Source organism: Phaethon aethereus (assembly GCF_964289735.1).
Source record: "Phaethon aethereus genome assembly, chromosome: 17".
Taxonomy (NCBI): Eukaryota; Metazoa; Chordata; class Aves; order Phaethontiformes; family Phaethontidae; genus Phaethon; species Phaethon aethereus.
The window spans coordinates 12,689,934-12,762,022 of record NC_138593.1 but is presented as its reverse complement, the minus strand read 5'-3'; the positions used below and the strand labels follow the sequence as shown (position 1 = coordinate 12,762,022).

The following is a 72,089-nucleotide window of genomic DNA, read 5'->3' as shown; positions in this document are numbered from 1 at the left end:
ATTATCAGTAAAGAAAAGCTACTTGGTATCCTCAAGAAAACAAGATGGAAATAAAGGAGGGGACTAATCTTCTCACAGGCAAAGAAAGTAGACTCAGTCTCCTAGGACCTAGTGGGTCCTTTTAGGAAAAGGGGAAGGTAGATCACCATGGCAACAGTGTATTTTATGAGATACTTCAGTAGTGCGATACGCTACGCTATGAACATAACAGATAAGACAAGAGGCAGTCCTCTTCCAACCAAACAGAAAAGCTTTTAGCAAAAACACGGAGTGCATTTCTGTTTGCTGTAACTTCCAATAACGAAAACCTGATGTTGCAAAAGACGCCATGGATATCAGTAACAGAAGTCATTATCAAAGCTTAAATTAAATTCTCTGGCCGCTGGGCTACCTAATGAAAACATCTAAAGACTCACCCGGTCAGGGAAAGCAAGCTGTTACGAGGGAAGGGGCAAACTTACCAACTGCTGGCCCAACTTCTATTCAAAGCACCTAAATCACACCAGAGCACTGCATATCTACAGAAAAATAAAAGGTGACAGAATCTGGGAGGGTGGCTGCAGGGACAAAGGGGTGCTCGGTAAAGGTGCCTTCTGTGGGTGGCAGCGGCAGACATTTACACCGGCATTTGAGGGCAGGAGGGGAATGGAAAAGAGAAATTCACATCAGAGACATCACTAAAACAAGGTTATATATAAAAAACAGGACACCAAAGAAAACGAAAGGCTACCATCCCTTAAAGAATAACTTTAAAATATCTATATTTCTGTATGAGCAGCAGCCAAGGAACTGGCAGGTGATGTTGGAATGGGTGTTCAATGGCTAAGAAGCAATAAAATCCAGGCTTATTGGTAAACACTGCTTAGAAAGAAGAGACCATTTAGAGACTGCTGTAAGATACGATGGAGCTTTGGTTTCGCTCTCATGATAATTTACTATTTTGAGTCATCACCAAAACAGCCATTTAGTTTGCTATTTTTGAGAAGGCATCCAGTATAATGACATAGATTTGTATATATTAAATTTAACAATACTGGAGAAGTTTCAGTCACTTATCTTGTAGATAACATTCATCCATAGCGGAGGCGATTAAATCATTGTGTTAAAAACACAGCCAGGTCCACCTTGAGTGGCTCCGACCTGAGAGAAGTCGGAAGCAGAACAGTGGCTGATGAAGGGCGTTTGTTACAGAAGTAGGGTAGCATACAGTAATAGTAATATTTTCAGCTACTCACACACACTGCTGAATTTGAAATTAATTGTAACCACACAGGAAAAAGACCCGGGGGTTGCTGTAGACAGCTCTCCTAAAACATCTGCTCAGTGTGCAGAGGCAGTCAAAAAGGCAAATGGAGTGTTGGGATGCATAAATTCAATGACAGAAAGCCATGACAAAAGTACTAAAGTCACAGCAGAAATTAAGGATCAACGGTATCATATTATCCAAATACAATATCCCACATTAGATACATGAAAAAGACTGCAGAAATAAAGCAGAAAAAGAAGTAAAAACATTAGATGTAGGGGAAGACATCAACGTGAAGGTAAACTGAAAACAAAGCCAGCTTACACAGGGGATAAAGAGAAGGGGTAATGATGCATTAAACAAAATGGGAAAAAGAGCACACGAAAAGGCTGTCCTTTCTTCTGCACTCTGAGAAGAGGCAGAGCAAGAAATGTTGCTAAAAGGCAACAATTTTCAGCTTAAAAATACAACCGCTAAGTCAGGTAGATGGACATAAAAATATTATGTATTTCTATACTGAATATAGAAACAAAACCTTCTCAGTTAGTGGATTCACTGACTGGTAATACTGAATGCAAGGCTCAGCAGAACTAAAAGCTCAGTTAATCGCGGTGGAAGAGAGAGAACGCTTCCACCTCTGTCAGAAGACAAGCAGGGAGTGCCCGAGACCCATGGCAAAGCAAAAACCCAGAAGCACCTCCTTTATAGGTAACGTTATTTATTTTTGCCCACTCAATGGGCATTTGTTCCCATCTCCGAGAACATTGAGTTCAGCACCCTTCACAGTAAGATACAAGTTCATGGCACACAGAGTCCCTTTGCGACTAGTGCCCGCACACTATAGCCATTTCTCTATAGATTTGCTTCAGGAGTTCTCTTTCCTGATCCAGAGTTTGCCAATAAATCCCTGCCAGACTCCCACTCCAATCCAGCACACTTACTCCTTATATCACCTCCCCAGCTCATTCTTCTCTTCCCTTGAAAAAGGAAGCCTGCTCGTACCATCTGACTTCAAACTTGTTGCCAACCTGACTAGTAATGAAAACTGGTTTAAGCCACATTTATTGCTCCTGATAAGGAGTTATTCTTGACAAATATTACAGTTCTATTTCACAGAATCAATAAGGTTGGAAAAGACCTTTAAGATCATCAAGTCAACCATCAAGCCAACACCACCAGGATATGGTTTAGTGGGCTTGAAGTGCCACGTCTACACATTTACACATTTTTTGAACACAAAATTTGATCTCTTACTTCAGTGTATTCCAACAGTTATGAGAAGGAATAATAGCTGAAGATAGCAAATAGAGTCTTTTTCTTCATTATTTCTGTGGCAAATTCCTGGGCAGCGGCTTTTACATACTCAAGGAATGGAAAAGTCACTTTTTCCTTCTGTAGTTTTGTTTTTGTCTAACAGACAAATTCCAGATACACTGTCTAAAGCTCCTTGGAGCTGTCAAACTTATTCCAAGGATGTCCTGGGAATAAGAGTTATTATTTGAAGCTTGGTTACTATGGATAATACACTAATCAAAATATCGAGCAAGAGCGTAACACATGAGCCAGCATTCCACAGATCCCGTCACCTACAAGGCTGCAGCTCAGTACTGGTCCTTATTTACTGGTCCCCACTGGCAAACAGTTACATATGACCACCGCCCAAGCTCAAACAATAAAAGTCTTGCCATTTGCATCCCAGCGCTCTGTGATTTCCTAATTTGACCTAAACAGCTTTCTTCCAACTGATGCTTGGTGCGGAGCAGAGCGGAGGAGCTGCAGCGCAGCGCCGACGGCCATCGGCGGACGCGTGCTGGAGCGGCTACACCGAGCAGGGTGTAGCAGACCGCTACTACACCGCTACTACACTGAGCAGCAGCCTGCTACTCCCAGCTCCAGCTTTGCTCAGCTAAGAGCAGGCACATTGCAAGGTTCTCTGCGTGTACAAACCAAACAGATCTAGCTCTACCCTTCCTTCTGGATTAAAACACGGCCGCTTGAGTAGCTATGGCCTAGGGATTTCAAGAGACAGCTGTTTAGGCATCACTTGACCACTTAAAGCTTTGTTTATTTGGACAGATATTGAGATAAAATAGCCACAAGTTAACGTTACTGTGTGAGCACGGCCTTAGTTATACAATTGCTTATATACGTCCTCTTTTGCAGCAAGGCTGTCTTTGCGGGGGGGGGGAAATCAAGACCAGGTAAGGCTGGGCATCCTTAATTTTAAGTCTACATTACAGAGCTTGATTTTTAAAATTTTTTAGAATTTTATATATTTTATTTTTTAGAAACTCCTCATTTTCTATCAAAAAAATCCTCCGCTATGTTTTTCTGAAAACACTGCCTTGGCAGCCACTGTGAACAAAGGAGTCTTTGAAGACTGTAGTAGAATTTCAGTATCATAAAATAATCTTAAGTCTCAAGCAATTAAGCCATTAAGATTTTCTGAAAGAAAGCAAAATGGTCTTTTTGCTGAATAAAACATCTAAAGTTCATTCACTGATACGATCTTGATGATCTACTTGTACCTTTTTAATGGGGGAGGGGGGGAAGCCTGAATGGAGGCTAAATACATGAGGTTTTTAGATAAGCTTAGTTGTCTTTAACTGCTACAGTAAAGCTTTCATCACTAGTAACATCTTTGCCAAGAGTATTTTCCCCTGCAGGCAGTGTTGTTGGACTTAAATCAGAAAAAGTCAGTCATTTATGTCAAGTCTATTGCAGTTCTGCTTTCTATGAAGACAGACTGAAGTCCTTTTCCCATCGCGGGTGCTGAGTAAAACGCCTGTTTTTCCACATTTCATTCTCCTCTGCTCACAGTGCCAGACCTTCACCTGTTTGGGTACGGATACCCAGTTTAAATTCCTCTAAGAAATGTACCTATATGAGATACAGGGATCGAACGAAGACAACCACAAAAATACACACTTAGCAATATTAAGACAAATTCTTCAGAAATAAACCAATCTTTTTTGCCCAGGTAAATTTATACAAACATCTATACAACCATTCCTACCTTGTGATTACAGTTTCTTTCCCCCTAAGTATTTTACCATTAATAATTTAGACTTTGGGGAAGTAGATGTTGAAGAGGAAGAGCAGGGAAACAGGGTTTGAGGTTTTTCTGATACACTTGTTAAGCAAGTTTTCAATACATGAAAACAAACTTCTACTGACAAAGAATATCATGCAAGCTTACTACAGCAGTAGAAGCACTGAACATGCCTTCAGGATAAAGGTTTTCTGCTGCTTGATGATGTTCTGCATTGCACTGAAGGCATTTGTGCAGGAATATGTCAGCGTTCATGAGAAAAATACTAATTTTAGGGTCTATAACAGGTTTATGCACACGAAAAAGATGCTCATTTTCCCAGAGAAAGGGTCCTGACACTTGACACTTGAGAGAAAATAAGTATTATTTTGTTTTGCAGGTGGGAGAAATTTATACGTTTTGCATGTCTGTGAACACTTTAGTGACCATTTTAGCAGGTTTAGCCATACTCACACCACAGAAAAGAAACTTTTTTTGTGAGGGGTACGTACTTTCAACAAGGCTATTTTTTTTCAACTATTTTATTTATACTAGAACTGCCTTTAGGTATTTAAAAGGAAGTCCATGTGAAAGATTCTATACATACACCTGTCAATTCAACACACCAAATAACAGTAATTCTCTAAAAAACACAAACTGGATATTAAGTGAGAGACACAAACTTACTCCACTCAAATGCTGGTATGTCCTTTTCCTTCCATTCCCTGAAGCAAAACTCCTGCCTGCCTCCCTAAGCTCCCTTAGAAAAGCTTCCCTTTTCATGACATGTTGTGTTCAAGAGTCTTAAACATTAATTAAGCCTAACAGTCTTCAGAGATGTTAGCACATCTATAAAAAGGTTTCTGAATCGAGTGGCTACTGAAGGAACTGGCAGCTGATCAAATTTTCAAGAGCTATGCTCCCTGCTTTATGAATAAGTCAAGGAATTACCAGGCTTTTAAACTCTCCAGCACTATTTTAGGTCTTGGTGCCTCCTGTACATATTAACAGATGTATTTTATGGATTCAGCGTCTAAGGCATAATGAACCAAAGGGGATACTAGTAGCAAAACTGCAAAAGAATCCAATGCTGTACCTTAGCCAGAAGATTATAATTGATTTTTTTTAATTTATATATTTAGCAAGTAACTAAAAGCTGACAAAGATAATTCTCTACTGTCTACACACTACAGTGTCTAAGTGATGAATGTTTTTCATCAGGGACAGCTTCTCAATTGCACGTGAGCTAGGAAGACCCATTATTTTATTCCGGTCAATTTTAAACACAGCTTTCTGAGATGCTTTACGAATGAAGTCAGTTTGCCTGCAGTCTGGGACACATTACCACTAATTAAAAGAATGAAAAATTCTAGCATTAACTAACAACTTCGTGATAGTTCAATATTTTACTGTATGGTCATGTCCACCCAAAATCCTAAAAGAGCTCAGGGGACTTAAGTCAACTGTACCAGGGTCACTACTGTACAGGAGCATCCAGTCACTCCTCCCATTAGAAGAGGATACTCTAGGCAGGAAGAATGGGTAAAAACTCCTTTCTGGGTCTTCCTAACTAATCTGTATGTAGTATAACTAAATCTACTACGACAAGAACAAAGGCCTTATAAGGATTACCAGAGCTACCATGAATTTTACACATACATCTTATAATTTTAAGCCAATTGCCTCCAAGGACAGAAACCCTTCAGGAGAAGCTGCACTGAATTCTTCCAATTAGCCCTTTTGTATCAACCAACCATACACTGTTGTGATTTTTCTCTTCCTAATATTGATAATACAGGGAAAAAAAAAAAATCAACACTTTTGGAGGTGTAAGTACAGGACAAAACCACCAACTATTTGTATACAAACAACAGAGCTGAATTTCAGCATCCTGTGATTTGGGGGGGGGGGGGGGTGTGTGTGGAATCCCACTGAAATAAAAAACCACAGAAGTTACATTGCAAACAAACACAGAAGCTTCAAACCACATGAAATTATGCTGCATGCAGACACTGTTGAAAAAAAACAACACAACTACATTTTTCCTTGGTCAGAACCAAGCTTTCTCAGAGAATATGAGAGAGTAGGAAGAGGTTACAGAGCAAACCTATACTGTGCTTAAACTCTCTATTAAACATACATGAAGCCAAACAGAGGAACTGCCTTCTGATCTTGTTCTGCTAAGGAAATGCAACGCAGCAGCGAGCTTCAGCTCCAGGCTTCCCCTTTTCCACAGCACAGCAGGGACGAAGCACCCCTCCCTGCTCCACTTACCGCAGCAATAATGGCCCAGGAACCGCCGATCGTGTCTAGCTTTGCAAAATCGGCTTCTTGTTACAAATGCAGCATTGCAGTTTTCCACTGAGAACTTGCTTGCTCACTCTACTGTAACTACAGGAAAAGCCCATTTCTGCAATCTAGAGGAGGCACCAGGCAGTAGTAGGAAAAGCACTTAAAGGACTTGCCCTTTTCCCATGAAAACCTCAAGTAACAATGTAATTCCGTCCTTCCTTAGATATTTCAGCCTGTGCCCAAGAAGATAAGGTACACACTGCTCATTTAGTGTTTTTAAACAAAAGAGCTGCCCTCCTAACAACATTGCACCCAATATCAATGACTGGGAAAGCCCAGCCAGTACTCTTCTGTTCACTTCCATATTAGCTACCAACACAAGGATGGGCAACCTTCCTAAACCTGACAAGACCCACATTAAAATATATTCCTAAGACATGGCAGGAAAACAAATACCACACATCCTGGACAACCAAGGGAGCAAATTCAGGGAATATTCCCCAGCCATGAGATGGTCACATGTCTCCAGCTTCTACTGCACAAAGGAGCTGGGTAAAGCACCACCAGAGCCCTGCACTGCCTGCTGTTCAGCTCTTTCCCACAGCTTTACATTTTACCCTCAGCCAGCCAACCTTCACTGAGCCGTGGAACAGGGCAAGCCTTACGGCTCTCTTGGATTTGAAAGTGGATCTGGACATGACAGCACTCCACTGACACTCCGGGACTTTTCTGGAGCACCTCGTGTGCCTCCAGGCAAGATCTCTCCCTGCATGGGAATCCAGACTTCCACACTGGAAGAAACAGGCACCAGCTTCTGAAGCACTAGGTTGGTTTTATTTGGACAATGCCGGAACAAGAACTGATTCTTAAGACGCTGGAAGCCAGAGCTCTGCACCTTGCAGGTTCACCTTGCAGGAGAGCCACTCCTTTAAATATCCTTCAAACAGCTTCTCTCTTCTACCATCGGAAGAGGCAGAATGAGAGAGGAGGGTGGAGGAGGAGAACAGGGGGGACCTGTGTTCCAGGGCAGGCATTCCCCTCATCTCCAGCCCCAGCAGCTCCTTGTCTCTTCAGTTCCTGGTTTGCAGAGAAGTGCCAGTTGCGGGTGGACATCCCTGCTGGGAAGACAGTCCATAACATCTTTAACTCCGTGCTCTTTGTGCTGCTGCACACCCTAACGTGACCACACTGAACACGAAGCTACACCATTAACACATTCTTCAGCCCTTCAGAAGCACTTAACTTGTGAGTCTGCTGGCAACTGCACAGCACTTGCAGACTCACTTCTCCTGTATCCAAGACTTGCAGCCACCCAGAAACTCCACAGCAGCACAAACCCATTGCCAGTGACACGATCTGTCTGATAAGGGACTCGTGCTTGAATTGCTTGTGAATGGCATATGGCTCAAGAGTCACTTTAACCCCTGGGGTTAAAGAGTTTAACCTAACCCTATCCCCTGGAGTTAAAAGATTTTTAAAAAAAAAAAAAAGAGAGAGAGATGAGGAAGGTATCTCAGACCTATTTGTGTACTAAAACTAGAGCCATTCCCTGGTGACAGCTGAGTGAAAATGAAATTTCAAAGTGGAAACACATTTTCACAGTAGTGTTAAAGATCAGAAATAGAAGAAAGCACCCTTTCTGAAGATTTCACTTAACTGTCCTCATTAAAAAGGGAGGAACAGTAGTCATGTGTAATCATTAAGGTCATCCAATATATTTTTTGAGTCCCCAGCACTCCTATTGACAAATGTGTTTACTGAGACTCCAGAAACCACCATAAACAGTTTGAGAGCATGTAGCATCTGCTACTTCTAAGGTGAGTCACGGTAGGAAATTCCCCTATATTTTCTAGGAACCAGTCAGCCAGTGATTGAAGCAGTGATCTGACTATGTATGAACCCACACAAATGAGAAGAAATAACTTCTATCAATAAAGGCACATTATATTTGACATACCGACTGCAAATTTCAAATAAAATTACCATTAGAAAAATTATTTTGGGAAAACATTCCCCAGTTTAATTTGAATGCAACATAATTTTTGTCAAGATACATTAAGGACAGAAGAGACTGGAAGAAACTGATTTAAAGAAACTGAATGAATTTAAGGACATTTTGAAGGAAGCAAGTAAATACACAACAAAACTTCAACACCCCACAGCACCTGCCTGCATTTTCAAGTGCTGCAGCATTAACTGTATCATCTCTGACCACATCTATTCCTCCCCAAACTTTAAATAATCTCAGCTCCTCGCCCCCAGCTTCTGTCTTATCTAAAACTATGAAGGATCAAACTCCCTCTCACCTTCTGATTTCTCTCCACTCCACAATACCACACTAGAAATGCCTCGTTTTCAACAGGCATACTGCTTGCCCTGTCCCCAGATGTCCCCTGTCACGGAGATAATTCGCATTTACTCTGCTGACAGCGAGATCCTTCACGCTGCAGAGACAGTTCATTCTGTTCCTCCCCTCAGGTGCTTGACAGTCCACAAAAACCTCTCAGAGGATACATCCACAGCAGCAGCACCCCCTAGAAAAGCACCCCATGTTCACCTCTCTTACCTTCCAAACAGTCTGCTACACCTTCTACAAAAGGGACGGACTGCGATGTGCAAAATCTAAATTTACCCGGGTTCTTGGTTTGAGGTTGGTCAGTCGGAACAACAGGGATTTGAAAAATCAGGTCAAATTACTCGATGACCTTCTAATGAGGGAATGCAACTCCTCCAACAAGGTAGAACTAATTTTTACTTCAGTAGGTACCAAGGACATGAGTCTTTTGCTAGGAACATATTCAAGATCCAAGCCAAACTTTTATGAAGTTCTTTTACATTGTTTTGACCAATTTCAACATTTTTACTCCACGGTCAACACAGCTGCGAGGAAACTGGCAGCATACAGGATTTCTATGAAGATTCATACAGTTTTGGTGCATTGGTTGTGAATTTCAAGCTATGATACATTTTTGTTCTTGACTTCTAATCTGACAGCAAGAGCTCAAACATTTGTGTGCAAGTGGCAAACCAATAACACTCCCAGATAAGCCCTCAGGCTCCTAGAGTTACTGAATAGTAGTAGTCTCACCTTCAGATAGTACAAGATGGCCTTCTTGAATTACCGGGACTCTTGATAAAAATCCAGTAGGACAAAAGAGAAATTCCACCTCACTTCTGAATACCTGTAAGTTACATCCTCATCTATCAATGGAGTGAACTTAAAAAAAAAAAATCCACCACAAAGCAGCAATACCCTACCCCATTAGGTTGAATTACTTGCAAAGACACTTGCTTACAGAAGACCACTAACAGGGAATAAGATTCAATATTTTCCACCATGAAAGTAACTGCAAAAAGACCTACAAGCCCTAGTATTTCAGTACAAAAAACTATTGCTATCCCATAAGAGGGCGTTTGGTCTTACTGAGAATTAACTCCTAGATTTCATACAGGCTCCCTGTACAACCATGGACCAGTCATTAGCTCTCTTTTAAAACAGGATACTTTCTGTGAAGTGAGAACTGCCACCCCCAGTTATTTGCAATATTTAGACTGAATAGGAATTTCTCTGAGCATGAACGCAAAATGTATTTCTACATAGCTTAGCTAAATGTGGCACTACATTTGAATAGTCTTTAATGCTCACGTAATATATTAGTGGTAGTATGTCAACAGGGACAAAGATAGCTACTAATACTTAGTCCTTGGCTTTTGACAAGTGCTTAATTAGCACAGCAGCATTGTAATGAGAAGCGTAAAAGCGAGTTCAAAGCAGCAAGTGGGAACTTTCACTCTCCATTATAAGAGTTGCTTATTCTGAAATCAGTGGTATAAGCAAGTCTTCTGTATGAGGTGATAAAGCTAACTAACTCCACACACAGTTTTCCCCAGCTCTTGTAGAACCCCTCGCCAGCATCAGACGTAGCCCAAGAAGATCTTCTTTCTCCCCTCAGCTGTTGAATTTTCTTTAAAAGATCCCCAATCAGGGGATTTTCAGATAGCACCAGATGTAAAGTAGCCCGAATTCTTTGCAAACATTTCCAACAAATTAAGGGTTTGTGCAGAAGTACCAGATCGCTACAGTTGGTAGCGACAAACTAAGGCACAGACCTGTACCGCAGCAATATATATCTGGATTTAGTTCCAAAGGAGAGTATATCAGCATTTCTTCTCTTTTCAGATGTCATGTGGCCTTTAACTGCAAAGCAGCATTCATTCAATCCCAAAGCAGAATCAAAAGATGTCAACACAATCATATTAATATACCCACTATCTTGTTTCTAGCTGCAATCAGTGCTACACAGATGAGATGAAGATACAGAAATCTGAATATTATAACAAAAAACTTATACATATGTAAATCCATTCAAATCCTCAATCTCTCCTGCTTAAAAAAAAACGCAAATCCAAATTCCCTGAAGCAACAGGAAAGTGCATTAGATGGGGAGGCCTATGCATACAATGGCAAAAATCTGCCCTAACATATTTTAAGGAAGAACGATTGAAAAACAAACAAACAAAATAATAAAAAAGCAACAACAAAACACCCCAGATTTGTGGACTAGATCTCAGATCCTGAAGGTAGCTGTTCCAGGAAAACTGCTCAGCAAAACGGCCATCACACATTTGTTGTGTTTAACCTTTCTAGCGTCGCTTGTATGCGTAAGAGTTCGTATCAGTACAAAAAGTATGTATCACGTAAGCACAATTATGCATATTATATAAAGTGTGCTTGCACCACTCTGCCTTATTTCCCCTTCTACAAAGAATAAAACTGTGGCTTCTAAGTAGCTTAACTGTTTGATGGAGAAGAGTAGACCGCTGCGGCTCCCCTCACTCACAAGAACTACGTGAACTCATTTTCCAGCAGCAAGAAGGTTTAAGACTCAGCAGTATCTCAACCAGTAGGGACCGCTGGGCACACGATGTCAGTCATCGCCGCAAGTTCCACCTGGAGAACATCTGCGGGATTCGTGCAGTGACCTGGTTGCCCCAGTTTAATTTTCAGCTGACAGCGCTCACAAAGCACAGCATCCCTGACGTGCCCTTACGGGATGCAGAAAGAGCTCGGCATTATACGGTTTTCAATACGGCATTGCGCACCCTAAGTCTAGGCTAAGTGACACCAGCAGGCGTTACGAATCTTATACTGCAGCTCCACATTCACCTAGTCTGCAGAAAGGGAGGACCCGAAGATTTTTACCTGTACTGGTACTGGATCAGTAAGTAGATTTAAACTGGCCTTTTCCGCAGAGCACGATTCAGCTACTCTACTAGACGCACGCAGAACACGTACAGGGTCAAAGTGCTTCTTAGGAAAACCCCTGAAGTTCATCTACATAAATTCTTCAATGTAAAGACCAACAAGTCTCAGCATTGCATCATTCATATCGCTGGTCAACAGCTGAATATGACCACTGGCATTTTAAAATAGTGTTTTAAAACACATTTCATGTACATTATTGCTATATGAGCGTTACTCCGAAAGACAGAACTTCCATGGCACGTTAAGAATAACACAGCAGGCAATCATCCCAGCTTGCTACGTGGGTATTTATTAACCAACCACTATACTGTAAATATGACCAGTGACATTTACGTCTGCAGAGTGCAAAATAGTTTCCAAACTTGTAACTGAAATGTCAGTGTCAAGCTTAAAAATTAATACATGATCTGAGTGGAGAAAGCCCCACCACTACACAAGAGCAGAACTATCAGAGTATTTTGTCACCAGAGATGGGCCAATACCCTAGAAGCACTAAGGGAAGTGCAAGCAGCAAAGCCATTTCACAGCTGAATGATTGAGACATTTAAACATTTATTTAATTTCTATCACCACGTTAATTTTACGGCCCTTTCAATCATGCATTCAAAACAAAGACTAAGGGAAAAAGAATCCGAGTACGCACCCTGAAGTGCAGCACTCCAAACACGGGCTCCGAGAGCATCCTAATCCTCCCATCCTATCACCCACCGCCAGAAGAGACGGGACTTACCGAGAGAGTGAGATAAATTAACAGTCAAAACAAACACAAAATGCCCTGTAAATCTCAAAGGGTAACCCAAGGCAAATGCTAAACAAACCTGGTAGATTTTAAAGGCTACACAGAAACCAAAGTGTCCTTCAAAAGGCTGTTCTATCTTCCAAGAACAGGGACAGACAGAGCACAAGCACTTTAAGGCCAAGGAACAAGCTGACCAGCACAAAAAGTGCATCGAATTAATCTGAAGCATATTTTTGGCAACCACTCAAAATATATCATAATTAAAATTAATTACGGGCCATCAGATGTTCTACTATTGTTCTTCTATTCTGAAGCTATTCAAACATACTCCACAGCAAAATTCTGGTTTTCCTTCTGGTATGCATTTGTCCTTGGAAGTTTGGGGGGTTTGGGATCTGGGTTTATGTCAGTCCCAACACAGAGAGCAGAGCTTCTCAGCTACCTGCTCTAGGCTACACTCCTCAGCAGAGAAATTTGGCAGCCTTACGTATGGGTTCAAGATTTCCATTTGAACCACCAGAAGTTTCTTGATTCAATTTAGTAAATGCATTATTTGGCATGTAATTTAGGAGGGAGGATAAAATTTTAAAGCCGCTTCTGAAAACAGCAGAATATGGCCAGATTACTATATAAAGATTCTGGAAAAGCTACAAGGACTTTAGCTACTCTTACATACACTTCTGCCTCTATTGGCCTGGAAATGCCTCTCAGCCTCGTACTTCCGTCCAGAGCTGGTTTATGCAACCAGTAATTGAAAGCATTCACCATCAGGTCTTTCTTCTTTAGTATCGGAAACTGTAGATTTCATCGCAGCTTCTTAAGCAGAAAATGCGAAAGCGCCACCGCAAAGATATTTGTAAAGGTAGAGAGAGCCTAACATGAGCTTGGTGAACGAACTGGTCTTTGGGGAAAGAAAGAGACAGCGAGAACTGCAGATCCTTCAAGATCAACATGAAGGGAGACATTTTGGTAATAGAGGAAAAACTGATATCTAGGATACACCTGTTCTGCTGACAGAGGAAACGCTGCTCTAGATTAGAAGTCTTCAGACTTTCACAGCCAAACTGAGTCAGCATGAGACAGTTTAAAGCAGTAAAAAATAATTTCAAAACACATTATTTAAGAGTAAATGAGGACCGAAACTATATGCCCTGGTACCCCAATATGGCAGCATTTCTCTGTCATCTCAGTGCCACACCGTTCATTAAAAGCTACCATGAGCCATATCTACCTCTGCTCTTTCACTCACAAGTCATAGCAGGGTACCTTCCCCGGCACACAGAAAGCTTTTCATCGTTTCTGGTTTTAAGAGCTGTTGTGACAGGTCAGCAGATACGGACCGTACTTAAACTCCAAACACGGGTTACTAGGTTTCCCGAAACGAGGTGGTTTAACAGCTATCCTCACAAAGGGCAGCAACACAATTTCTGCAGCTGGCAGTCTAACTAAAGCCCAGGAGGCAACTCGGGATCCCCAGGCTCTCTCTTGTCACCAGAGGCTGAAGGACACTACCTGGAGCAGAAAGAGCACGTGTGTACTACTGCTGCTTGCGTGGTACTTACCATGGCAGGCAGTGGGCTTCCACCTATGAAAAACTTCCCCAATTTTCTTTAAGAAAGCCTGGGATAAACACTATTAGTGCTGCAGCAAATACACATGGCTATGCACTCGACTTTGGCATTGCTGAGTTTTGGTAGCCTTTAATATGGCATCTAATATGGGGAGGGAAGAGGCAGGGAGCCAGGAAAACACTGCTGTATGTGTTTAGAAAACTTGTTATTTTTAACAGTGCATTTTAAGATCGGCAACCCTGAAGCAAACTGGGTAGAACATTTTCTTCCATTGGTGTTCTGACAGCACACCAAGAGCTTTCAGAAGGTGGGTATTTTAGGCCAGCGCAGCACAACAGACTGATCCCAGGAAGGAAAGCTCACCCACCGTGGCAAAAATCAACATAGGAAGGGTAAGTTTATTCAGCCATTATGCTGAAGAGCTTAAAATGGAAACGTTCTATATGTCTCTCTGCAGGCCAGGATGAACAACTGAACAAAAATTAATCACTACTACAGCAAGCGACTGGAAAACACACCGACGGAAACTGATGGTATCTTTTGCCTCTCTCTCCTACCCATGAAAAAGTCCTTATGACCACATTGTTGCATGCTTTTGCAAGGAGGGAGCAAAATCAGACCCACTATTTTTACTTTTTTTTTTTTCCCCTTTAATTAAGCTTTTGTGTTTCTCCGGCTACAGAGGCTGATCTATAAGGTCTCGCCTTCCCTTACTATGCTTATCCCTACTATGCTTATATTCTTAGCTATGGATGCACAACCGCAAAAATCAACAGCAGCTAGAGATGCTTGTGAAATGCATCACACCCAGTCCTGCAGCTTTGGAGGCTTAAAAAGACTTAAAGGTTTAATGAATAAAATTAGGGTGAAGAAGTCATCTATGTTTAGTGCATTGTGGTATGAAAAAATTCTTCAAAACGGTAACGGACAGCTTCATTTACCAAACATTCTGAAGAACAAAAGAAAAAAAGAAAAAGATTCACATTCACAATGACATAGTTAGAAGCTAAAAATAACTGGCCAGCTGCAATTCCCACCTTATGCAGCTAGGCAGAAGTGCTTCATTCTCCCCCACCCCAAGTGCACACACACTCACTTCCTTCTTCATTGCAACACCAGAAGCTGAACTTGATGCTAACCAGCCACAAAGTCCTGCCCAGAATTTAAAGTCACGCCCCAGTAATTACATAAAATAAGCTCTTAGTAAAAGTGGTTACCAAAAAAAAAAAAAAATCAATTTACTTCAATTTTGTTTTTAATTCAAAAATATTTTGACTTGCTGTAAAATAGAAAAGCAATTTTCATTTCTGAGGTTTGCTCCCTCCACCCAAATGTCTCATTTCTTTTTAAACTCACTGTAGCACATAAGCACGTTCATTTATCTTGCCGCTATGCCAATACAGGGATCAAAACCCCCTGAACATGCAACCTTTTAAGGACAACATACCATTTTAGGTGTATTTGATCTTCACTTCTTGTACATAAAACATAAGGGAGGATAGCAATAGTGGGTGAGGGAGAAAAAACAAAGGAAACCTAGGATAATGTAAAATTAACACTCCCTTGCGCAGATGGTCCTAGGCACCAGAGTGATATAAAAAAGCACCAAAGTCCCTCCAAGATCTTTGCAAGCTTCCAGTGAAAAGGCAACGTGTTCTTCTCTGACCTGCCCTCTCTAACAAAGAGGCAGCACACACAAATTCATGAACAGAAAAACCCCTCTACATCACATACAGTTTTTTCCCCCTGACAGAATAAATCACATGACAGTTATTAAAAAAAAAAATATATATATATAGTGCCCTACTGGTACCCTGACAGTAAAAAGACCAATTAAAAACCCATTTAGACCAGGAGATGGCTCCAGGACATAGAGCTCATAGTAACCCACCTCCAGAGGGCACAGCAGTCTGGGCAGGGTGTGCCACATACCCAAACTGTAACCAAAACCTTCCCTATTGCATGTAAACGCAGCTCCCCGGCCACCAGTTAACCACCAAAGTGCAAAAGACGGGTTTTAAATACCCTGTTTTTTAAAGAACAAAACAAACCAACCACCAAAACTCCTCCTAGTTGCTTGGACTGGAAGGACGGGCATCCGTTTCATTAAGTCAGTCCGAGCTTTGCAAGTTTTCATAAATCAATCCTCAGCTGGGGGAGGTAGATTTCGCCCTACATCCCCCTTCTACTAATAGTAGTAGCAAGCACTTGTGGTTCTGCGACGTTCGCAGTCAGCACTAGGCAGTTCCTTCTGCCAGGCACCCAAGATGAGAGCGATAACTCTTCACGTACACAATCTTACCATCTCCTACACAGCTTTCGAGCTGCAGGAATACAAAAGCACAGGCTACAGGAGTTTCATCCAGGCGCTCAGCGTTCGGCTGAACTTTGCAAGAGTTCTTAATTTATGAATGATGACACAAATAAAGCTGTCCGTTTTGTTTAAGGCAAACCGGGAAGACAAGAGATCATAAATACGAAGGTTCTTTGACTTCCTCTGTATACACCCTTGAGACTCTACCCACAACTTCACTGACAGCAGCTGCAAATGCTCTTTGGATGGGGAGGCCCCGCCACCAGAAGCCAAAACATCTCAGTTGAAGAACATTTAAGTCTTTACACATTCACCACAAATTCTCTGGATGGCTTTGGAAACCAGGTGGGCTTAGCGATGCTCAGAAAGATTTCTTTTGTGCTGTAGGGCTTACCTAAAGATCTTCTTAAAGAAGAAAGCAAACCAACAGAAGCCATCCTTCACTTGTATTAATGAAACAAACAGTCTATTTGAGGAAATTTAATACGCATTGGTGCTTCTTTTCTAATTTTAGGTTCTTGGTTATATACTGCAAGTAATTCTCACACTTCAAGAACAAATAGGAATTTATATTAAGAAATAACTTTTCACCTTCACATGATTCCAGGTGCCAGGACCTTACAATTTAAAAAGCCACCGTATACCTGAAGTATGAAATAAAACTTCGCGTTTGGCAATACCTGTTTGCTTACGTGTCATCATCTTCTAGTCACTATTCTCAGTGCCTATGAGACAAGCATTCTGCTTGGGGTTTTCACCCGCTCCTTAAGGCAGGGATATTTTTCCGTGTAGGATGTGGGCAATTAACACACAGCAAAATATGTCAGCTTTTAAAAAAAGCCTTTCCTTGTTTCTATTATATATCTAAACACAAACCCCTTTTAAAAAAAAAAGAGAGAAAGAGAAAGGAGGTGGGTGCAAGTAATATAAAGCACCAAACTTGGGTTTCCTCAAAAAGCTTCTGAAAACAAGGTAAAATACAGTGAAAGGAGGGTGTGTTAATTTTGATTCAAGTCTTCCCCTGCAGTTCGCAGCCCAAGACAACACAAATGCTGCTAGAACCAGCTAACGCACAAGAACCGGAAAGTGAAACTTGCTGATTTACTCATTCAAACTCAGCAGCGGTATGAGGGGTTTTTGTTTGGTGGGTTTTTTTTTTTTTTTTTTTTTTAAAGAAAGGTAACTCGGTACAATTTAGCAGTACTGCCCCTGCTTCCCTAGGGGCAAGTGTCTGCCTTCCAGCCCCATCCTCATTCCCCATCTGTCCATTCCTATCCCTGGACCACTGACTTTGCCACACATGGTTATTTTGCAGCTGCATCAGTTTCCTCATCTGTATCACACTCCGGCAGCACAAAGGTTTGTGCCAACACAACTCAGTGGGAGAAAGAAGAGGCTTGAGTAAGAGCTGGTTTTACTTCAGCAGTAACATCAGCTTAATATTCATGTTAATTTACAGACTCATAATTTAAAATTCACAATCAATCAATTCCATGCTCCCAAGCCCCTGATCCCTACCTCCTCAAGCCCTGTGTTTCAATAGGAATCTGAGTTTGTTTTTTCAAAATGCCACTGCATCTTTTCTAACAAGGCATAAAAACCAGCTGCCAACAGTTCCTAGGAAAGACTTTTCATCCTGGGACTAGTTTTAGTAAGATTTATACCTCTCTTTCATCAGTCCTACATGACTGCTGCCAATGTAGTAATCAGAAGATTTGTTAATAAGGATAATAGGGTGAAATTCAACTTCTTCGAATTGAAAATATTTGAAGTCACCATCAGGTGTGATGACTAGTTAGAAATCAGAGAACTAAGTCAAAAGCAGTAACTGAGTTTGTCTTTTCTTTCAGTCAATACATTTCAAATCTGTCAAGACACAGAAAACAGCTTACATAATCACCAAGAGATGATACTCCAAAGACAAATAAAACTGTCTGGATTTAAACCTTCAGTCGTCAAGGCTGTATCTTGACTTTCAAGTACGTGAGTGTGGCACTGCTGAATTTTAAGAAAGTTCTTAAAGTTCAATAAGATACCATTGCTAATGACTGACAAGATTATTCAGTTCTGGAAAAAAACATGATACCTAGTCTTTCCTAAAATGGGTTTTCTTGTTTTCTTGCATAGTTGCTTATTATAATGCTGGCCAGAAGGGATAAAATTCTGACAGATGTTTTAAACATACTATCAAATGAATTTTAAAAAACTACAACATGAGCATTCACATGAAAGTTTCACCTGAGCTTGGAGATCAACAAATCTTAAGATGTTTTAAATATTTTAATACTAAGTACTAAAATTTCTGTTGCCTAATAACTTTTTAAATGTTTTGTTCAATTTACAAAGTGACAACACGGCAGGTTAAAAGAGTCAGGCAGATACTGTATGTTCAGCTGATTTTTCCTCTGTGTTTCTTTCCGCAAGAAGGTGCTAAGGGCTCACTGGTGGCAGAATATGTAGTCATCACGATGTTAAACTGCCGAAATTCACTTAGGCTACGGCATGACCTGCATGCAAAACCAGCCGTGAAATAGAAATGAAGCGCTCAAGGCGGACTCAAACGTTAATGCATATGCTCTGGTTCTACTCCAGACCACTGCAGTGCTCCAGTATTGCAGCAGCCTGTATCTACCCAGGGTAATTGAAGGTGAAGCCAGGAACGGCTACTATCATAGCTTCAGCTATTAAGACTCCTTAATGAATGGTCTAACAATAACCCAGGCTTAACCAGTTCTCTCATTGCGAGGGCTTTGACCATAATAAGCCGCTTGAACATTCCTATAGTGTTTTCCAAAGATCTCACAGCACGAGGCTACTAACTGTGCTCTCATAGCCTTCTGAGGCAGGTATTAGTCAACCTTTTTTTTTTTCCTTCATTTAAATACAGATAAAAAAACTGAAGCAGAAAGCTAGCAAACGACTTCCCTGTGGATACGCAGCTGACTAGTGGCATACAGAATCCAGATCTTCCAGATTCCAGCCCTGTCATCATCCAAAAGGCCATCATTATGAAGAAAGAAATTAGTCTGGTCTTATAAATAGCATTTGAATATAAGCCTTCCTGAAATATTTGCAAGGAGTTGACCTTAAACACCAGCAGAGCTGCACTGGTAGCCTGGGGCTCCAGCCACCAGTTTGCATGTCAGTAGACCAGGGTTCTTGTCCCTCTGCCTCTCTGAATGTCTCCTGAGCCTGGACACTATACAAACGGTGTAACAGATCAGACCACAATTTCATTTGACCACCTCTGGCTGGTTTGGGCTCAGCATATCAAGAAACAGTAAGACTGCTCAAAAATATAAACAGCATTGTTCTAAAATACTCAGGTAGCCAGAAAATTAACAACAAGCCTTAGTCAGCAACTTTCTGCTACTTTATTCTAAGGCGCTTAAATGATCATGGTCAGACTGGCAGAAATCTCACCAAAACATACAGCTGGAAATCTGAAACATAGAAAAGATCCCACACACACTTGAAATCTGGAGCACTTGTCCAAGCTAATATTCACTCAACCTTTAGGATTTTAACTGCTCCTATTGTATATCACACATTTACTTGTAATTTCTGCAGCTCTCAAATGCTTGAGTTAGGTATATTTTGATTTATGTCAAGCTCATATGGTGCGACAAAGAACAAGGTCTTTTTCTGGATTACAGCTTCCAACACCTGCAGCACGTCTAATTCCTAGACTACATTTTCTGCAGCAAAATACTAAGCCCAATACTGGTTCTATACCAAAAATCCTCTAACGTCTGCTTCTGTAAGAGTGTAACTTCATTTGAAATTATGTACCTTTTGGTAAAGCAACCCTAAAATACAAAGTGGAAACTTACAAAAGCAGAGTTAAAGTAAAGTAAAAATAAGGCTTTGTGTAGTAAAAAAGTCATTCCAGTAGTTACTCATTTATTCTAGTTTTAGATACCTGCATTACTACCTCCTGCCCACATGGGCCATCAAGTGCTGAACACAATCTTTACAACCGTAACGGGAGCTTTTCCTCTATGGGAAGAGCTGAAAATGGAAAGCTTGTTATCTTCCGTGGGGATCCTCCACAGAGGAAAGACACCATGCAGAAACGTACACAAGCAATTTTGAGAAACAACTGCCCGAGCGGAACGACAAGTTGGAAAGTTTTAGTTCTGTTCCTCACTTTAGGAGCAAGATATGGTTACAGGCAGGAGAGCCATAAAATCCTGCTATTTTTGGCTGTCTGCTTCCCAAACGAACGTAAGGCTCCTGAAAACATGAGCCTCTAACGCTTCAGCTAAAGGCTCACGTCTCTTAATGTAAAAGTAGCAGCAGAGTGAAAAGTCACTGCATTCTCCACAGGATGACAAAACTCACTGCATTAGTATGCATTAAAGCACCGCCTGACTGTGGCGAAGCGGATGAGACCTGACTCTTAACAGAGACTGTTTCCATCCCAGCTCACATTTAGGTCTCAATTATCTTATCTGCTCTGCCACTCGCATACTTTGCAGATAAGAAATGTTTTTCCTCTCTTTTGAAAGAAGCTTAGAGTTAAAACTGAAACCACAACCGATGTTATGACTAAAAATATTCTAAATTAAAATTAATTTGAGGCTAACACTTTTTAAAAAAATATTCTACCTACAGGTTAAAACTGGGAACTAGAGTTAATCGACATGCTATAGAAGTTTTAACAACAGTAGTATGTTCTGCAAGTGGAAAGGGAGTATTTTCTTGACTTCAGTTCATCCACATGGTTTAGGGCAATGATCAGTTCATCTGAAGTTGAGAAACTGCTTAAGAGTTGGGAGGGGGAAAAAAAGCCTGTTTTCCTTTTCCAATCTATGACTAAGAATGAGGCAAGCGAAGGGAGGATCTAAGATTCTGAAGGCGATGGCAACAAGAGGTCATTAGTTAATTCCCTCAACGATAGATACTACTTCCTTTTATTAAATAACATCAGCTTTTAATGATGGCAAATATTTTTTTTTGTCTTCTTAAGGATACAGAATACTTAGGCTTTACCTGAACCAGTCAAAATAAGCAGAAAGAAATACACAAGCAACCCTTAACTGAAAGGCAGATTGTCATAAACCAAGTAAAAAGTAAATAAGACTCACCTAATTTTTTTGCATAAAACTTAGAAATTTGAGAGCATATATATTCTTTCTTACAGATGTTATGTTCCTTTGGCCTAATAAAAGCAGTGCCAAATTTGGCATAAAGACTGTTTTAAACAGTACTGTAACATTTACAGATAAATTAGGGTCAAGTTTTTCATTAGAAGAAAAGACAAATGCAAACACCATCTTAAGGTTTAAATGCAGGTTCCTGCTTATTGCTTAAATAATTTTTGAAAAAGCTTAATCAATGTACTCTTACGACCAACTATTTATGATCTATATTACTACAGCACCTGTGAGCTCCAGTTACCCTGCAGTAAGACCTACAAAGCCGCAGCAGACGTGATGCCTTCTCCGAAGAGATTATAGTCATCTAAAGATGAACAGTTAAGAAATGCAGGAGAGAACAAGGAAATACACAACTGGAATGTATGTTCTCTGTAACTGCACTTTAGTACACTTTCCCTTGTGCACTGGAAGGATCAAGGTGTACATTTTCTTCCTCTGCCCACCTCACCAAAAAAACCCCTCCAGAAGTCATGTAAAGACAAAAAAAACCAAAAAACAAACCCAAAACACAGAAGGGAGATGTTTTGGCTAGTACAACTGGAAGAAAACGATATATTCACACATGTATCTTGTTAATATGTTAATATTAATACCTCTACTTCCCATATAAGACACAAAAGATTTCAGTTTTTAAGTTGTCATGTCCCGAAGAGGAGAATGAACCATAAGAAAATAAACATCCCTCTGGATGGCTAAAAGGCTTGGTGAACTGTCAAGGCAGAGTTGCTGAGGCAATACATTCAAAGCTGTTTCAGACAGTCTTTAAAAAAAAACACCACAAAAAACTCATCTCCTTCAATAGAACATCCAGTGGGTTCATACATTCAAGCCAGTGCAATGGGTGCACACAGCGTTTGGAAGAATGCTGTTTTCATTTAAAGGAGTTCTTTGAAAATTTACCACTACGACACAGTAGCGCATCCAACGCAAATCAGCAGCCAGAGCTGTTTACAAAGCTTCCTGCTCAGTGTTAGACTAAAAATCCAAACTCTTTTTGCTGTGTAATAAACCAGTGCTCTGCATTTAACAATTTTCAGTGGTACCACATGCTACGTAGTCCCATATGTTCCATTACAAGGAAGAAAAACATCACCTCAACATGAATCATCAGTGACTACATTCTTGTAAATCTGGCTTAAACACTCACAACGTTCAAGGGCAACCCTAAATAAATCTGCTCAGTTTTAGGCCAGATTCTGTGCGACAGAATCACAGATCACTTATTTAAAATTAAGGAAAAAAAAAAAAGAGAGTTTTAATGTAGGAAATGAGCACACTATTTGCATCTCTCCAGAAGCAGACTCACTATGCACAAAATTTGGCATACTTTCATCAATTCCAATCTAGTGAAGACATCCTGCTCATAAAATGATGACACTATCCGGTAGTCGTAACACCTTTCATTCTAAACTGCCTAACGTATGTGAAAATATGTACGCTACATACAAGATTCATTCCTCTCGGTGCTGAAAAGCAGTTACTCTGGAACATGGCATCAGCCAGGTTCTGCATCACAGTAATTCTGGAGAGTAGTTAGCAAGAAAAGTAAAAAACCAGAACAAACCCATGTATGTGTTTTAGGCTACAGGGAAATTCAGTAAGCAGCGTATAGTTTCCTAGACGGGAGTTTATCCAGGGCTTTGGGGTTAACATTTCCACTCTTCAAGTGACAATTTCTCAGGTGAAATACAAAGAGCTTTCCCTCTCTTCCCAAAGACAGCGCAACCCGCAGCACAAAAGCCGCTCGTATCGAAGCAAAGTCATGAAGGCTTGAGAACATGGCACACCAAAGGTCACCGTCTGCCCTTCTTCTGAGGAACTACCTGGTCTCTCAGGTAACCCAGCACCAAAATTAACAGTGACAGCAGAAGGGGGTGCAAACTGGGGGGAATTCACTAGCCCAAAACTTTAAAGGCAACCTGATGAAGATTAGTTCATCTGAATGAGCTATGTTCTCTAGTTTTGCCCAGTTGAGCCCCACGATCCAACCGTGCCTAATTATACTAATATTCAGAAAGATAGACTGCAATTAATATGTCGAACAAACTGTGAGAATGTCCTTATTTGAAAGTCTTTCGTAGCTAAGTAGGAAGGCACGCAACTGCGCGTTCCCACATAACTATTGGTTTCATTAAATTAGAAATAAACCAGAGTCCATTTTGACCTAATATTCAGGGTGGGGAAAAAATAGTAATTACATCAACATCAAGCTATTACCTGTTCAAGGGCATAAGTGCTTACTTCATTAACAACTGAGACAAACTTGTTTTGTAAGCTCCCTATATTAAATTTGAAATTTCCCTACCCTTACAAATTAAACTAACAATTTCTTACACAAAGGGAAAGTCCAGTAAGACAAACACAAGGATGAGTATATAAACAAGAAAACTTCCAAACTGCCCAAATTAAATGCATTCTTTGCCATCCTCAATAAGCAGCAGCTTACCCAAGCCACCTAGACAACCTAGTTTCAACAATTTCTTTGAATTCACTTAATTTATTTTTTAAAAAAAAAGTACTCCAGGTTTCTTCAATCTGAGAGCAAAACCTACTGACTTTTACAGACATTTCTTTTTCACATTTCTAACAGGAAGTAAAAATTAAATACCCAGGATATAGTTCTACAGAATAAGAACAACATGTCACAATAGAAGCATTGCTCTTTAATGCTGTGAAGTAGGGCTTTATAAAGATTCAATAGAAGCTGCCACAGTATCATAAGTGACTAGGAGGGCACTCGGATTTTCAACATCCTTCAGTAGCTCAGAAGATGGATGACCACACCCAATTAATGTACTTTAATTTCTATTTCAACTTTCCTCCTCATTAATTAGGAACTGAGGTTCACATAGATTACAGTTCCTGGCATGCAATACCTATGACGATTTTAAGTGGTGCACACTATACGATCACACTTCGTGTGCTGCAATACAGCCAGCAGATCAAAACGAAAAGTCAGAACGTGTGCTACCTACGTAAAAATAGGAAGAAAAATTTCCTTCTTTCTACCCAAAACACCTAAGGATCCCAGATTTATCAGATCAATACTTCCTAAAATATGTTTCACTCTATAAATTAAAACAAACCTACCACAGTGATTTCAGAGAGCAGTAACAAGACAGTGTCAGGAAAATTCACTGACCTACCCTTGAAAGAGCTAACGAACAAGCAGGCGCAATGCAATTGCATAACGTTTATTACACAGCACTAAGCCAAAGGCAATCAAATCATTCTGGTTTAATCAATGGTCTTCAAATAAGGAAGTGGTTTGAAAATAGCAAGCATAAAACATTTTTTGGGGTTTACTGCTTAGACTTTTTTTTCTGTTGTGTAAAAGCATATCTATTAAAAAAAGATAAGCATGTGTTGAAATACAATTAAAATCTACTTCTTGAGTATCTTTGATACCAAAAACTGCACTTTTATTCAAACTCAGTGTGCTGTGACTGAACCATGAAGAGGTTCTGTTAAAAGAATCTGAACTCTGTTTTAAAACAAAAGGTCTGTTTTCTGTTTAAAAACATTAACCTTAAACACTACTTTTTTTCCCTGTAAAATCAACAAATAAATAAAATGGAAAGCGTTTCACTAACACCTCCTCCCCTGCCATTTCTCATAACGTGAACATTGCAGCATTTCACCAGGCTGCAGAACAACCTAGAACAAAAACCTGTAAATGGAGAAAAGAACTAGTCCTGTGGTCCTGGTCCAAACTCGCTGACCTCACCCACCGTGCGCACACTTCACTGGCACTGCTACCCCTCTCCTCCCCAGCCACAGCGTTTCCAGAACAGCCTCTGTCAGCCCAGCAAACTCCAGGCTAGCTACACACAAACAGGGTTTTCTCTTACAGACAAGACAGGTGATTAGTCAGAAAGGATAGAGCCCAGTTTTGCTGAAAGACCATCCCATCCTGCAACACATTACGAAAAATAAATTTAACAGCAAAAGCCTGCTGATACAAGATCCATATTTAGAATGCAGGGAAGTAGAAATAGCTTATCTTTAAAAGTTTTGACTTGCAAGGAACCTTTTTAAGGGATAATGAATGTAACAAAGCAAAAGGGAAGTACATACAGAGAATGGCTGTAACACACATACAGAAGAATCAGGTTTGCAATCTGAAAACCCTCATATTGGGAAGGGAAGATGGAAACAACCTAGCTGAAGTTTTCCTCACATCAGATGCCAGAGTAAGTTACATGATGAGTTATATGACGAGTTATAGGGTAAATAAGAAATCTTGATTTGACAAAACCTGAAAAAACTATACATTAATGCAGATATGAACAATTTGCAGCCTCACTGTGAGTGTATCAAAGAATTAAGTTGTCCGGTATTTGTAGGAATTTCAATGTTAAAAGAGAGTTTGTGAACAGGTATTTACATTTAAAACACTCCCTATATTATTACATTACTCCCTCAGAACTCGGAATTAGCTAGCTACCAGAAGTAACACAGTTTTAAAGACAGAGAGAGCAACAAGCATGGTGTATTATTTCTCTCCACGAACAATCCATTATCAATGTAGAAATACCAACACACTTACTCTAATCAACCTAGTACAAGAGACATTAAACTAATGACCACTAGCAAAATAAGCTACATCACTCCAAGCATTGTAGCACTCTTAACACTTGTTGAAAATATGTAAGCAGACCTTGGAGAACAGATTGGAGCCCACTTACCCTCACCCAAACATCAGCACCATAAAACTGCGGGCAACAGTGTCATACCCCCGCTGCGCTCTTACCCAGTTAACTTTTAATCGCATTGTGTACTACGGAAAAGCTTCCGCAGGAGAGGCAAGGAGCATCCCCCATCGATCCATAACCCTGACCTGTTTTCACCCTCTTAATTAGATTGCTGTCCCGAAAGGTGGGCAATGCGAATTGAAATCCTCTTGGACAGAAAGTGGAACTGAGCACAGCTCTCCCACAGCCTGGGTAAGTCCTCCTGTGAGGAAGCTTCTGCACAGCAGGGAGGCCATACCAGCACCACCTGTTTTGCTGTTTTTAAACAAACATGGCAGCTGCCACTAGACTGTGTGCTGAGCCCGAGCACTCCACACACCTAGAGCTCAGTGTTCAGCTGCTGGAGCACAGCCCTGAGGAGAACACCCTGTCTGCGGCCAGCAAAACTGGCACTGAGCTGCTCAATTCTGCCCAGGCTGAGTAAGTGACTGGGTAAAACCTGGATGCTACCAGAGCTACTAAATTTTAGAATTATCACAGTTATAGAGATTTAATTCTGCCTATGTTCCTGGCGGTGGCGGGGAAGACACGAAGAGATAAATATATACACACACACCAAAATTCTAAGGGCATAGTACTTGCCTAGTGTCCTCCTCCTTTCTCCTTCCCACACAAATATGAGTACTGCTAGATGACATTCAGCACCTACAGTAAATCATTTATTGATGTCATTAAAAGGAGAGATACATCTGCTAAAATCAGACCTACGTAATTACTTCCAACTCACTTTAGAGAAAGCTGATGATAACTAAGCTCCTCTTTTCTCTAGAAGTTCACTAGACTGAGGCCGTTCAAATTACTTGCTCACGAACAGATCTGAGGAGCAACCTTTACGGACGAACGCCGTTTATCTGAGCTGGCTTGCAGGTGAAGGAAACGCAGTCGCTTTCCCTCCTCTCTTCCCGTCTACTTTCCCACCGAGGCATTTCCCCGTCCACACCGATCGCTGATGCGCTGTGGCTGCTGCCCTGTAGCTAGAACTTCCCACAGAGCCCCTCCACCAGGGCCAGCAAACTCGGGGCAGCCCCACCGCGCAAGGGGCTGCGCGCCCCAAGTCCTACAAAAACCAGCACGAGCTGCAGGGAAGCTGCTCCCCCCATCCCGAAGAGCGCAGCGGGCCGGGGGGGCTCGCGTGCCCCCCAAGACCCCGTTACTCAAAGCCCGGGGGCAGCTACCCCAGCGCCGGAGGCGCCGCGGGTGAGCGGGCCCCGCCGCGGACGCGCCCCTGGGCAGCTTCGCCGTGAGGCGCCCCCGGGACGCCCGGCACCCCCCGGTCCGGCAGCGAGCGCCCCGCGCCGCCGGGACAAGGAGAAAGTGCTTTTTGAGCCCCCAAAACCGCTGCTGACCCCGGCGGGACCCGCCTGTCAGAGGCGAAGCCGCCGGTGCCCGCGGCCGCCTCGCCTCACGGCCGCGGCTCCCACCCCCGCGCCTCACCTGGTGCCGGCCGGCGGCAGCGGGTCACGTCCGCGACGCCCGGGAGGGAGGCGAGAGGAGGGAAGGAGGGTGTCCGCCGGCCCGTCCCCGTCCCCGCCGCTTCCTGCCACGGCCCCGCCGCCGCCCGAGGTGCGGCTCCCCCTGCCAGGCGCGGCCAATCGCGCGGCCGCTCGGCGATCGGCTCCACGGCCTGCCCGCCGCGGACGGGAGGGAGGGAAGAAGAGCGCATGCATCGGCGCTCGGCTACCCAGCCCGGCGGCTCAGGCCAGGCAGCAGAGCAGCGCCACCTCATCGATCGCGCCCCCTGAAACATCGACGCTCGATTCAGCCGCCTACGCTGTCCCACCGGGAGCGGAGGCACTGGGGCGTTCCGGGCCGGGGGCCGCTGTTAACGGCTGGGGCGGGGCCGCCCCTCAGAATCGGTGGGGCTTCTCGGCGCTTACGGTGGGCGGTGTTGGGCCCATAGCGGGCTCAGGTGTGCGAGGGGCCGGGTCGGGGCCTATAGCAGACTCAGGTGTGTGAGGAGGCGGTGTCGGGGCCCCGTAAAAGAGCAGCTCTGAGTCTTTAAGTACCCGCTGTCGGTGTTGGGGGAGCCTCAACAACAACTGTGTGGCCTGTGGTAGGTCGTGTCAGACAGGGGTTCCTAGTGACCAAAAAAAGAGGAGGTTTGGCTTAACAGTGGCATGCCTGAAGGAGGAAAGGCCTCAGAGGAGAAGGGGCTCTAGCAGTGGTCAAAGAGGTCTAGATTAGGAACGGTTCAAAGCAGAGGGACACAGTAAGGCGATAGAACATTGTTCCCTACAGCTTCCGAACATAGAGGCAAATGCTCCTTTATAGCTGTAAGAACTCCACAGGGTCTTATTCTTTGATAGCTTTTGGGTACTTCTCTGTTAAACAATACTGAAGGAGCAGAGCTTTATCTTCCGCCTTATGCAACCTCTTTCTACTAGCTTGTTTATGACAGCTGTTTTTTATCCTGGGCTTGCTTCTAGGACCATCATCATACAGCCCTTGAAACTTGAAAACCATGTGTTCCAGGCTCAGGGTGTTAGTATGCATTCTGTTCTTCAAAGGCCAAGGTACTACATTACAGGTTTTCTCATTTTAGTCATCTAATTCATACAATAAATTAGTTGCCATGATCTCTGCTTATAAGCTGAACTTTATAACCTTTCTGTCTCTTTCTTACAAGTGGAAAGAAAAACATAATGAGCATGACTTGTGTGTCAGGTACCCTGTGAATAGTTGATGCTGATACAGCAAGAGGCAGAGATTTTTCTTCAAACTGAATGAATGTATATAAAACAATAAATGAGTTGTAATGAGAAAAACAGCTTTGATGAAAACATGAGCCAAGAACTGACAGAGAAGTTTAGACTTTCCCTGATAGCTCTTTGGGGAATAGACAGTTAAGTTTCTGCATTTGTAAGGGAAACATGGCATTCCTTAAAGCTGAACCTCCTCCCTTGGGTTCCCACTGAATGCCTGAGAGATGACAGTAGAGGGTGTCTCCAGAAAGCTAATATTAAACATGAGGAATTAGTATGGAGGGAGCAAGAAGCAAGTGAGATTCCAGTTTTGACCACAGAATGAGCTAAAAAAATTTTGCATCAGCAGCTGTATGTAGCTTCTTACTCATTGGCTGCACACAGTTCCTTCTGTTCAAAGGGATCTTGTGTGCCCTCATATTAGTAAAGGCACCTGCCCTTTGTGTGATGTGTGAAAGACAGGCTGCTCCGAAGGAATAAATCAGCTTCAAACAAACAGAAAGTGCTGAGGCAGTGTAATGCAGCATAAACTCACCTTGGAAGGGCAGCCTAGGTTCAGACACACTCACAACTAGTTTGCTATTCACATCAGTATGAACCAGGCTTGCAGGGGAGCTGATGGCTTAAATATGCGGACAGATGGAAGAGATGCAGACGGGAAATGGGAAAGGGGGAAAATAATGTTTATAAAGCTTTAAGGAGGCTCTGGTTAGTTCTGAGAAAGGGCTTTCACCAGGCCCCTTTCTATTTTTAACTCTGGCGGTATGACTTTAGGAAAGTTATTTGAAAGATTCAAGCCAGGTGCAAGTCTTCATGGAGAGGACAAACCCATCGGTGCTGGGTGTAGTGTGGACACCCAGTCAGCTCACGTGATGTGGCAGCTGCCACCACACCCTTTCCTGTTTGCCCTGTGGCCACAGGCAGCCCTGACAGCCACTGCTGCCCTGAGTATGGAAACAGGGATAAGGCTTGTTTTCCAAGATGCTGGTAACCCCTAGCACCCGGCATTACTTGGCAACGGAGAGGTGGCGAGCAGCTCTGGAGTTGTATCTCCTATGTGCCAAGTCAAATGCAACATCAAGCTCTGGGAACTGCTCTTGGTGGTGTTGACTTTTAGCTGCGTCTCAGCCTCATCTCCTGCAAAACGTAATATTTACTTATGTAAAAAGGTATCGGGCATACTTTGCATGGGTGTTCCGAGTTAAAAATTGTCAGTCAGGGCAAACATCTTTGGGGTGAGCTACAGGACAGCAAAGTGCATATGCTGCACTATTACAATTCTTTTCAGAACAAGAATGACCTGGTGCTCCTCTCGGCTGCTGAATGCCTGGTTCAGCAAGTTTGAAAAAGTGCTGCAGTGTTTGTGAGTTCAGTCCTCTTTTAGGTAAAACCTATTTCCTTTCCCTTGGTGAGATGTTTAGTTTCTCAGTGAGTCAGCAAGTTGTACATTTGACAAATGTACCTCACAACTGTTAAGGTGAGCATTTAGTATGGCTCTGCAGGAGGCAGTGAGACTAATTAGTTCTTCCCAGGTGACTTAGAGTTGCAGAAAAGGGCTAAATGAGATATTTAGCCTGAACTATCAATGGGAGGCATTTTCCTATGGAGTGGGATCCTGTTTTTAATGGTGCCTGCAAGTGAATCTCACTGCAGGATCTGTATCTTGGTCCTTAATTTTGTAGCAGTGTCTAGTCAGGAGGATAACCTGTACCTGGCAGATGAGACACATCTATAACATAGCTTGTTCTATGAAAGCTGCTGTTTGCTGGCATGAAGCAGCTGGATGAATGTGAGATCACAGTACTGCAGTGGTGCTTTGCTGAGAGTATAGAGGAACAAGGAAATAATTTCTGTATTAAAAAAAATAAATTGTAAAGAGTAGTGGAAGTGTTGTAACGAGTCCATTCCCACCTGCTCCTTGCCCGGCGAGCAGCAGCACCACTGCCTGTCTGTGTTCTGCGAGACAAGCGTTTCATGGCAGATGGGGTCATCCTGGTGGCAAAAAGTGAGAATACGGTCTCTGGAGGTCCAGGCAAAGCCCCCTTTTCCCCCCATAAACCCCTTGAAGAGTAAAGCCTGGCAGAGAAAGCCCGCAGCACGCACAATACGCGATTTAAGCTTTGGGCCAGGCTGCTGGCGGGGCCGGGACGCGAACCCGTGTTCCCCGTGAGTCTCCACCCGCCAAGGACCCCTGTTAGGTACCCACCGCGTTCGCCGGGCGGAGGCGCTCCGGCAATTGTGGCGGTCTCCCGGAAGCGGAAGTGGTGGCGCGGGCCCTGGCGCCGTTGCTGAGCGCCGGGCGGAGGCGCGGGCCCGCGGCGGCGGCTGCGTCCCGTCGCTATGAGCGCGGCCGGGCTGGTGTCTGCCACGCCGCCGGCCCCTGCTCCGCCTGGGGCGCCCGCCACCGCCATGCCCCCCGGCCCCGAGTACTACGAGGAGGAGGAGCTGGAGAGCGCCGAGGAGGAGGACGGCGAGAGGAGCGCTCGGGCCCGCGACTCCGATGAGGGTTGGTTAGCGTGGCGGGCTGGGCCGGAGCAGGGTGGAGAGGGGCCGTGAGGGGCGTTGGTGGCCCGGGAGAGTGGGGACTGGGGCAGCAGGGAGAAGTGGGGGTGCCTGGAGTTCATGGGGTGCGGTGGGGGGGCCCTCACCGGCATGGCGGGTTTAAGAAGCGCACTGCTCCGGACAGGTGCGCAGGGGAGGTGGAGGAGAGTGTTCGGGGAAGAAAGGCTTGGGTCGGATTTGGTGCAGAAGTGGTCTGGAGCAGCAAGAAAACTTGGAGAAAACAAGGACCTGTTAGATTGCAAGGGTTTCCTGTGGAAGAGTAGAAAAGTGAAGCCGATGGTGGAACTGAAGTGGTTTCCCAGGCAAAGAAGAGGAAATGAGGGAAGGGGAGAGCACTGAGGAGGTGGGATTGAGTGTATGGGGCAACAGGGTAAAAGTAGTGGAGAAATTTGGTGTGTGGAACTTGGTTATATTTCTATGGTGTGAAGGGGCAAGGGGGAGGGAAGCAGTTAAGGTAGAAGAGAGTGTGGACAGAAGTAAGGGGGTGCAAGAGGAAAGAGGAGGTTTGTAGAAGGACCAGGAAGGCAGTGGAGAAGAGAAAATGGAAGTAAAACCCAGGGTATTCTGGCGTGTAGGATCCATAAAACAATATGTAAGGGAGATGAAGAATGACTCTTTGACAGTGTCTGTTGCTGTGTCAGCCAGAGTCCTCTGTCATGAATGAGGTGCCAGAGACAAACCTGTAGATCCTTACAGAGGATGGCAGCATACTGGTCAGTGTGGGGCTCACCATGGCTGCACACAAGTAAACTGAGTATGGAAGTCCTTCACGGTGACCTAGACATCTAAGTATTTTTTTTTCAGTTAAAACTTTTTGGTTCATCTTTGGTGCGTTGAATTTTAACTTAATACATGTGAGCTTAAAGAGTTTGTTCATAGCTTAAGAAAAATCTGAGAAAGATTTGATTTAAGGGACTGGTGTCCCATGTCCATATGTAGGTGATGTGGCTGTAGTTTAGGCTTTACAGCTGTATCCTGCCTACCACAGCTCTGGCCTGGAGACACTGACCCCGCCTTGGGGAGGAAGGGTAATAAATCCTTGGTTACCCAGGTCTTACAAATAGCAGCCTGAAAAGGCGTAGCAGAAAACTAGCAGTCCCGTATTGGTTTAACTGGTTTGTAGTTTATATTATCCATTCATAAAATTGGGGTTGTATTTATGGTAGTGCTGGTCTTTGTGATGTGTAAATGTTGAAGTACTGTGCCATGTGTAGCTGAGAAGTCAAGTTCAGATCACAGCAAGTAACTTTCTTACCTTTTAGCAAGGCCTTTGTGGTCAACCCTAACAGCATCTTGTCATAGCATTTTTGTTTTGGAGTGCAGAATCAGTTACAGCTGCTTCAGTCATTGTCTTCCATATAGTACATTATGTCATGGAAGAAACTATAGGAAGAAGTCTGTGAAATGTTTTTTAGAGTCTTTAGACTGTTTCTGTCTCACCTTTGTATATGTGAGTGTTAATGTAGAACCTGTTGTCTTAAACTGGAGAGAAATTACCAGAGTAGCTGATGTTGAAGCTGTTTAGACTTGATGTAAGCTCCCTTGCAAAACTACCAGAGGATTTCTGTAGGTTAACTTGCAGCTGCAGGAGAGAGGTGAGATGGTTCATTTCACTTCTGAATTCATTTCTCCAGAGGCCTATCTGGTTGTGTATTTGAGGTTAAATTGCCAGAGGTTTGGGGATTTTTTTATTTGTTTCTTTGTTTTTAAACAATTTATTACTTTGTTTTTTTAAATACTGCTTGAGTTTTAACAAGTCATACTTTACCTCCTTTAGACACTGAGGATGCCAGTGAAACGGACCTGGCAAAACATGAGGAAGAGGACTTTGTAGAAATGAAAGAACAGTAAGTAACCCATTGTAATAAAAATAAAATTAATGTTCTGTTTATTGGGGGGGGTGTTGCATAAAACTTTGCAATGTTCTGCGCCAAGATTGGGGGGTTTAAGTGCCTAGCCCAATGTAATAGCTAATGAGTCCATATACTTGTATTTCTTCTCTCATCAGCTAAATAATTGGTTTGGGTACATTGTAAAACCAGTGGGGTGTCAGGGTTTTTAGACAAAATGATAACCTTTCATTTGAATAATATCCTTTTAGTTGTTGTTTGTTTGTTTCCTGAGGTTCTTATGAAAATTTTTTAATTACATCTAAACATGTTGTAACCTAAACAGATGGTGAAATAAATGATGTATGTTTACTTTTCAAAGTAAACTTGCATGCTGTCTATCTTTTCAGGATGTATCAGGACAAACTGGCATCTCTTAAGAGGCAATTACAACAATTGCAGGAAGGTAAGCTTTGAAGGTGCTAGCTTTTTTCCTAAACAATTTTCAGCACTTTTCAAAGGTCATGGATGAGGGTTTTGAAAGATGTAAGCAGCATCCTTTACTGAATGTTGGCTCTCAGTCATGCTGCTGAGTGAAAAGTGTCAGCCACTTTCCATCCTTTTTCCCTCTAAACACCTATAGTTACGCTTCTGTGTACTAACACATTTCTTAAAAGGAGTAGTCTTTCTGAAAAAACAGGGAATGTGCTTATCAAAATAAGCAAACTAGAACTGTAGTTTTCTGATTCCAGATTTTAGTATTTGTGCTTCAAGTGGTGTATGGCTCCTTGAGAAAATTTAATACTTGGAAAAAATAAAATTCCAGTGGGAATCCATAATTTATTTCAACTAGGTACTCTTCAGGAATATCAAAAAAGAATGAAAAAGTTGGACCAGCAGTACAAAGAAAGGATACGAAATGCAGGTAAGCTGAATTTCTTTCTAAGATGCTGCATACAATTTAAATTAATGTTTTTTATAACAGCTGAAGAAAAATAATGGTAATTCTGTCCTTTAAAGAAAAGGAACTTTGTGGCGCAAACGGTTTTTCTGCTTCTAAGGGTATAGTGTAGGTTTTTTCAAGAGTGCCTGAAGCATGAGGGGAACTGTTGAGGTTTTTTGCCCACTTCATCATCATTGTTTACGGACCATTTACTAAACGCCAATAAAGAGTTTTAGTCTTCATTTGTGTGAAACAGTACAAGTAAAAAAATTGGTTTGCTTTTATCTGGCACTGTGCCGAACCTACAGTCTCCCACTTTGGCTCGTTCTTTCGTGCAACTTTTCTGAAATCTTCAGGTGCACCGTTTCTTTCAGTTTGCAGGAGTGGAAAGTTAGGACTACATGCTTTCCCAAAGATCTGTTTTGTGCCCTGGAACAAGGAATGCAGAGAGTTTGCTGCTGAAGCTATCACTCCGTACAGCTGTGGCATTGAGGGGCTGTCTGTACTTTGTGTCTGGTGCTCTGTTTCAGGAGCAAAGTTAATTTTTAAAGTGCCTAGCTTGCAGCCCTTCTGAGTAGCCTTTGTTGTGTTACTGCAGAGAAATGGCTTGGCAATCAGATCCTTTTGCTTGCCCTCCCTCTCTCTTTGTTCCCATTCCAGTAGGTTCTTATCTTGGATACTAAGCAGGGCATTTTATAGATGCAATTATGTGGAAATAGGAAATGTAGCTGCTTTTCCTTGAGAAAAGTTGGATGAATCTTGTAATGCCCAGGCCATTACTCTGGGAAATATGACAGAGAGGCAGTGGCAGTTGTGTGATGTCTAACGTACTCCGACCTTTTGAATAGTATAAATTGTACCTTTCTAAAAGTGCTTGGGATGCTAAAGGATTTGCTTGAGGAATTGTAAGTGAATTGAACTAATTCTTGTTAACAGGAATCTGTCTTCTGAGATGAATTTCCTGTATGTTAGAGCTGCATTCCAGTAATATAGGCTGCTTTTGATAAAATGAAGAATAACTGCAAACTTGTATTTCTGTCTGGCAAAGACCAGTGCTGCAGCAGCATAGTTCTTCCACAGGAGGGCAGATGGTGATAACTTTTCAATTTTATGATAAAAAATCCAACTGCCTAATACTACAGGAAGAATGATCTTTTATGTTTACCTTTCTTATGCTGAGGTTTGGGCTTGATTGTTTTTTGTTTTGTGGTGGGTTTGTTTTTTTTTTTTTGAGAAGTCACAGATATTAAAGCAACAGTTTAGATTTACCTGTATTTGATTACCCTCATAATACTGCTTCCATGCTTAACTGGTAGAGCCCCTTGCAAACAAAAGGTTTGACTTTTACTAGGCCGTTATCATCTTTGGTTTCTACTTTGTTGTTTTTAAAAATTATTTTTTAAAAAAGGCACTGTAGTAGAGTGTTGCTGCTACAGTCTTCTCTGAAACTTATTTGAAGCCTATGATCTTTACAGAAGTTTTTACTATTTCAGGTCTTGCCAAAGCTTAGTATGGTGATGAAATATGATGACTTGAGGACTGATCAGGTGCTTTAGTTTGCTTTTTTTTGCCACTACCTTGAGCAAAAACTTTGAGTTGGGTGTTCTGGCCTCCAGGAAACACAAGAAGGATCCCATCCTGCTTAATTTCAACTTGTTAGGAATTGTACAAACATCAGTAGCAGGACTGTTTCACATGCAGAAATCCATTTGCCTCATCCATGGGTCTGACTTGAACTAATCGTTGCCATGTGTTAGAACTTCAGTGATATATAACAACTTCCTTGGGCATAAACAGCCTGAAATCACACACATGTGAGTTGAGTAGATGAATCTTCTGATGGCTGCAGAATTATTTCTGAACCAGTCATTGCTGAAATTCATGAAATTGGCTTAAGCTGTGAATTTTTGCCAGCCATACACACAGATACAATTTTCAAGCTTCTATCTGGGAAGTTTCTATCTAGTATTAATTGATTGTAATTAAACTGGAAGAAAGATGGACTACATGCTTAGTACTGCTGGGAATAGTAGCTGAACTGAATGGTATGGAATATTGCTTTGCAAATCTGCTTGAAAATCTGTAGAAAACTTCAATTACCAGTGTACTTTCGTGGAATTTGTTCATAGTAACTTTATTTTCATTGTAAAACTGCGAGCTGAGAGTAGTGGTTGGATGAATACGTACACTATTTAGTTCACTGCCTCTCATGGCTGCAATATTCAATGACTTAAAATGTTAGGGAAGTAATTTTGTGCATCTTTGAAGATAATAAATTAAGTCTGTCTTGTCTTTCAGAACTGTTCCTCCAGCTGGAAGTAAGTACTCTTAATTTATGAAAATATATATTAGCTAGATGGAAGAGGTATAAGCCTCCTGTTTAATCAACTTGTACTTGTGCTTGTTTTCCCAGAAGACTTACAGAAATTTTCTTCCGCTAGCTAGTGTTATTACACTTGGTGTAGTACAGCCTACTGTTGGTATTACTTCAAGTAACTTCTGGACTTTGTCGTTAAAATAGAATTAAAATAAATATTTGCTCTTGGGCTGCTGTATGCTGGTTGTGCATTTGGCTTGTTTAAAAAGCTTGTTTAAGGTGGTAAATGGTATTGCTGTTTATAAATCTGAAGAGCTCTCTGCTAGAGCCTTGATATCTTACGCAGCATTATAATGTTTTTAAACAAATAGTTCTTTTGCTAATATAGTACTGCTTGCTTAGTAATTTTTAGGTGATTTTGTTGATTGTGACTATTGATAATCTTTAGAACTGGCTACAGTTTTGAACTGAAAAGCTAATCAATACAGCAGTTGAAAGAAGCTGTTATGATATCATTAACTTGAGTCATTGGTTCCTTAGCTAACCTTTTTGTTCTTTTTGTTTGTTAGACAGATCAGGTGGAAAAAAATTACGTCAAGGAAAAGAAGGCAGCAGCAAAGGAGTTTGAAGATAAGAAAATTGAGCTGAAGGAAAACTTGATTGCAGAGTTGGAAGAGAAAAAGAAGATGATTGAGAATGAAAAGCTAACCATGGAATTAACAGGAGGTAAAAACAAGATAGGCATCTGCCATTTGTCTTATCCACTCTGCTGCTGTTTAGAAAAAGCTATAAAGGTAGCAATGCTGGTTGATACAGACAGCTAGTGTGAAGGCTTTAAAGCTTTCCAAATGCCAAGAGATGTAGAACACAAATTGGTGATCTTTTAGTGGAGAAAGCAGTTCATAGTAGAATTCAGTGACCTGAATTACTAACACGTGAATCAAATTCAGGCCAGTGAAGCAGCAGAGTGGATACGCTTTCTTATATGCAGGGGAAGGGGCTGCTTTAGTTCCTGTGACCTGGCAATAAAGCTGTTGAGATAATGCCACAATATTGACCTAACTGGCAGTGCCAGGTTGTACACTGTGTCCTTTTTTTTTTTGTCTCCAGTAATACATCATCCAGAAGTTGAAGGCAAACAATAAAGGTTGAAATAAGCTACTTAAAGCCAGAAAAATAGATTTGTGAGCTACATTTATGTCCAGGTTCTGGAAAATGGACATTAAATGGACAGATTTCTTTCATGAAACCAGTTGGTACCATTGGTATCTTGGCAATGCTCTTTACAGTAATTGACACAGTGGAGCTAAGCAGAGGCTAATTAGCCTCCTTCACAAATTGTGTTGCTGTGATACCGACCCAAAAGTCTTGATTTGATTCTCTTTTTATGAGCAACTCCCTCACTTCATAGACAGATAGTGCTGTTTGTGTTGCTGAGGCCTGTCTGTGAGTTAGACCTTTTATATCTTTCTTGCATAGTGACTACAGAAGTTATGTGAACTAATAATTTAATTAGTGTTCAGAAGTGAGAATTATAACCTGTTTGGACATATTCAAGAGTGCTCTTGGCTTTTTACAAACTGTTAGGGCTAATCTGGTCTGGAAAACACCTTGAGCTATGCTGTCCCTGGTCTTTTTTATTATGAAGTGTAGTCTGATCTTACAAACCGTGCCTTAGCTTTAGCTTTCCTATTGTTATCCTATGCCTGTGTTTGTTCACTACTAAGCTGGGATGCAGTACTAATCTTGTAAGCTGATTTTCGTTAGTGCATCGGGATCTGATTACATCTTGCCTTTGGAAATCTGCATACCAATGTTCTAGGAGCCTGAAGGAATCCAATTTCTGTATCGGTGGGACAGCTGTGAACATCAGGATTCGTATTTGCAGAGTTAGAGAGGGTGAGGAGGGGTAAAAAAAAGTATTTAGTAGTCTGATTTGGGGACCAGGTTAATCCTCTTCAGGGAAATGTGCCCCCCATTGTTGTGTGTCCTGAAGAGACGAGCTGTTTCACCAAATATAACTCCAGGAAGAGGCATGTAAGCAACTGTGGAGAAGAGATCCATTCTGTGTGTGTTAGCCCTCTCTTATGTCCTTCCTTCCAGACTAGCAGAAATGCAGTGTGATTTCTTTAGAAGTAACAGATGTGCTGCAGGCTAAGAAATAAGAATACTGAGACTGATGTGGACTTGATGGTTTTTAAAACCTGTGGAAGTTCAGTGTATACAAGGATGCAAGTTTGCAACCTGATGAATAGGTTTGTCTGTGAGCGCTGGGAGTGTTGCAGTTTCATTAGGTTGCAATAGTTGCGTCCTGTTTGGGAGCATTGTATAGTGTGGTTCTTAACTTTTAAGCCTCATGCAAGACTGCGTTGCAGGTGAAATCTGTTGGTGTTTATAAAGGCAGTTTTGAAGAGCTGCTAACGTTTTTATGAATCTCTCAAGAATCTTAAAGTTCTTCAAACGTTTAACAGTAAATGTAACACACTCAAACTCTGGTTTTTTTCTGCAAACTTCTTTGGTGCTGACTCAGCTGACTTGTCACAATTTTAAGGTACAGGATGCTAAGATGAAGAGAGAAGAAGGTTGATCTCTCTGCCTTATTCATATTTTAAGCAATACAGATAACTCTCTGTGACCACTCATTTGAAACTAAAAAGGAGAAAAAGCCTTCTCGACTTGGCTGCATATTGCCTTGAGTAAGCGCTTCAAACCCCTCTTTTGAGGCTCTTGTAAATTGGTCTTAACAAATGAGAAGAATGGCTTAGATTCAACACAGTAAGTTATGTTTTTAGTGTTTGCAGGGCTATTAATCTTCAGTGTTTTTTCAAATTCAGCTTTGTATCCTAGAGATAAGGCTTCCTTTGGCACACACTCAGTGGGTAGCACTTTATTTTTTTTTTAAAAAGCTTTTATCATAATATTTGTTCCCTTGATGTGCAGCATGGTCATCCTTGTTCACCCTTGAGATAAGGAGAAAAGTAATTTGGTGTATTTTGAACATGCATAGCTGCTCACAGCTTTAGCATCTAGAGGGAGCCAAAGAGGTTTCGTAGACTTAAGTGCTACCTAGGATGTGATTCAGACGTACTTAAAGATGAGTGAATAATTCTCAGCACATAGAAAGAGAGGAGAGATGATGTGTTTAGCATTTAAGATGTGGTCTTTTGGTTGCCAATTCAAAATGTCTTCGTAAATTAAGGAATGATTTGTGAGCATTTCAGTAAAGTAGTTCAGTTAAGACTACCTGTAGACGTTTGGACAAACTGTAATTTCAGATAATTACTTGGTGATGAGACTTGTGTTTCAATTTTACACAGACTTTTTTCTTTTTCCCCAGTGCATATGCTACAACTTATTTCCTGTCAACTGCTGCTCTGCATGTTATTAATTAGGTTCATTTCATTAATCGTAATTTGAAACACTTCTAGATAATCTGAATTTAAAAACGATTTGTGTTCAAAATTACTCCAGCAGACTTGCATCAGTCTTGAATGCAGTAATTTATCTGTATTCCTTTAACAAAGCTATTTTTCCAGCTTGAAGACAAGAAAAAGAGCAATTGATTTGTAGCTGATGTTTTACATGCTATTAACTATCCAAGTTTTGTTAGCAAAGAACTCAATGAACTTTTAAATGATCCGTTCAAATGCGGATAGCATTAGCATTAGAAATTTTCCCTGAATCCTTGTAGCAGTATTGTGCTTGTTATCTGTTACCTGAAGCAGCTGTAAAATGCCCCCAAACCAACAGTGCCACTTCCAGCCAACGAAAGCTGTAACCATGGCATTGCAATGCTGTTACTGAACACTGACCTAGCATGAAAGAGAATTTGTATTCGCTGTCAGCAGTTCCAGCTTGGATGCTGGAAGCTATCACCAAAAAAATCTGATTTTATGTATGAAAGATTATTTTTCCTTGTACCTTGTGTAGAAAGCTGCTGCTGCTTACTCCTTTCCCTCTGGTCTTATCAGCTCTCCAACTTCATTACTCTACAGATTCAATGGAAGTGAAGCCTATTATGACAAGGAAACTGAGGCGACGACCAAATGATCCAGTTCCTATCCCAGACAAGAGGAGGAAACCTGCCCCTGATATCCTTTCACAGAGTCATTGGAGGGCTGTTGTATTTGAAGCCAGCATGTTACCTGCATCTATGCTGTTTTGTACAGGAAAGAAAATGAAATGAGGCACTAGGATCAGATTTAATCTAGGAAATACTGAAGCACAATTTGTCATGTATAAGGTGTGACAAACTAATAGAGCACAACCAGTCCTAACTTAAACTTCACAGTGTCGTGAGATAACTTACTTGATTTTTTTTTTTTGTCAGTGAGAGTAGCTTGAATTCTTCAGGCATTTTTTTTTTCACAAAGGAGAAACTTTAAAAGAACAGTATATATAAATACTGAAGTAATTGATTCCATAGATAGTAAATGGCTTTTTACATGAGCCAAAGCTTTTCTCATTTCAAGATATGACAAAACATTTGCCGGAAAGATCGTATTTGTCATATCAAACCATTTTTTTCCATTTCTGATAAAGGCTTCAGATCTCTAATCTAGAGAGATGCCTAACAAAAGCAAGGAGTGCTAGATTTGTTCTTTAAATTAAAAAAAAGATGAAAATCCATCTTTTTTTTTTTAAATATATGTCATGAGAGGGAGAAAAACATGTATCTGTAATACCTCTCTTCTGCCTTGTTGCATGTTTCTTATAATTAAAATGTTCCTTGGCTTCTGGAAATATGTTTTTAGCTCCTTTGTGATCATAGGCACTTTTTCTGTTTGTACATTAAATTCATCTGGAAAGGAAGACAATATTTGCTTTGCAGCAGCTTATTATTAGATTCCAAACTTGTATGGCTTAAATAAGATTAAAAAAACCTTATCTTACGACTTCTGAGTGACTCACATTTTCTGAAGGCAGTATCAAACTTTGAACTTCTAGAGTTCATGCGCGATAGTCGCAAGCATCTCCAGGTTTAATTAACAACTTTCTGGTTGGAGATTCTGTTCACTCTTTCAGGAAAAAAAACTCTATTTATTAGTGCCCCCATCTCATCCAAAATAAATGAGTTTCATAGTGAATGTGACCTACTAATTGAGCATGATACAGCAGCCACGGTATGAAACTCTCCTGCCTTTTCTCACTGGGGAGAGGATTAAAGTCCATCAGAACTGCAAATCCTTAAAATGCAGCCTAGCAATTGTGAACTTTAGCTTAATACTTTGACTACTTTTGACTTAACAGCTATTTGGATGAAACTCTGTAGATAAAGCTGGAGAGAGGGTCCACTGCTTTGTCTGGGTGCCGTTTTCCTTCTGTGTAGCTAGGGTATTCTCTTGTGGAAGTGACAGAGGAGCAGTAGAAAAGGGAAGTAGGAAGATACAATTGTGAAACTACACAAAATGACAGTGGAGCTCTAATAAGGCTATAATATGCTAACTTCTGTGTTCTGCGATTTTGGGTTTGTTTTCAGGTGAATGGTAGGCTCTTATTTATTGTCATCCACACAATGAAGTGGTTTGTGCCTCTAGCTTTATTTTCTGGTTCTTTTTTGAGTGTTTTTTTGTGGGCCTTACCCTTCTTCTCCCTGTGTCTCTATTCCTGCTTGCTGCGTTACAAAATGATGAGTTTCTTTTCCTAGGTTTGGGTGGGATTCTGCTTCATTGTACAAAATCTGAAGTGGGTCTGTTGTGTTTCAGATCCCAGATTGTTCTCTACAGAAATGCAAGATGAAAAACACTGAAAACGCTAGTACTTGATGCCTCCGTGAAGTAAATGTCAATGCACTAAAGTTTTTTTCATTGATGGTTATGTTTGAATAAGTTAAAATGATTTTGCACTCTATTTGCTGCTAAATGCTCTGTGGACATGGATGTGTATTAATTCATGTGACAAAAAGAGCTCAAGTATGACACTTATTAAAATCTTGTGCAACTTCACAGAAACCTTTTGGCTTACGCTTAGTTAAATGAAATGTCATTGACCTTTAATTTTTAGCCTTGCTTGTTAAGAGCTTATGGGATCCTTAATTCTGGATACCTCAGCTAAATTATTTGCTAACTGATGAGCAAATAATGGAGGACCTGAGAACACTGAATAAGGTAGGGATTATTGCTTGATTAGTGTTTTTTGTTTTAAAGAGAAAGCTAATGCGTTCCCCTGAAGAGAAGAGAGCACTCTGTTTTATGTTCCTTTTTGAGATGTGGGACTAGTTCATCCCACTAGGCTTTCTGAAGTAACACAATAAAAATTTAGCAAAATGGTATCTCCTCCCTTTTATTTTAATAGGTTTAATTAATCTAATTTAAATGACTGTCATCTAAAAATGTTACCTTTTGTCTGAACCAAGTGATGAGCTATCTTAAAGAGTTTCTTCCTCCACATGGCGGAACAGATGTTAACATGTTTTTCTGTGGGATCACAGGCTGCCTTTATTTTAGGCCTTAGTGTGGGGTGGGTTTTGTAGGTTTTTCTCTCCTCACTGTTGGAATACTTCAGCAAACTGGATAGGGTGCAGTGTGTACATCTATTTTTTTCCAAATTTGATTAACCATATTGTTTTCTTGCTAAACACTTTAAGGCGTATCCAATTTCTTATAATAGAGGCTGCTCAAGGCATTTGGGGATGGTAAAACATTTAAGCATGTGCCAACTGTTGAGGTGTCTCTAATGATTTATCTCCTGTGTTTTGTGCACCCTGAGAAATACTGGATTAAGTTCAAAAATATAGTGTTAGATGGTTTTCGTTTTGACTTGTTTTAATGGATTATCTGAATGCTCTGAAGTTCAGTTTGTAGACCTTTGCATCGTGATAGGGATTATCTACACCTTTGGCTGTGTCTAGCATGCTGTTCTGGTTATATGTTATGCCACTTACCAGTACATTTTAAAAAAGAAGCATTTAGAGTGTGGAAAGTAAGACTGTCTGAAATTATTACTGCAGAATGCTCATATCAGATCTCTAACGCTTATTTGCTCTCTTTCCATGTAGCTTAAGTCACCCAAGAGACCAGGTGAGTTAACAGTTGCACTGGAACTTGTTCACAGTCATGCTATTTTGAACAGAGAATTATACTGTAGATTGTTTGACTGTATAATTGTTGACTGTGTAATTTGACTGTGTAATTGCTGTTCTTTGTGTAGCTACTGTGGTGAATGAGTGCTGTGTGAAGTCTCTTCATCTGTTCTGAAGTTTGTTGGGGATGGGAAGGGTGGCATGTGCATCTTCAGTGGCTGAAATATTTGGGCATGGGACAGTCTAACTGTGCAAAGAGGTTTTTCTGTTCTATTCAGATGCATCTGGGCAGCTTGCCTGCTTGTCAGGTGGATGGCCGGATTGAGAACTGACGGGTTTATGCCTTCAGCTCTCTAGATGTGTCTGTATACTTTTATTTCAAGACAGAGTGGTACAGACTTGCCTATGTAATTCTGACTCTGTTAAACTACTTTGCTATAGATTAGACAATAATGTCCTTCATTTTGTTTTAATTCTATCACCTACCTAGCAACATTTTTTAAGGTATGTTATATTTCAGTGAATATTACCATTTATATATTCAAGGCAGAGGTTGAATTATTTGTCCCAATAGATAATGTTTTTCTGATGGAAATTTGCGTTTGCAGCTTTCCGTGCTTGTTATTTCTGCTTAATATGAACTTATTGATTGCTGTTCTGCACTCAGATGTGCTACTGTGTGGAGGACACATGCTGGTCTTTAAACACAGTCTCTCTCCTATTCTCAGCCTCTCCCTCCTCCCCTGAACACCTCCCAGCTACGCCAGCGGAGTCTCCAGCACAGCGGTTTGAAGCCCGGATCGAAGATGGAAAACTCTACTATGATAAGAGATGGTAAGTCCTGATAAATTTCTGTTTTAATCAGTCTGAGTGTTGTGTAGTGAGGAGACAAAAAACTGCAGAGAGAAATTGCTTTGATAAAAGAATTTGAGGACAAAGTGTTTTTGGATGGAGGTTAGCCGCTTCCTCCAAGGGCTAATCGCTGTGCCTTTGGTAAATCAGAAGTGATAATGGAATGTTTAGACCTCAGACTTTCAGGAGTAACTACGGCACAGTGGTGTCAGCAGTATTTGCAGTCCTGGTGTTAGAACACTAGGCCATCGTTCCACAAGGTGGCGGAAGAAATGTTGCGTGCTAGATGAGCAGAATGAAAAATGTTTCTAATAAATCCAAAGAACCTTTAAAGATCAAACCCATGTGGGAGAAGCAACTTCAGAATTGCTGATTGGATTTAGCACTGTTAAGTTTTATGGGTGCATAGCTGTGCAAGCCTCACCAAACCCAAGGAAAATATTAAATTCTGCAGAGAAATCTTAGTAGGTCTTATACTTAATCCATGAGACATGCAAAATTGGATAATCAAGGGGGCAATCTAGTACTCCTTGAACAGAAAGCAATTTGCAAGTCATATGCTTATTTGTAGCCTACTTCAGTGTTCTGGTGGCTCAAAATAACAAGTGATGAGGTTGTAATTTTATCATGGAAAATGATAGGTGTGAAGCTTGTTTTCTACACAACAGCCATCTTTCCCAGTTGGTCAGTTTTTCCTTCTGCTAGTCTTCTGACAGTGAAGCTTCAAGGGTTCAATGTATGCAGCTCTGATAAAAGAAGCTGCTTGGAGCTTAAACTTCTGTGAAGTGTAAAGCAGACATGAACTGAACAGGCTACTTATTTCACAAATTCATGAAGTTCTTTTTTTTTTCTTTTTTCCTTTCATAATTTTTTTTGTGTAAAGTGACTATCCTCTGGGATGTATTTGGATGTATAAACTGTTCTTCAGAATTTTTAAGTATGTGAAGTACTGAAAAGGGTTGCATAAGAGAAAAAAAAAAAAGGAAAGGTGGAATCTGAAGTGGTATGTCAGTAAAGCTCCCAAGTTCCCACCAAATTTAAACCTGGGAGAGCTTCAGTGAGCCCAGATGAGTATCTCAAAAGCACCAGCTGTCTCTGAAAGGTATCTGGTTGAGACATAAAACACTAATGGGTATTTTCATCTTGCTGAATTCAGTTGTCATGGGGGTCTCACTGTCAGGAATTCCAGCTGTTGTCTTTCCTGTCTGCCTTGCTCTTATGCTGTTTTAAGATAAGTATTTTACATTTTTTGGCTGTAACGGTCCTGCTTAGATTTTTTTGATTGACAGTAATAGTACTTGTGCAAAGTAACTGTTATTTTAAAATAATGAAGTAACTCTTGATAGTGGGAGGGTAATTTTTTTTTCAAATGTATTAAGGCTGTAGCTTCTGGCATGCACCAGAAATAATAAAACTGACAGCTCAGGAGTGACTACTTTCTCTGTTTCCTGATGGCAGCCATGAAGGACCGTTATCTCAAAATAGTGAATATTTAAGGCTAGTAATGCACTCCCTAAGGTCTTTGTGGAGATATTTCACAAACAAGTCTCCAAAATGGAGACTTTGTGTAGGGAGTTTCAGATGGATGTGGAGTGAGACTTCAATTTTTTATCTCTGGTCAATTTGTTCTATACCCTCCCGTCAGATCCTAAAATACAGTTCACTGTAAAACCACCGTCTTTTTGCTTTTAGCTTTGTCTGCATACAAAATGCAGAGCGATTTCTTTCAATCCTCTTATGGAGGTGCAGTTGAAAATCTTGGCCTTTCAGCAAAATATTTTGTAGCAAAAAGCAGAATCACTTCTGCTTGCCTCACTGGTCAGCACTGTGGTCTATTTTACCTGCTGCAAAAGCAGGAGTTGTTTGGCACTTTCCTTCTCTTGAAAGCCAACTTAAATTCCACTGCATTTCTCTTCTGAATTATTTTCCTCAGTTCTACCCCTGTGTTTTCCTTGAGAACAAAAACTTGGCAAAAGGCTTAGACATGAACATGTATCTGAGATGTACCAGGCTACTGTGCCTTCAGCTGACCTCTGCGTGCACGGAGCATGAGGCAGCTGAGACAACTCTTCAACGAGAAAGCGTTGAACTAACTTGTTACCTTGCCTTCTCTGTGTGCAGTTAATGTAGATTTACCCATGGACAGTAACTTACAATGTGAAATCCAGGGGTTGAAGCCAGCTTCATTTGTGTCATTAGCTTTGGAATTCACTGATAATCGAAAATTGGAAGAAACAGCTTTGAGTGGAAAAATTATTTCATTATCTGTGCAGGCACAGATATTCACTTGAGAGTTGTCGTTTGCAGCGGTGTCTTCTGCACCCCGAAGCTTGTGTGCTGATTGTATCAAGGTCATCGATTCTCCTTGCTTAAACAGTCACAGCATGGCATGGTAGGACGCTGCTGGACTGAGATTTTAATGTCTTACCTTAGTGAGCTCTGGTTTGTAGTAGCTTATACTGTTCCTTTATATCAATTAATGATCATCTGGGCTCAGTAAAGTGAGATTTTTTTGGCTCAGATCGTTGCTGCTGTTGCATTTCCCTGGAACTCACTGACATCCCTTCTGTTAAAGTGAGGGAGAAAGAATAATGGTTGGGCACAAGTGTCTAAAGGTTGCAGGATTTGGTTTGTGGGTTTTTTGTTTGGGTTTTTTTATTACCTTGCCCAGCCCATTGCTAATTAGTGTGTTTGGGAGGCTGAAAGCTGTCACTATCATTCTTGTTATTGGCAAGCAGTGAGAAAATTGTGTGTACGTGAGCCAGTAGGAAGAGATTGTGGAACAAACTATTGGAAGACTTCCATATTTACAGTATGGTCATTGTAGAAATAACTAAAGATTATGCAAATCTATGGATTTTGACAAATGGCTGCTAGCCAATCGGGATGCAGGGAGTTGCATACCGAGTAGTTACAGAGGAAATCTCTGCACAGTGATTCTGTGACTTGGGTTGCCCAGTTAGATATGAAGCACATCATGATTAGGGTAGAGGCGGAAATATAGTTATGGTTTTATATAATCTCTTGATTGAGTTTATTTACTTACAAATAGTAATTAGTATATTAGTTCTGCCTGCGGAACTCTCGCAGGCAGAATAAACAGAAACTGGGGAGTTTTGTCTAGCACACTTTGCAGCACTTATCAGAAACATGGTCTGTGAAGAAGGCAAGACCATGAAATGAAGCAATCCAGAGTTATGAATCTGGACTTTTTTACTTTGTTTTTTACAAAATGCACTAAGAAAAAACATACAGCATGACTAAAATATGATCTAAAAGAGTTAAGAAATGGATATGCTTAGACACAGCTTCCTTATGGCAGGTATATACAGCTTCTTACAAGGTCAATTACCCCTCATCATTTTGGGTATTTTCACAAAATAAGACAATTAGAAATTTGAAGTCTCTAAACAATACACAGACTGCACTGATTGAGTACAATTCACTTGTGGTGGTGGTGGTGCACTAGTAATTTTGCATTGGGGAATGTGAACAACTTTTGAGCATCTGTGATTTGCTCTGTCATATTTTATCAGGCATAATATGGAGTTGTCTTCTAAAATCCATCCTGTGTCTGAAGTGTGAAAAACTAGTTTGGTTAACTCTTGAAACATGGGCTTATTGTCAGTCAGTCAGTGTTCTCTTATTTTGTGGCTTGGTGCTCTGCCTCTCTCTCTTTCAGATGTGAAATCTGTTTTCAGTAATCTGCGTATAGAATTGAATGTGAATTGAGAGCTTCATGCATTTTGAAATATCATTTAAATGAAAAGTGTGTGTGTGTGTGTAAAATCAGACCGCCCACTGTGTTGTGAACGCCCACTGTGTTGTGAAGGTGGGGAAAGTGGTGTGGAAAGAAAGACAGACTTAATATTTACTCCATCCAAACACTTGTAGAATCCTAGCTTTATCAATCTAATTACTGTTTCTTTTCAGCTAATGGTTTCATGTGTTTCCTCTTTTTTTCCTTTTTTTTATTTTTGCAGGTATCACAAGAGCCAGGCTATTTACCTGGAGTCTAAAGAGAACACTAAGATCAGCTGTGTGATCAGTTCTGTGGGCGCCAACGAGGTAGCAGGCTGCTTTTTTTTCATGCAAGTGGGGAAAACCGTGGGTCAGCCTAGGTGGGTAGATGGCTGTCTAGTAATGACTAGGAGAAAATCACTATTACTTTCAGAAAAGATGTAGTTGTCTGGTGTCTAAAGAAGCTGAATCCAAGCTAAAACTGAGTTGAGAGATCTCTCCTTGAGATGGGAAGAGATGTGCTGTGTTTCTAAAGAATGATCCTACATTTTTGCAAGTAGTAGTTTGGCAGGCAGGAAAAATGGGGAGAACGGACATGTTGCATCTCATTGGTACTACATTCGTAAGTTCCGTTTCCATCATTTCAAGAACATACATACAGTTATTATTAATGCAAAATAAAAAAAAAAAAAATCCCATTGGGAATCCAGAAGAGGATGAGGAAAAATTTAATTGTTATAAGAGGAGAAAATTCTTCCTGCTGAGTACATGTGTTGTGAAGTAAACTGGCAGCATTCATCACCTACTTGGGAGATAGGGCAGGCAAGTCATTTGTCTGAGACAGTTTCCTTGTGGCTAATGATTAAGCCTTAGAGAAGCAGGTGAAGAGGTTTGTGCCTAAGACTGATGTGGATCTTGCTGCAAAATAAGCTTCGTGCATCAGTTGAGCAAAGAGAGCAGTTTATTCTTTGCTTGCAGATTCCAGACTCTTCAAGGAAAGAAATGATAGACTTGAATGCACTTCTCTTCAGTCAGCCAATAAAGTGACTTTAATTTGTTTTGGCAGCTAAGGGAAAATAGTTTCTTTTCAACAAAATGAGTTGCATATAGGATATGCTTTTGTATCACAACTGTTCTCCTTGCAATAACAGTTGTTATGCTCAACAGTTGGTTATTTAGATAAAGTAGTGGTAGTGTGCTAATGGGTGCATTAAAATATAGTACAGCTTATTTGATTTAATGTTATAAGTTAACAGCAACAACTTCAAACTTAATCTTTTGGGAGCATCTTACCTGAAATCTGAGGGAAATGCAATCTGTTAATTATTATTGCATGAATTCTGCTTTAAAGTGAGACAATGGGTTTAGTTTTGGTTTTGTGGGGGTTTTTTGAGAGAGGCTGGGGAGGAGGCATGGCACTTGTTTTCCCTGTGATGGTTCATTGCAGCAATATAAATCCAAGGGAGATAAATACTTAAGAGAATACTGAAATGAGAAGGTATTCTCTTAGGAGTAAATGTGCACATCTCATATTTCATTACACGTTCAAAAGTTTGGTTGCCCAACTATGATCTTACTGGTTCCTGCTTGAATTTAGAAGCTAGAAGACAGACCTAGATTTGCGGTCTTTAATTGTAGGCTGGAGTCAAAAGTTGCTAGCATTTCTAAAGGGAGTAAAGTTATTCAAAGGAACTTTACTGAAAATATTTGCACAGAGTGCCTCCCCACCAGCATGTCCATTAATGCTCAGACTGAAAAGACTTAAATAAGAAACAGCAGAGAGATTATGGCATAGAGTTGCCTTCTTGTGGCTGGGGAAAGGAAGTCGTTCACAGCATACCAGAGACATCTTTGTTCATATGAAGGACTAAATCAGTTTTCTTAAACTGGATTTGAATTTTGTAATTGGCTGTGGGCCTCTCCGACGCAGCCTGAGCTATGACGATCCCCTTTAAAAAACAAACAAACCACAAATGTTTTCCCAGGCCCAAATTGTTTAAACCTTGGCGACGTGTTCAGATCTAAACAGAATACATTTCTATTACCTTTGCTGTGATTGCCTTGGAAACTGCAAATCAAATACTGCATTGGTGGACATCGTTGGCCAAGCGCGTGCAACCAGTTCAGTCACTTGCCTTTTGACAGCCATAAACTCTTCAGTACGTGCAGGAAAGTGTTTTGGTTTGGTTTTTTTATTCTCACGAGTTTATTCAGCAATCTCTGGAAGTTGAAAAAAGGAAGAAGCTTATTTTCCTTTTACAGTCTATGAATAAAAGAAATTCAGAGATGGATTTGTTTTTTTCTATTCACCATCTCCTTCAGTTCTTTAGAACTAATGGATATCATCTAATTGCAAAATAAATTGTGTGTCTAAAACACTAATTTTAAGTTCAGAATATGTCGATGCTTTTATTTTTTTGAACTGTGTGGCACATTTTAGTGTTAACAAGTAATTTTGCTGTTGTGGTCACTTAAAACTGAATTTTAATTTTTCTCCGAATGGAACTTAACAAAGTGTTTAACTTCAGCAAGACTAATACACCGTTCCATCATATTGTGATAGAATGTAGAACTGTACATGTTTATTGTTCTGTACAGTTGCTCAGAGTTTGTAGATTTTTTTAAATTCTTTTGGTTAGTAAAATGTACCAAATTCTTAGAAATGTTGCAGTAGAGAGACAATTATCAAAGAATGTGGATTTTCATTTCTCTGGGGAAATAACTGAAGTACAAATGCAGGCAAAAATTAAATCTACTTTGTATTTAGGGCTTCTGTTAGTAAAGTCAATTTATAATTAAAACAATAGAGTTAAATCAATCTACTGTGCCAGGCCTCTGTATGATAACTAGTATGATAACTAAAAAAAAAAAGTTTTGGATAAATTGCATGTCAACGCTAACTTTATAATCCTTTGCAGTAGGAAATATTGGCCTTTTGTCCTAAAATCCTCTAGTACTAAGAGCTGGGTAACTTGTAGTTCCCATGCGTTTATTTAAATATGCTTAAATGCATTAAAATGATAAAATGCAGAGGTGATTCACTCAGATTTGATTTTTAAAGTACAGGTATTTGGATTTAAACTTCGTGAAAGTGATTTTAATAATTCTCTGTGTGGCTGCCTCCATGGCAGCAATTTGTCCTTTGAAACATACTGTATATCTGCAAGTTATGTGGATTCTTCCATACAGGTGTTTAAAAAAGAGGCGCTTTTATCTTCAGATGCAATTTGTTTAATATGTTGTGAGAAATACTTCGCTGAACAATATCAGAATAAGCTTTTCATTTGGTGAATAGTTACTTGTGTGGGCAAAGCCCAGGAGAGATAATTTTGTGATCTGTGGATCTAGAGAGACTTATTCTTGATTTAGGTAAAGCTTAAAGCCAGAGTTCTGTTGCAAACTGTAGCAGAAGGAAACTTGCTTTCCTCATGATGCTTGGAAAGAGTAATTTTTCTGGATGACTGTTGTGAGTGGGAAGTTAAGATGGTAAAGTTAGAAACCTTATTTTGTTTGGGTTGCAAATGCCTCATGTGAGGAGTGAGAAGGGATTAAGCTAAATCATCTGTGCACCCTGAGTAACAGATGTTCAGATCTGACAATAAGAATACCTGGACCTATTTGTCTGCGTATTGCTTACTGTGGGTTTTCCCTTTTTCTTCCCAATATATCTCTCTGTCCCTTTTTTTTTTCCTTTCATGCAGATCTGGGTGAGGAAAACCAGTGACAGCACAAAGATGAGAATCTATCTGGGACAGCTGCAGCGGGGTGTTTTTGTGATTCGTCGACGATCAGCTGCATGACTGTATGCTCTTCCTTGGTCTTTGGTTTTGTTTTTTTTTTCTTTAACCAATAGACAAACCTCTAATGGGGAATGGCAGTCTGTTCGCTCATCCTAGTAGCAGAGAACTCTGTCATGACCTCTTACGAGACAGTTTGTGGCTGGCCACATAATCCCCAGTAGTCCTTAAATCTTTAGTGATACCCAAGCACTGCCCTGGACTCTTCCTAGATCTTGCATCAAGCTTCTGTATGCTTTCTTTATATTTTGAGTGACTATTTAAGAAGACTTTGCATCATATTTTTTTCATCGTTGTTTCATGGTGCATAGGTGGGACTTGTGTGTTGAAAACAACATAACATTTATGTTTTGAATCAGACCAATGGAAGAAGCTTTGCTCATCAAGACCTAAGGTTATTCATTCTTTTTTGATTTTGTTTTCCTGCAAGGCTCAGGATATTGGGCAAAAGGAGATTAATCTTGCCAGGTTTCAGCTGCAGCTGAGATGCGCGTCGGTAATACCTGTTATATGACATCGGCTTTATTGGATGAACTGTTTAAAGACTTGAGCGCTGAGGCTTTTTTTTTTTTAGGGAAGTGTGAACAGCTTAGAAACTGCTGAAAATCCAGTTGATTTTAATGTAGTTAAGCAGTCACGCGTGGTTAATCAGAAGCTTCCGTTTCTCTGCACATTAAAAAAACCCTTCAATGAACAAGCAGAGTATGTCTATTTGCTCAAGTCAATTAGCTGAAGTAAGCAGATGAGTATAAACCAAAGGAGTAATAACTGGACTTTGCAGATAGCAAGTCTGTATGAACTATATGTGTGAGTATACTCAAACATGTAGAGAGACAAAAGGTAAATTTCACTTTCTTTACTGATGCTTAGAGTAACAGGTTATGCTGGAATCCTGCTGACAGAAGATGCTGGATCTGTTTGTTGTATCTTCCAAAGAAGCCTGGTACAAAGTAGAAAGCAGCGTTGACATGCTCTTACTGTATAGCTGAAACCTTCATTCCCTAAAATGCCATGCAAATGTTTCCCTTTGAAGGGTATTTTAATTACTGGAGATAACAGCAGGTTTCTACACTTGCCCTCTAATAGCACAAGTGAAAATGCTCAAGTAATGCTATTAATGTAGTCCCTTGCAAGATTAAAGATCTGACTCTGGCATTCCTTTATTATTCCCAGTCTTTTGCTGATGGCTGAAACCACCAATACCATGAGTGACTGCATTAGCATGAGCCACACAGTGCACTGGCAATGCTGTCGGATCTTTGCCTTCTGTGCAAAAGAACTTTGTGCTCCTTTTGATTACTGGACAAAAAGTTGTAATTTCTGCCTTTATCAATATCTGTCACTTTGAGGCGTTTTTTGGTTTTGCTTTTGAACTGCCTTCTAGTTCAGCATCAGTCGAGCCTTTCATATCTGGATAAATGGAGTATTTTAAATGACTGTTTCCATTTCTTTTACTTACTGCAGTTGGGTGGCAGTCACATCCCAATAACTGATGTATGTGGGCGTGGTGGTGTTGGGTTGATGATTGGACTTGATGATCTTAAAGGTCTGTTGCAACTGTACCAATTCTGTGATCCTGTGTATGTGGGTCTGGAGTGGAGTGTTATGGCCGAGTTTCTGATGTGTTGCCTTGGTGGCTGATACACCTTACCTATTTTTACTGTGTTTAGAGTTTCAACTGGATCTGGAGCTTTGGTGAGGAAAGGAGAAGGTGTCTGTTTCCCACCCCTTGAAAATGTGCCATCTTTGCTGCAACGTTAGTCAGGTGGAAAGCAGCAGGCTGTATTTTGTCAAGTTAACAGCATACTTAATATAACTTAACATTCTCTGCACGTCTGACAGGTTTTTAATAAGGTGATGATGTACTAAACGGGATTTGTCACTGAGCCTTAAAATGAACGTCATAGTTCTTTATAATAAAAAGTGCCAAATAAATAACAGGATTTATTTCCTACCTATATCATTTTATCAATATATATGTTTCTGGAAATAGCTGGGAACTTTGGTTCAATGTTGGGGAGGTATCTTGCCAACCTGCTAACAGCAGATGATCTCTCTGCTGCTGTGCTGTTACCTGTTTTGGGGTAACTTTAAAGGTATTAGTAGAAGTGTGGAAGTGCAGCAGCTCTCTTGGAGCCAGGTGTGGTATAGGTGTATATTGTGTAAGCTTAATTATATAGCTTCAACACTGCATCTTAATCAGAATCAACATCTGCTCACCATCCCTATTCCTTGGCAGAAGTGGGGAAAGAATAGCTGCTCTCACAGCAAAAACCTGTCTTTTCATCGGCTGTGGTCTTACATTGCAGGGGGGTAAGGGTGATGGGATGGGATGCACTTTTCTAGTTCACACCCTAATCAGAATTTGAATAGTCTTCTGGAAGTGAATACCTGTGGGACTGTTGCATCATTTCCTTCTCTGTAACCCGCCCTGCGGAGACTCCACTGTGCTGAGAAAGGTTATCATAAGGAGTCATCGTGCGGTGTTGCAGATAATCAAGGAGTTTAACCTTGGACTGCAAGTTGTAGTGGTGAAAAACAAACTAAGAAAGAATGAGGACACTGAGCTGTCAGGGTGCGAAGGAAGAAATTTAGGTGTGCTGTATTGACTGGGGAGATGGGTTATGTAAGCTGATCCGGACTGAGAGCAGGGCTTCAGCACGGAAGGTGTCAGAATGTGTTCTCAAACTCCTCCTCTACTCTTGCATGCCGATCTTGGATCTCCAGGAAGGATGTATGAGGTTTGTACAACTCCCTTCTGCCAGAGCTGCTTGCCCAGTGCCCCTGGATCAACCTTTTAATTGTAATTTTTGCTTTTGACAGTCCTGAGTGTGGTCTTGTAGCCTTCTGCTCAAATTTAACTGCTACACTGAAGATATTTTGTTTTAAGGCTACTTAAACAAACTACAACTATCCTTAGTTTCTTATCTTAATGAAGTGAAAGTCTTTTCTTGCCTTAGTTGATCACCATAAAAAGTAGATCTGTCTCTAACAAAGTACATGAATATCCTGTTTTTTCAAGCAGGCTGTTCTGTAATAGCCTGTGCCATTTACAAGACTGGAAATTATAAAAATGCAGTGCCTTACTGTGCACTCAGGGAAGCAGTACATTTTTTTAATCCTAGAAGGGTGCTTAAAATGTGTTGTGGCGAGGATGAGGCATGTGGAGATCAAGAGTATAGACATCAGCTGTAGAAATGAAGATTTCCTGCCACTGGTTGGAAAAATAGAGACAAGTTACTCAAGGATATGGACAAGGTCTTGCTTAAATTCTCAGAGAAAATTGGCTTTTCTGTCTGCTAACATCAGTCTTGACTTCAAACCCTCAGTGAACAGAAGTGGCTTTGCTACAGGTGTGAAAAGATTTAATCCTCACTATGAACAGCATTTAAAGTAAATTTTAAGAAATGGTTTTAACTCCCGGCTATAGTCATTTTAAAGAAAGGTGAACCTTCTGCCAGAAATAGGCTTCTATTGAGGGTTAAATTGTATTTGGCTGTTGACTCATATTAAGCATTTTTTTTCATTACCTTGAGAAATGGACTGTGATGTTGATCAAGTGCAAAATAAAAAAGACTCCCCCCCCCCCCAACCTCCAGCCATTAGATGTTCAAATGGACAGGAAGCCAGATCAGTGAACCAACTTCCAGTGGCTTTTTGACGTCATACTCACTGAAAGGTTTCACAAGAGGCTTTTTCCTAGGGTGAATGCTAACAAAAGAAATTGTCTTTTTTAGCTCATGTGCTTTGTCTGGAATTTTGTAAAAAGGCAAAGTGATTTAATAACAAAAGTCTTGATTGTTTGCAAGTTTTTGTATATTTCTGGGCAACTTATGAAAATAAAGCCTAAAAGAGCAACAAATTGCTGTGACCCTTGTGAATGACTGAGGTTCTTCCTCTTTCAGAAAAAGAAAAAGGAAAACACCTTTTGGGTTCTTGTTCCACAGAAGTAAATAGCAAATGCTAAATGACTAAGAAAATCTGAATGGGTGTCTAAGGTTTGCTGTTAGCAGTTTTAGTTTGTCCAACTCTAAAACTAAAAAGTTAATATGTTTTAAAGTATTTAGAAAACAAAAGAATGGATATTTCCATTGTTCTGTGATTTATTGAAAGCATGTTCTCACTGAAACTTTACAGCTCATTCAGTTAAAGAATTCCGCTATTTTAATGTTATGCTGAGTTTGGGAAACACCTTTAACATTTAACATCAGCCCAAACTTTTGGCATGCCAAACCATCTTGCAATACATTAACTACCTATCTCTGTACAATGGAGTCAGTGCTGGTATTTACGTTCCTCCTTTTTATGCAAGAATGCTTTTAACTAAACTGAAACCGAGCATATTTTAGAGAATGCATGCGTGTAAAGAACTGTTCGGGTTTATATTACTTAACTGAGAGCCAAAAAAGCCCACAAAAGGGTTTGGGGTTTTTTCCCCTCTGATCAGATATTAAAGAAATAGGTGGAGGCAGAGAGTGACTCGGAAAAACCTTGTACCCTGGGACCAAAATTTAAATAAAATATAGGTGATAAAAGACGCAAAATGCTTTCAAGGGTGTGTCTCTAAGGGTGGGTGTCTAAACTCCCTTCATGTAAACGAGATGCTGAACAGCAATACAGGAAGAGTTACTTAAACCTTTAGATCTAAAATAGCAATGCTTTGAGTAAAGCCAGTCCTTTTTAGGGCTTTGGAACCAAGAGATCTAACCCACTGGAAACAGCTACTGATTTATTTCATCGATTTGAAACCTATCAGTTGCTTTGTATGCCTAAGGTGTCTTTGTAATTTTTCATTTAGTTCTAATTTACGTCTACATATTCTGCCCCAAATCTTGAGAGGGAAAAAAAAAATCCGAATAGTGATGAAACATACATTTTTCATTTCACTTTATTAATGTTCCTTATTTTTATTGAGTTAGGATCCTTTTGACAGTGATGATTACCTGCAGACCTCTGCTATTTTAATGGATATCCCAGTTAATGAAAGCTAATGATTTTTAGGGAAAATAAATACAAATGTAAATCAGGGTTAAAATCGGTGTCTTAAATCAAGGTTTCTGCTTGATGGTTTAAATCCTGTTTGGAATTGGTGATGAGGAGGTGTCAAAGAGAACAGACTGGTTGCACTGACTGAGCATGGGTTTGGAGAGTGGTTGGCTCAGGACACACGGACTCCGTGTCTGCTTGCCTCATAAAATTAAAAGGTAGGTTGGGGGGTTGTTTTGTTTTTTCAGGGAAGTAGTGGATATCTGACAAATAATTAATTTCTGTTGAAATTCATAGTTGAAGATAGCTGCTAATCATGTCAGAATACTGAAGAGTTATTCCTTACAGAGAAGAACTATCCTTTTGCTCGTGAACTAAATTTTAGTAGCAGTGTGTAAGTCACGTGAATATTTTTTCTAATGTGATTGGGAAGCAATGTTCCAAATCTCACACATCATGAAGCAACGTGTAATGGGGAAGACTCCAAATACTAATTGTATGAAATCAAGTAATATAGTTGCACAGAACTGGTATAAACACAGGGGGCAAATATTTGTGATGGAAAGAAAGGATTTCTGTGCTAGTAAAAAAATCTCATCTGTTGGAACTGGGAGTGACTAAAGCCCTTTGGTTTAAGGCTGTCCTGAAGACCGTAAGACATGGCAGAAGAGTTTCACAGGTAACGTGGGACCCAGGGATGCATGCTGTTTCAGTGCTGGAGTATTGACTGGGTCTCGGTTTGTACCAGGGAGGAAGTTTTGCAGTTCAGGAAAGGGAAATAACATGGCAGAGCTGGCAGGATAGTTACCAGCCCTGGCTCGGTCTATTGGTCTTGTTCTCCCCTAAGAGAATTCAGAAGTATTGATTTGTTTCCTCTTTCATTAAAGGGCCTGTTTTGAGGAGAGCTTTGAAAGTCTGGGTGAAATACAGAAATAAAATGCCTGTCTCCTGGTCTCTGACGGAAAATGGAAAAGCATTCTCCCAAGAAAGGGACACTTGGCTGGCAACCCAGTGAGTATCTCTGCCACAACAGGACTTCGTGCACTGAGGGTTTCATCTGTCCGAGGAGACGCGGGTGCTCTCTTGTCCTTCCCAGCACTGTGCGGGTGGGTATTCAGCAGATATTCTGGGAGGCAAAGCTGCAGAGTCGGTGCTGTCCTCCCTGGACCGCTGCTGTGGCGTCTGGGCACGGGAGGTGCAGCTTGTGGGAAGCCCACTGCTGCCCCGTTCTTGGGGGGGGATGGCCGAGATGGGCGTAGCGAGGGGTTCTGCAGCGTTCAGCGAGGTTTGGCACCTCTCGGTTCTGAGGCTGACCTTCGCAAAGAAATCTAGGGGTTTAATTTGGCTCTGAAGTACTTTGAGGTCCGCAGGGAGCGCGACAGCTACAGCAGGACGTGTTCTGCGCTGGCTTGTCGCGGTGCCTCGTGCGTGTGGCTGCCCGGGCGCTAAAGACCTCGGGGAACGTACCGATAGACCTGCCTTGTAACGGATGTGAACAGCCTTGAATACCCCGCCGTCTTTACGAGGTATGCCGGTTCCTGGTCACCATCTGATGGAACCGAGGGTATTAATCTGCAAAGCCCCTGAGCAGAGGGGTTTTTCCCTTTCCATCGGAGCGCCTGACGGGTACTCCATCTCGATTATGCCTCGGCTCTTTGTCGTACCCGTCCTATTCCTGGGCTGAGGGACAGAGCAGTAAGGTGCCTCTGGTGGGTGCGTTTTCTACCTGCGTAATGGGGATCTGACTAATGGGTACAGCCAGTCAACCGAGCAGAGGCACGAGCCCCGAAGAGGCAGTAGTCTTCTCGCCCTTCCAGCCGACCAGCGGCGCCTTCCCTGTTTCAATGCTGTTGTTGCTGCCTATTTACTTAAATCCCAAGGCGTTGCTACGCTTCTGCTCTTTTTTACTACTTAAAATTAATTTACCGTAGCGAGCATTTTCACTGCTTCTGGATCTTTTTATTGCCAAATACCTTGTTGAATCAGCGCGACGTCTCCGATGAAGAAGAATGGGGTGTGTGGCCAGGCAGGTTCTCTGTGCTTGGCCTGTCACCGGGGACCGCAGGATGTGCTGCCTCTGATGACCGAGGAGGTCTCCTGGTCCTGTGACCCCGTCTGCCGCCTGTGTCTTGCTGCAGCGTTCGCTCCGGTGAGCTGAGCTTCCTTCCGAGGGGCACCAAGAGAACCGCGGAAATGCAGTTACGGCTTGGCTCAAAGCGCTTGTTTAGCTCTCGCTCCGCTTCCCCCGAGTTCTTCTTCAGTGAGCGGGTTCCTCTCGCGTGGCGACTGACGCACCCGCTCCGGGGTGCTGTGAAAGATGGCGAGGGAGAGTTGGGCCTGCCTGCTTGCTCGTAGGATGCTCGACCCAGCCATCACCATCGGCGCATGGGGAAAACCTCGCTCTTCTCCCAAGAGCAGGGCTGTTACCGTCTGGCTTTGCAGGACGAGCTGCCCTCTCTCTAGCTCCTGACAAGGCTTCAACGCGTTTGGGCTCTTGACGTGCCACTTAGCGCTCGAGCTAAATCCTCAAGTCCTTTGGGAGGACTTTCACAAAGTGAAACTGGAAACGCTATGGCCTGGTGTCCGTGCTGCTCTTGCACTATTAACTGGCTTAATGAGCCTCTTAAATTGTTTCGGGGAAGACCTCTGTCTCCTGGATGACCTTGCTGTCCCTACTTGCTGTCTCGTCACGTGGCTCGGCTGACGGAGCAGTGGCAGGGCTGGAAGCGGAGCGGCCCGCTGTGAGCACCGGCACCGTGGGCTTTCCCTTCCCGAGGGGCAAGTGGAAGGCTGCGGCTCAGCGGCGTGGTGCCCGCACGTGACGGCGGGCGTTTTGGAGGCAGAGGCTCCTCGGGCCCCGTGACAGCGTGGAGGTGAGTAACCACGAAGCTGCTGGTGTGAGCGGAAAGGGTCTCCTTTGCTCGGTCGACGGAGTTGATCAGCGCTGAGATCCCATGTTCTCCCACAGGTCTTTCAATCTGCACCTCGCTCAGCTGAACCTGCGTCTTTAATCTCCTCACCCACACGCTCTGCTCGCCATGCTGCCATCCGCTCTCCTTTCCAATTTCACACCGACATGCTCTTGACGTATTTATAAACGAACTCTCTTATGTCAGTCCACTAAAAAGCCACCAAATACGTTCCAGAGAACTATTTTTCTCCTCTGCCTCCTGTTGCTGTGGCAATCTTGACTGCTGCTGAGCAGAACGGGTGGGAGAAAACCAGCGTCAGTGCAAGAGCATCCTGCTTCCCTGCACGGTCAGTGCTGTGAAGGGCATCCAGTGCCTGCTGCTGCCTATCCTGGCAGTGATTCTACCCACACGGTGGTTTTGATATGCAAAGCTCAAAAGCTTCTGCAGAAGAAAATAAATGAGAATGTACTTGATTACTCAGCCGGGGAGGCTGAGGCACAGGACTGCAACGATCTGCCAAAGACCGAGAGCCGAGTCGGTCATTCAGCTAGAAATGCCCTTCTCCTTCCTTAACTTAGCTTATACTCCAGGTTTGAGGGCAACGTAATCTTCCTTAAGGTTTTGCTCTAGGGTTTTAGCTGTGTCAGAACTTCACCTACACCTCTCGGCACGTAACCTCCTCTTCGGTGTTACCCTCTTGTCTCTTCTCCACCCAGCTGGACAGGCTAAGGCTCCGTCCAGAGCGGGTGACCAGATGATTTCTGGACGAGTTACTGCTAATCTACTACGCTCGGTCGTTGACTGTGAGGTGCTGGTTGCAAATCCAGAGCGCAAAATGTGCTAGCATAAACCACTGGAAGAGAGCACGCTTTCCTCTGCGGTCGGTGGGGAACATGGGGATGGTCTGTTGATGGGACCTGTCAGTGACCCGATGGCAGCTCGCTGGGGGTAATTAATCATTTGCTTCTGCAGGATGTTGCATCTGGAAGGACGGTGTCTGTAAAAGATGCTAGCAGAAGAGGAGGCTCCTGTGGGAGAGCTCAGAGCGGACCGGAGGGTGTCTCTCTCCAAGGTGGAACTCGCTAGCGAAACGCGATGAAGTCCGTCTTACTGAGGACCACAGGCTTTTGCCTACCACCTTTGGCTTTCTGGGGCAGCACGAAGCTACAGGCTTGCAAAAGGCAGGAAGAAAAGCTGGCTGATGTCTGTGGGCTTTGAACTGCTGTGAAGGCTCTCCACTCCCAGCCTGGGGAGAGGGGGAGTGTATTTGGGGAAAAAAAAAGGTCCACATGCCTATAGGTCTGGTCTATGGGGAGCGTTGGAGTAAGGAGCAAGTCTCTCAAACAGACGTCATCGTCGGGACAGAACGAGCAGCAGCAGAACGACGCGACTGACGGTGCCAGCCGGGAGCCGAGCATCGAGCATCCTCCGCCCGGCTGTGCTGCCTGCGGGGCTGCCTGTCGTTCTGGGGGGAGGAGATGGGGCAGGGGGGGGTGTTTGCAGGCAGCACTCGCTCTCCCAGCGCGCCTCAAGCTCTGGGTGTGAGGGTAGAGGTGAAGCCACCTCTGTGGGGTTTTTGTGATGCTTTTCTCTGCAGGTGTTCTCCAAATCCCCCTCTCCAGCTCCCCTCCAGGGAGGGTGATGCGCGCGTAGCCGCGGTGCTGGCGGGGTGAGGCTGAGCTCTGAGTGGGAACCCTTCCCTTCCTCCAGGCTTCCAGGTACCATTTAAAGTGGGGGGAGAAAAGGCATGTGTACCAAGCATTTGTCAGGCTTGCTCCTGGCAGGTAAATCTGTTTTATTGAGTGGCTTGACATGTAATTCCATGCAGCGTATAGATGTTTGTCTAATGTCTAGAGGGAGAGATTTTCTAGCCATCCTAAAAATTAAACTTTGTGTAATGGTGCGTTTGCCCAGGGAAAATAAGCGTTGAAGGTGCTGTCAAAACGTCGGGCTTGTCTGGAACAAGGGTCCTGCAGAAGGCAAGTGGCATTAGCGTGTGTGAGGATGTTCCATTTAGAAGCAATGAAGTCCTCAGCCTTTCGGGGGCCTTGTTAATTGGACTGAAGAGGTACGAAGCCCGGAAGGGAGCTGCTGCTCACACCTGGAAAGGCAGAGGGAGAGGGTCAGAATAGGTTATTTCTACGGTAAAATGACATCGGAAGGATGCCAAGGATTGTTGGGAAATTACATTCCTTTACCTGAATCATTTTGGGGAAGTCAGGTTTATATACTAAGACTGGGTGGTTTGCTTCTAGGGGAGAAAGGGGCTTGATCCGAGTTTCAATTTGAAAGATGTTCGAGGAAAGAAACACAACCGTCCTCCGCTCTGTGGATCATCAGGCGGGTTTACAGGACCACAGAAACAAATAATGAAAAAAAATGTCAGGAGGCTTCTTGCAGCTTCCAGATCGGTAAGGCTGCAAGTCAGCACACTGTCTCTCCTCTCTGAAGAAAAACTCTTGCTCAGAAAATGCCTCCTTGCAGAACCTGAAACTGTGGTTCCTTCATACCATGCATATTTTTTTTTTTCCCCTCCTTGCAGGGACAGGATATTTGAATGGAGATGTGTTTTCTGCATGAGACGGTGGGCACGGAGTTCCTCTTGATAACTTAATTTTGGTATTAAAATAATTTTCCCGGTAACGCTGTTTCTCTTCTGGAGGCTTCCAAGCTTTTACAACACTGGAGTAATTATTCCATTTATGAGGAAATTGAGGCAGGGGACTGCAGCTGCTGCAGCCCCCATTCAGCAGAGCTTGCTGCTTGCCCCAACTTTCCAATAAACAAATAAACCCACACTTCTTAATGGCCCTTCCTTTGCAAAATCCACTGGTTTCGTAAACCCTAATGCAGGGTGGTGTAACGACAGGCTGGGAGGGTGAGTGGCTCACGTTGAGGTTTGCCCTTGTAAATACAGATTGCGTGTTGGAGACCTGTTGTTGGTGTCAGCGGTCACTGTAAACGGTGTTCAGAGTTTGCTTTTTCAGGGCGAGCTTTCTGCTGTTGTAGGGATTTTTTTGATGGCCTTGGACCCCTTCTCTTCTGCCACAAGCTTAACAAGACCCTTTGTCATTCTCCAGGGAAGCTTTCAAACTCACCACTGTGGTTTTGAATTGGCTTTAAATAAAACGTGTTGCGCTCCTGAAGCGCCCTGCCCAAGGGCTCTGGAGCGCTCCACAAGGATCCAGCAGCCAAAGCCGTTAAATGTGAAGTGCCCGTGCATGATTACCTGGCAGAAAGCTGCAGAGGAGTGTGGAGTCCCACAGGAACAGGCTTTGTCTGAAAAAACACCCTCAGCAGGTGATAAGCCTGTTGGGAAAAGTCAAGGTGGGTCTTGCTGATTCATCAAGGTGGGTGGTTTGGTCCTTCCTTTCAGTGCAGAGCAAAAGAGGTAGGAAGGAGCAGAAATGAGATTAGGGAGGTGGAAGGAAGACTTTTTAAATGGGCTTCTGTGTTTCCCCCCTCTGCCAAGGCATTGTCTCCCTTCACGGTGCATCTGAGCCACTTGAATTTCCATCTTGCGTGACTAATGACCTTGGTGTCTTATATCCTGAAAGCAGATGCGTAGCCTTGAGAAGTCAGATGTAATTTCTTCAGTTACACTTGCAGAGTGAAACCCCGTGAGTGTAACTCCTACACTGCCTCTTAAGCTCCTCCAGCCTCCACCTCCTGGCACCTCTTCAATTCTGAACGCGTAGCTTCATTTTACCCCTCGGTGCCGCACCAGCTGGAGCGGCTTCCTCCGGGGTGGAGAGTCCTGCGTGCGTCCTTTAGCGAGCGAGGAGAGCGCTTGGGGAGGAATGTGCACTTCCCTTCTGTGGCTTAGAAGGCTATATCTATATTTTTAGGTCGGTTTTCTTTTAATTTTTTTCTTTCCCCATCTTATTGAGGTATAGGAAGGGACGATTATGGCACTTGATGATTTAATCAACATAATCTCCAGATAAAACATGCTTATGTTATGCTACTGGGAGATATTAATTTGTGCTGGCTTGCTTCTCCTAAGGCAAATTAAATCATTACTTTTAAGACTGGATTAGGTGCACAAGTCCCCCGCCTCTTAAAAAGGCAGTTCAGTAGTTCTTAAAAGCTTCTTGGCTTGACATTTCTTGGGAGTCATCAAATCCCTTCAGCACAGGCGTCATGAAAAGCGGAACCAAGACGCAATTGCTTAAAGGTGCAATCACCAGCTCCGTGGTAGCTAAATGCCTCCCTGCTGACCTCCCTTAGGACCTGCTGATGCCTTGTGCCTCTTTCTTTATGCGATGGTAGTATTTTAGCAGCTCGTTAATTCGGCGAGAAGGTTTTTTGCTCCGGGTCTGGGGAACCAGGGATTGCTGCTTTGATCAAACCTGTATCTGGAGCATCTGATGGAGAGCTGAGCTGCTCGGTGTGTGCTGAAGGAGACCTGGCGGCTGGTGTCCACAGCTCTCCAGGATGATGCGTTAATTTGTGCTTGAAAATAGCTTAGCCCGGGTGTTGGGTGACCTCGGAAGTGCCGTCGGCACCTCTGAACTGGCTGAAAATTCCCCAAAACCTATAGGTGAAGCTCTCCGAGTGCACAAGAAAAATTAAAAGCAGGAGATCTGTACCCGGGTGGGTGGGAGATGTTACAACTCTTTCATACGGACGGGGAAACTGAGGCACAGCCTGCCGCTCGTTGGGAAGGGCAGTAGCAGGGTGTAGGGGTAAAATTTGGACACCTGATGCCAGTGGCTGCTCCTGGGGTCACTTGATTTAGAGCAGACGCACCGGCTTCTTGCAGCGTTGAGGTGCCCTGTCTGCTTGGGTGGCCAGCAGCTCTGGTGAGGAAACCGGCCCTGCTGCTGGGACAGACGGAACGGCTCCTTACAGCCCGGGGGGAGGAGGAAGGGCAAGAGGCGCTCACAGAAATTTCAGGGCTATTAGGGATGTGATAACGAGGCGAGAAGGAGCCTTCCCCGAAAGCTGGCTCCATCAAGGGAGAGCAGGCGCTCAAGGTACAGGCTTGAGCCAAGGAGCAATGGCTGGTCCCCCAGACCCGGGGCAAAACCTTCTCGCTGAATTAACGAGCTGGTAAAATGATGCTGTCGGGCGAAGGAGGAGGCACCGGGTGGAGCCCGCTGCTGCGGGGTGCCCTCCGGCCGGCTGCGGGCGTCGGGTTATGCGCTTGCGGAGGGTTTTGCGCAAGATGGTCTCGATGCCCCCGGGGAAGGGCCGCTAAAGACCATACGCTGGTTCCTGTACTTCCCCGGCTTGCTCCCGGCGGGTGTAGATTTTTGATCGCTCCTTGAGCGGGTTCACATCTCCCCGGGGGTGGGAACGGGGATGGAGCCACGAGGTTATAAATCGCGCGGCGGTGGGAGACCGGCGCGTGGAGGTGGAACGAGGCAGCTCTCTTCCTCTGAAGCTCCTCCCGCGGCGGTGCCTGTGCAAACAGCACGTCCTCCTTGCCTCCTGCTTTCATTTTTCCTGTTGGAATGCACAGAGGCATTTTTCCGCTCGACCGTCGAGCGGCGAGCGTCTCCGCCGGCAGCCGGTTTATGGTGCGATGCTCTGGCGCTGGAGTCCGCTCTCGGGGCGGGTGTGCTGACACCGGCTGCTTTGCCCTGGGCGGCTCCGGGGGGCTGGCAGGCATTTGGGGGATAAATTCAGCCGTGCCCTGTGGCCCCTTGCCCCGTATAGGTGTGCCTGTTGGTGCCTTCAGACGCTTCTCCATCCCCACCTTGCCACAGGCGCCCGCGAGGGGCATCCTTGGGGCCGAGCTCTTGACCTTCAGCTTGCTGTGACGGAGGAACCTCTGTTCCCTGTGACCGTGTGCGTGTCCAGCTCCTTGCGGGCTTACTTTTGGGGGCTGTGTGTCTCATCGGGCTGGTGCCCGGGCTGGGGATGGCTCGCGGGTCGGATGGGCAAGTGGCCATGTTATCGGGAGAGGAGATGGAAGATCCCGAACTGGTATTTGTTACTTCTGACTGCAGACACCAAGGATCTGTCACCGGCAGAGCAGGGAGGGGGACAATATTATTTCTGGTTTGATCAGGCTGGTTTTCCTCACCAAATGCTGGCTACCGCCACGAGGCGCTGTCAAACGCTCGCTCTGGTTTGGTACCGAACCTCTGCCTTGGCGCAGGTTTTTCGCAAGCGGGAGAAGTGCTTTTTTTTCCTTCTAAAGGATGAAAATGCCTGCCAGGAGGGCAGGCATCCCACAGAGGCTGAGCTCCATCCCCTCTCCCCCGTCCACGCCGCTTCCCCCCAGCGAGCGCGCTCAACCGCGGCGGCATCGCTCGTTGAGGTTGTGTTTGGAGTTCAACGGACAGGAATCGCGTTTCCAAAATGGAAGCGAACGAGCTGCTTCGCTCTCGCCCCGTCTCCAAAATAGCAACGGCATCACCACGCGCCACGGGGCTGTCGGGGCGAATCTCTTTCGCCGACAAGAAGATTGTTCTGTCTAGAAGGGGAAGCGTGGCTGAACTGAGCGAGCCTGCAGAATAGTTTAAAGACAAAATGCTTTACAGACAGGAACTTTAAAATAAAAACTGGCTTGACACAGATGATGCTTGACGGATAGTTTGCGTCAGGGTGGAGTGGCGGCTGGCTTTGAGACAGAGCCTGACGGCGGTGATGGACGGATGTCACTCAGTGCGACCTGGTGGCTGCTGACCTGTCACCTTCCCCAAACAAGCTCTTCCGCGAGAGCGGGTCCAGCGAGGCGACGGGTGGCCCGGTGGAGCTCGGTGCGGGGCTCCTCTGCCATTCTCGGATGTATCTTGAGTTTTGTCGCACCCAGGCAGCCTGCCCGGCCCCTCGGGGCCTTGTGCCCGCTGTGGGCACCCCGCTCTGACCACCGCTGAGGGGGGCAGGAGCGGAAGGAGTTGGGGGGGCGGCTACGAGCCTTGTGCTTGCCACCTGCCTGGAGGGGCTGGCAGCCGGGGCTGTCTGAGGCAGAGAGACGTGGTGCTGAGATTGCAGCCCAGCTGGCATAAGGAATTTACTTTCTTCTGGCAGAGAAGGAAAGACTAAATATTAAAAATGTGGCTCAAAGGCTGGAATATATATTTTTTTTTTTTCTTCTCCCCCCTTTCGGAGGAGGCTTCTGCTCAGCAGGGCTTCGGTGTCGCTCAGGGAGAGAGAAGCAGGAGCGATGCCGGCCATCCGCCGGGAGCGGGGCTGAAGTAAGGGAGGAAGAAGAGGCACGTCTCGGGTGGGCTGATCTCACGGCTCAGGGTGAACGCTGACGCTTCAACCGCACCGCAGCCTTTGGGACTTGTGCTTTAGTCTTGTTTGGCTCAGCGGCAGGGACGAAGCGGCTGTTTTCCTGTCTCTGCAGAGGGGAGGGCTGTGCCGCTGCTGCTGAAGCAGGACCCCTCCATGTCGACCGCTGTCCTTGGATGAGGGAGGACGCAAGACGGGAGGAGCAGAGGGCTCAGCCGAGGCATCTGCCCGCTCCCGCCGGAGAAGTCCTCCTGGCTCCCAACTTGCCATTTCTGGGATCCTGGCGAGTCCAAGTGTCCCCAGGAGTCCCTGGTGGCTTTCTGGCGTGGAGATGGTATGGCGTGGAGATGGTATGGCGTTTCTCCCAGGGCCAAACTACTCCATTTGCCTCTGCTGATGAACTTGGGGGCAGGTTGTCAAGGGGCGAGCCTTGCTGTCCGGCAACGGGGCACGCTGACCCTTCGGTCTTGGGGCAGGGAGGCACGGTGTCCTAAAGTCAGTAAAATTGGGAGCCTCCTCTTCGCTCCCCAAGCAGTCTCCAGACCTTGCGTGCCTTCACGCCGCAATCCAGCCGCTGGGTAGGCAGCAGGAACCGGCATCCCAAGTGGGTGGGCTCGCAGGGGGGGCGAGAGGGGCGATGGCTGCCAGAGCAGGGAGGGAGACCCCAGGTCTGTGCCTTTGCCATGTGAGGGGCTGGAAGGAGCCAGTTCAGGGTGTTTAAAGCTTTTCCTTCTGTTTCTTCCTTTGATGTCTCTTTCCTGCTCCCTCGCTCCGGGTTAGCTGCTCTGGGCCAGATGCAGAGGTGATTTGGGAAAGGGGAGATGCAGGTTCAGCGTGGCGGGGAGCGGGCGTCTTTACGCCTCCGCGAAGCGCTGGCTGCGCGTGCTGCCTACTTGCTGGTCAAGGGCGTACCCGAAGGAAGCGCGCTGGGCAGACGGGCGCTTGCTGGGGGTCGAGAAACGGGTGAGCAGTGAAATGGAGCTTGAGCCTGGCTTTTGGAGCTTGAGCCTTGCCTCTGAATCCCGGGCTCCCGCGTCCTCCCCGGCAGCGCAGCGCGTGGGCCGGCAGCAGGAGGGGGTCCTGATGTCCGTCCCCTTCTGCGTCCCCCCACCTGCCTCCCTGCTGCTGCCTCGTGGAAGACCCTGTGATTAATTACACCGCTCCCTGGCCTCCAAAAATTTATTTAGGGCTTTACATTTGCTGCTGCTGCTGACGCAACGGCAGATCTGCCGCGGCTGCGTCCCGAGCAGGGCAATAAGGCGAATCGCACCGTTAGAGCCGTGGGCTGGGCTGCCAGCAGCCGGGCAGGGCGAGGGGAAAGCTGCGGAGAAGGCGAGCCAGATCTGCTCCAGCCGAAATGCATCTGGCTATGCCGGTTTGCGGGAAATTGCTTGCTTCCCTGACGCCGTCCACCGCTTTAATAAATCGGTTTTTCCACTGTGGTTTGCCTAGCTGAAGCGTTCTTCTCCCTGCATCCCATGCTCTCCTAAAAATTAGGCCAATAAGACGTTTTCATCTCCCAGAGCTGTGGAAATAATACTCCTTAAAGATTTTCATTGCCTTTTCCTTGGGGCGTACAGAAAAGGGGGGCTGGGGGGCTTGTCAGCGGAAGGAAAGGGAGAGCTTCAAACCGCAAAAAAGCCATCGTCCCCCCCAAGTGCTGCCGAAGGCGCGCAGAAATCGGCCCGACTGGAAAGAACGAGCAGGCACCCAAGCATGTTCAGAAATCCCCTCCGCCCCGAGCGCCCGGCCGTGGAAGGATGGGGCTGGCAGGGCTCGAGCAGAGAAAGCACGGCCGGAGCCGCTTTTCGGGTGAAGAGATTGAGGCAGGTGTGACCCCCCTCCCCGTCCTGCACGGGGTCCCCGCTCCTGCCTGGAAGCGAGCGGGCTCGTCTGTGCCTGCTGCCGACTCCTGCCTGGGGGGACTCGGTCCCCGACGGCTTTTAGTATTTCTGGTTTAATATACTGTTGGCTTTTAATATTTCTGCGGCGGCGGTTTGTATAAATTGGAGCCGGTTGTAGTTATTCGACGGAGCTTTGTAGGTATCTCGCACCGGCCGCCGGCGCACGGTGAGGCTCAGGCGTCACCGCCAACGCCGTTACCTTCGTTGCCGGTCCTGCCGGAGGAGTCTGCTCCCCCCGGGATGGCTGAGCCCAGCACGCGAGCCGGGGCCGCCGCACACGTACGCTGGCGTGCGGCTGTGTCGGAGAGAGCGGAGCCTACGCTCAGGAGCCGCTTGCGGGGTTCTCCACAACAGGCACTCGAAACGAACCGGCGGGTGGGGTAAAACCCGTGGCGTCTGAGCAGGGACTCGGCCCTGAGCTTGGGTTCAGGGATCCGTGTCAGCGGCGGCATCTTCCGCAGGGAGCCCGGAGCTCCGGGCTCAGCCCGGCCGGCTGCCTGGCCGCGTGCCGCCTCTGGCAGCCAGCCTTCCCGCCTCCTCCCGCGGCACCGCGCGCCGCTTTTCCCCTCCGGCCCCTCCGCCTCGACGGGACATCCCTTTGCGCCGGGTGCTTCGTATCCGGCGTGGCCGGCGACACCGCCGCGCTGCCCAAAACCCACCGGGTGCTGCGGGTGCAGCCCTGTTCATGGCTTCCCTCCGGGGAAGGGAGCTCGCTTCGGGCTTAGGACACCCGAGGGGGAACAAGTCAGGCGCCAGCGACCGCAACCGCTGCAATCTTGCTGGAAGATGGAAAGAGTTGGAGAAAGGTCCCTCTGCCACCACCTCCGGGCAGAAGGGGCTGGTGGAGCCTGGCAGGGGCCGGGGAGCCGTCTGGGGAGCAGGGGGGTCCTCCAGCTCCCGGCTCCGGGGTCTGCTGCCGCCCCGGTGCCGCAGGCGCGGGGCTGGTCGCTGCCCCGTCGGTGCCCCGTGCCCCCCCCGGGGCAGCCGTGGGGCTGCTGAGGGGCATGGCGTGGGACTTGCCCGCTGCGGCAGGCAGGAGCGGGGCTCCGAGCAGGCGGTGGCGAGCACAGGAAGCCGCCCAACACCTCCCATCTGAAGCCACGGGACTTTGGTAGAGCAAGGGACTTTTATAGAAATAAAGGAGGCTTCCTTTTGGGTCAAGTCCTCTGGAAACAAACGATTTTGAGATGAAAGCCTTTTTACTCGGGTAATACAGATTCATGGTGCCTAGAGGGATGTCTGCCTTGTGCCAGGGTATTTTTCCCTCTGGGGGCATTGCGATTGCTTTTGAAGATGAATTTTCAACACACAAAGGAGAAGAAGGAAGCTGAGACAAAGGAAGGGCATTAAAAAATATAAGGGGTTGTTGTGGTCCGTTTTAATTTGTCAGCATGTCTCTCTTCCTCGTAACACCCCTGTCGGGTGCAGGACTCGTTCCTCCTCTTCCCTTTGTGACTTGCTTCATCCCTCCGGCATCTTCATCAACCCCAACCTCTGGGTATATTTTTCCCCCTTTTTTCTTTCCTTTCTAGGCCAACTTTTTTGTGCCCAGGGCTGCTCGGCCGAGCAGCAGCAGCTCCTGTGCGCGGCCCTGGGTAGGGATCACCGTGTGAGGAGGGCTCGGAGAGGTGTCTGTGCCCCCCGAGGGTCTCAAGTAGCAGGGGGCCAGGAGAGACCAGCCCTTGGCTTCGAGCAAGGCAGCAAGGTGTGTGCTGGGAATTAGCCTCCAAATCGACAGCCCTGCTCTGGCTGGCCCCCACGTACCCGGGAGCCAGAGGGTTACCGCCCTCGTCGCGGCTGGTGGCAGGAGATGTGCATCCCTCACAGCCCCTTCCGACGCAGCGGGACGCGTCAGCCCGCCGGGGTCCTCGGCGCGGTGCCCCTCGGCGCGGTGCCCCTCGGCGCGGTGCTCAGGCGCTCCCCAGCCGGGACAGCCCAGAGGCCACTTGTGCCCGAGCTGTACCCCGGGCAGCGGCAGAGGGGAAGCCCTCTCTGGACGAGGTATGGAATGGACCCTTTCCCCAAGAATTTGTCACCTGAGGGATCTCTCTTTGAAAAATTGTTATGCCCCGTGGACGGAAGGTCCCCAAAGCCTGTTCTGGCTTTGGTGAGCCGATGGGAAGCGTCCGAGCGTCTCGCTCCTCTGCTTTTTGCTGGTTTCTCCTGCCCTGCCCTGGAGGGACGAGGAGCGGCAGGACCCTTCTCTGCTGCTCCTTGGTGTGAAATGCTGTGAAACCCAAGCGCTGATTTCTCAATCAAAGGTGTCCGTCTGCCCCTTGGCCTGGGGCTTGAATGCCTGCAAATCCGTCTTCCGCTCCCCAACGGTTTGCTTTAGGGTTTTGAATTTGACTGTCGTGCTTCAGAGCTGCGGGAGGGGAGTGGATTGGGTCAAGCCAACGTCACGTGTGCTGGCTCACCGGTGGGTTTTGAACCAGCCCGAAGCCGGACAGAGCCCCTGGGGGCTCTCGGGTCTCGGGCGAGACCTTTGCCTGTGCCGGGCTGTGGTACAGGACAACGTTCGTCTGCTGGGCTCTGGGAAGCTGTGGGTCTCCCCCCTGGCCTGAAAACGAGCCTGGTTCAGCAGGTTTGTGGTGCGTGGGCTTTGTGGATTGTAGGCTGAAGTTGCAGCCAACAGACGCCAGAAAAACCTGAAGCCTTTTTTCACCACCACGTTCCCGTCTGTGCTTCCCATATTGTCACAGCCATGGCGGTGCTTGTTCCCCGTTTTCGGAGCATTGTGCCCTGCTGCCCTGCGGGCGCCGTGCCGCCGATGCGAGCCTTGCGGCGGAGGCGCAGGTGTTTGCCTGGAGGAGCAGGACAGCTGGAGGTGGGATGGGGGGCTGCTGCCCACGATGGCTCCCCTGCAGGGACTGCTGCCCGTGACCTGAGCCGGGAGCGGCCCCGAGCTCCGGCCGTGGCCCCTGCCTGCGTCAGCACCTCGGGTCCGTGGCTGCCGC

General features: G+C 44.0%; 1 protein-coding gene across 1 annotated transcript; it reads left to right on the top strand.

The window, feature by feature from the left end:
- Positions 1–31,417: 31,417 nt before the first annotated feature.
- On the top strand, positions 31,418–52,800 carry SUDS3 (SDS3 homolog, SIN3A corepressor complex component; the record flags this gene model as incomplete). Its single annotated transcript, XM_082007926.1, has 12 exons — positions 31,418–31,583; positions 33,417–33,486; positions 33,879–33,934; positions 34,322–34,393; positions 36,710–36,729; positions 37,298–37,454; positions 40,724–40,851; positions 42,779–42,835; positions 43,726–43,747; positions 44,478–44,583; positions 48,585–48,669; positions 52,044–52,800. 12 exons carry the CDS (start codon positions 31,418–31,420, stop codon positions 52,140–52,142), a joined length of 1,038 nt encoding a protein of 345 aa, XP_081864052.1. The 3' UTR covers positions 52,143–52,800.
- Positions 52,801–72,089: the final 19,289 nt, after the last annotated feature.